General features: G+C 38.6%; 3 protein-coding genes across 10 annotated transcripts; 2 read left to right on the forward strand and 1 right to left on the reverse strand.

Annotated features, from left to right (window-relative positions):
• Positions 1 to 17088: 17088 nt before the first annotated feature.
• Positions 17089 to 21413, forward strand: LOC111889084 (type IV inositol polyphosphate 5-phosphatase 7). Its single transcript, XM_023885219.3, has 11 exons — positions 17089 to 17626; positions 17746 to 17833; positions 18028 to 18075; positions 18196 to 18280; positions 18377 to 18481; positions 18561 to 19332; positions 19426 to 19619; positions 19719 to 19827; positions 19896 to 20044; positions 20121 to 20359; positions 20891 to 21413. The coding sequence occupies exons 1-10, from the start codon at positions 17597 to 17599 to the stop codon at positions 20341 to 20343; spliced, it is 1803 nt and encodes a 600-aa protein (XP_023740987.1). The 5' UTR covers positions 17089 to 17596; the 3' UTR covers positions 20344 to 20359; positions 20891 to 21413.
• A 17575-nt stretch (positions 21414 to 38988) lies between these two features.
• On the forward strand, positions 38989 to 41471 carry LOC111889089 (uncharacterized). Of its 8 annotated transcripts, none has more exons than XM_023885226.3 (8): positions 38989 to 39125; positions 39427 to 39510; positions 39655 to 39850; positions 40096 to 40250; positions 40437 to 40580; positions 40657 to 40760; positions 40984 to 41131; positions 41263 to 41471. In XM_023885226.3, the coding sequence occupies exons 2-8, from the start codon at positions 39448 to 39450 to the stop codon at positions 41338 to 41340; spliced, it is 888 nt and encodes a 295-aa protein (XP_023740994.1). In that variant the 5' UTR covers positions 38989 to 39125; positions 39427 to 39447; the 3' UTR covers positions 41341 to 41471. The 8 variants fall into 8 exon arrangements, with proteins under 8 accessions (XP_023740994.1, XP_023740998.1, XP_023740997.1 ...); XM_023885230.2 differs by having other exon boundaries at positions 39052 to 39125; positions 39427 to 39563; XM_023885229.3 differs by having other exon boundaries at positions 39053 to 39125; positions 39433 to 39510.
• Positions 41472 to 44286: 2815 nt separating this feature from the next.
• LOC111889091 (transmembrane emp24 domain-containing protein p24beta3) lies at positions 44287 to 45954 on the reverse strand. The gene is made up of 4 exons (XM_023885236.3): positions 45683 to 45954; positions 44877 to 45063; positions 44688 to 44795; positions 44287 to 44578 (listed from the first exon to the last, which is right to left on the reverse strand). Exons 1-4 carry the CDS (start codon positions 45899 to 45901, stop codon positions 44445 to 44447), a joined length of 648 nt encoding a protein of 215 aa, XP_023741004.1. The 5' UTR covers positions 45902 to 45954; the 3' UTR covers positions 44287 to 44444.
• Positions 45955 to 72089: the final 26135 nt, after the last annotated feature.

Genomic DNA, 72089 nt, shown 5'->3' on the forward strand with positions numbered 1-72089 from the left:
TAGACTCGGAGGGTGGACCAGGTGGACTGATGGCCGGTGTGGCGCACCAGTCACACAGTAGACCCGAAGTGCATGGTTGTTCTGTGTTCTGTTATGATATCGCATGTTGTGCGTGTATGTTATATGTGGTTGGTATTTTGGGGGTATCTCACTAAGCTTTCGGGCTTACAGTTGTGGTTTAATGTTTTTCAAGTTCTTCAGGAGACCGTGGCAAGGCAAAGGCGTGATCGTACCGCTCGTCATGATTATGTTTTATGATGTGGTTCTGGGAAGACTCTGATAATAGTTGTATTGGAAACCTTTTTGTAATAACTTAATGAAATGGGGTTGTTTTTGAAAAGTTAAAATTGGTTGAAATTTTTAGAGCGTTACATATATATATATATATATATATATATATATATATATATATATATATATATATATAAAGAGAGAGAGCCATGTCTTTTTTCGAACCAAAAGATTTGTGAGAACTTGCGAATTTATAATCAGCTTATCATTTTTCAACACCAAAAACATCAATATTTTTCAAATGGTGCATGTAAACCATATCTAAGCTCGAAAACAATATTTTTGGTTTTTTTGTATGATTGTTGATGAGCACAATCAGCAGTCATATGGACTGTTGATTGCTCATCAACAGCTATATAGTTGCTGATTGTGCACATCTGCAGTCTATATGACTGTTAATTGTGTTTTTTGTTTTGAAAAATGATGAGTCGATTATGAGTTCGCAAGTTCACGTACTTTTTTTAGTTCTCATAATAACTTTTATATATATATATATATATATATATATATATATATATATATATATATATATATATATATATATATATATATATATATATATATATATAGGGTGAGGTTCAATTGAGAACCATTATTAACAAGAACCAATGAATCAATCGTTAGTGTTGAAATTTAAAGCGATCAACGGCCAAGAGAACGGATGCACATATGTACATTGGACACACATACACTAGATTATACTATAAAACTTATCTCTTTACCAAAAAACTCATATCTTTTTTCTTTTAAATTTTTTTTAAAGCCACAATTTTATAGGAAAAAAAATGGAATATCCGTTGTTCACGATTATTCATCCTCTTCGCATAGAGATCCATATTAATATATAAAAAAAACTTACTTCGTTTTGTTGTTTTTTTTCAATTTTTAAGTTATTTTTCAATATAGATCTCTATGGAAATAGGACGAAAGATCATGAACAATGGTATATTCGACTTTTTTTCGATGAAAAACATGGTCGAAAAAAATTTAAACGAAAAAAAAAAACTGAAGTGGCTTTTGTTATAATTCGGTGTATGTATGTCGATTGTAAAAGTCTACAACTCTTGTTTTTGCCATTGAACGCTTTAAATTCCGACGGTTTAGATTTATTATTTGGTTCTTTGATTAATAATAGTTTCTATTAAACTTTTTCATATGTTTGTGTGTGTGTGTGTGTGTGTCTATATATATATATATATATATATATATATATATATATATATATATATATATATATATACATATATATATATATATATATATATATATATATATATATGATGTGTGTAAAACCAACTAGTTTTAATCCTACTAACTTAAACACAAAGACAAACACACGAAAGGCAGTGTAATAGAAAGATGGTTTTCTCTAGTTTTGTAAGACTAGAAACTTAAACAATTAGCTAAAACTTAAACTAAGAAACTAAGAGCTAAGCAAAATAAAAATCAACTATATTCAATAATTAAGGAAACTTCTGTTTAGGTTCGAATCATTTATTCTTATGGTTGATTTTATGAAAAGTGCAATGGATTAATTAGCATTGGCTACCGTGTGACAACCCGAAATTTTCATGTGTATAATTTCCACGTTCAAACACTCCAAATATTAGTCGAAAATATTTCAATACATTTTTGGCCGGGTTTAAGTCTGTTTGGTGTTTTATTTTATTTTTCGTCAAACGATTAAATAAAAGGAAGTGTCGTAACTAGTATGGAGTAACGAACAAAACAATCCCTCACCTTAGCAAGGTGTTCACGACCAAACAAGGGGTGTTTGGGCCGTAAACACCCTCCTCCCAAGACTCATGCATATAGCATGAGTTTACCCTCCTTGTCTTCATTTTTACACTTCCCACTCAAGAACACCAAACTTTTCTCTCAAGAATCATAAGTCCATCCTTCCAAATCCACCAAAAATGTAAGTTTTCTTCCCTAAATTCGTTCATACAACACTAAATCTAGTGTTTATACAACATTTCATCCATGGGTTTTTTATTTTTACAAAGATCTTCAAGCATCTTCAAAACACCAAGAACACACTAGTGTTTTGGGTCCTAAAACACTCTTACAAGCTTCCTATAGGTAAGTATACTCTTCCTAACTAGTTATCTACTTAGTGTGCATGAAAATCCATGGAATGAACACCAAAAACCCCTCCAAGAACATGGGTTTACGGATTGGGAATCTCCCAAAACCGTAAACCCCACTCAAAGGGTGTTTTGATGCCCTAAACACCTTCTAAGGCTTGGACAAGAGGCTAGGAACTTGCATGCATGATCTAAGAACCACAAAACACGAAATGGAGGGAGTAACCATGAGTTTACGGCCGTAAACTCATGGGTTTACGGTAGTAAACTCCCAAACATGGTCCAAGGACCATAAACTCCAAAAAGTGTGCCATTCCGAGCCCTAACCACTTCCTCAGCCATTGATTCAACCCTAGGACCCTTCTTTGTGAATCATAAGACCTTGAAGCACTCAAACACACCATTCCCATGAGTTTACGGCCGTAAACTCATGGGGGAAATGGTTCAAAAACCGTAAACACCCCTAAGGGCTACCATTTGAAGAGTAAACTCCAAAGTGAGGCCCTACTCTCCTTAGATGCAACCCCTAACACTCCTAGCACTTGAGACAAAGTGTTTTCATGCATTAAAGTGTCTTTACTTACTAAAATAGTGATTACATAACTAGTTAGATACATTTATGTATGAATACATGTTACATAGGATCCATGTGTGTGTTCAAGTCCTCACTTGACACCTAGCATCCTACCCGGCACTTCCATCCACTCCACTCACTGCAGGTGAGTTCATACCTCTTAATTGACCTTAAAATGTTTTTAAATGCTTTTATGGGGGGAATACAAGTTGAATCCAACAAGTTATAGATTCAATCACATGTGATTTATAACTTGCAACCACAAAGGATTTTCTATACTTTTAACTGCTTTGCCAACAAAACTGCTTTAAATGTTTATCAAACTCATTTTTCGTGTTAAATTGTTATAAAACTATTTCCAAGCTCTTTTTAAACTCTTTTGTTCCCAAACTATATCTACATCCATATATTTATATAAGTTAGACTTGAAGGACTTAGGACTGATAGCTCACCTTACTTCCTGTTCTTGTTTGATTGTGGACTTAGGGTATCTGGTTATCTGTTCGACTGTCGTTGAATTCTTAGTTACATATCATATATATTTGTGTTGGATATAAAAGTCTTCACTTCAGTTCAATACCTTTGTGTATCAAAGGCATGCATCTAACACTTCTATTTAACTATAATAGGTATAGTTAAGGTTTACCGCTCATTACTACTATTACCATGACACTTACTATAGTTAGTATTGTTATGAGTCTATACATGTTAAATACTATACAAAGAGAATACCATATACTATACAAGAGAACACTCAATATACTATTCCAAAAAGTACATTATACTATAATACAAGAGAATATACTAAAACAGAATGTGACACACTATTCCTCGATACGACACTTCACTGTGCCATCACCGTGTAACCAGAGTCTCCTGGAGGGAGAGCGGGCATTATGTGTATAGATCTATATGGGACAGACACCCCCACATCCCGACTGCTAGCTACGGTCTGAGCCGACTAGGCCCAGGGGTGACAAAATGTCACCACACTACGTGTGACCTGGAGGATCATCAGTTATTCGATCGTCAATCATCATGGTTATATACGAGTTCACATTCGGACCTTTAATTAACGCATTAAGAATTAAAGGCGAAACAGACTCCTCGAGGTGTATTGTACATTTAAGACTACCTGGAATCTGCATTTTTATTTCATTCAGTCGGCAGTGACACTGTTTAGGTAAAACATTATTTTCCCATTTACTTTACATGAATGAAGTCTAAAACTATATTTTTATAATTGGTATTCTCATTGGGAAAACTTTTACACACTCAAAGGATCAAACTTACAAATAAGCGAGCCTTGGTAGAAGACTACTTTTACTGGAAAATATAGGATTTTCTAGGGATCACACTATTTCAAACTTTGATAAGAACTTTTATATTACATAATTGTAAACACTTTTATACAAGCAATGACACTAAATACTTATGAACTCACCAGCTTTATGCTGATACTCGTTTTCAAAATAACTTGTATTCTCAGGTCATCAGTAGACAGGTACAGATGCAGTTTTTGAGAAGATGGAGCACATACAAGACTTCTCTTTATTTTGATTATACTTTTGGTGTCTAACAAACTGTATAGAACACGTTTGTATTACAATTATTATATTAATGCAATGGATGTTGTTGCTTGCTTTTACTATTATGCATTGTTATGATACTGTACATGACGTCCTCCACCCCAGAACGTATTCTGCCATTCTCAGTTTTGGGGTGTGACAGATTGGTATCGGAGCATTGTTTATAGTGAATCAAGTATATCAACCCATAAAAGATATACGAACTATAAACACATCGGGATTAAAACACTCTAACCAAGAATATATACTTTTAAATAATAAAATATTTAACTAAGTATATATATACATCCATTAATACAAAGGGTTCGTATCATACTAGAACAGAACAAAAGTATTAAGATTGTTGACCAGCACAATTAGGCTTAGAGACATATAGTCGAATTTGGGCGGATGTAGCCTGATCAACTACATTTTTCTAGGAGTGACTAGCATGTGCCTAAGAGTGGTTGTGGTGTTGCAACAAGTCTAAAAACTTACCAACACTACCACAAGAACATTAGAACAAGAATACTATAGGAGTATTCTGCATTCTATAATCTGCATATGTGAGAACTAAAAAGGTTGTTACTAGTAGAGAAATAGTTGCTAAGTGGATACTTTACGGTTACATGTGATTAAGGCGTTATAGACTTAGAATCTATGATCTTTGCTTTATTTCCTGTTCCTTGTTTGGTTGTGGATTTAGAGTTAGGGTCACTTATTCGAAGGTCTATCCTGTCTCGGTTACATGTAATTAGTATGCATTATGCAAGTATTGGGTCGACTAATAATGATCATCTTATAAGTATCTTAAATTAGTACGTATATTAACTCTTCCTTCCCCATTATCGCGTAGATAGCACGGCTGGTTTTCACCTCCATGGCGATCCGTACTATCCAAACCAAGGCATTGGAGGATGGCTCGATGAGGAGCTAGAAGATGATCACCCGATCCCTTTGGATGATCACCGTGCAGAGGGATTTTCAGATAGCTTCGACTCCAAACCAGAAGTCAACAACTTGCCCCCAGTAGCTCCAAACCCCAACCCCCGTCCAACATTTCAAGGTCCCACTCCCATGTGGGAAACAACCTTGAATCGATGGAGCGATGAACAGGGCCATCCTTTACCTTTCAACGGAGACCGAAGCTTTTACAACATAAGCAAGGGTGGCTCGGTTGATCGAGCCCTACCCATCATGGTCCGGAGGATTGCTAGGAACGTCGAGCAAAGTCATGCAGCCATCGGCAGAGTTGTGGAAATTGATGCCAACTCTAACCTTAACACTTTCCATATCCGCCAACTTGAAGAAGCTATGGATAGGACTAGGAGGACCAATGAGGCTCTGCAGCAACAGCTAGCTGCATCCCGAACTGAAGTCAGGGAACTCTGAGCACGTCAGAAGGCTCATGAACGACATCTTCAGGAAGTTGTATGCCAACTGGCTGATCTTAGGGTTCGCCCAAGGGATACCCGTCGCCAGTAGAAGATGTCAACTCATCCTTCTCTTTTTTTTAAGGAATAGCCTTTTCTTTTCTATGCTAGGTAGAGCACTAGTCTGTAAACATTCCTAAACTTGAAAATACTCTAACTAAACTTCTAAGTTGTCAACATTTTCCTTATGGTTTGATGTAAAACCTACTGTTAGGTCATTTTTCCCGAAGTAATTTACATCAGTAATACCAGTAATATTGGCAGTTATCTAATCTGTTGGAAAAGTCTGTACCCTTATGTTTCCCTACTCTGTGTTATGACTCTATCTGATAGTTGGACTATGACGAATTAGTCCATGAAACACTCTCATCATATTTATGGTTGAATCTTATTGTTATCATCACTTTTCATAACTTTTCAGTAAAAGATGCCGCCTCGTCCTCGTCCGAACAGGGGCAGACCTGCAACTCAAACTCCACCTCCACCACCTCCCCCTCCGCAGTTCGATGTGGTGATGTTTCAGGCAGTTGTAACCGTAGCTATGGCCCAAATAAATTCTGGTGATGCAAGTGGAGCCAGAATGGGCACCAACTCTAGACATGGTGAGATCCACTCACGTACACAGGGGTGCACCTATAAGGATTTCATGAGCTGCAAACCAACATTCTTCAATGGGACCGGAGGGATCATTGCACTGTCCCAATGGATCGAAAGAACTGAAGTCGTCTTCGAGATGTGCTCGTGCCCCGAGGAAAGCAAGATTAAGTTCGCTGCTTGCACCTTCACTGAAAGGGCCCTAACATGGTGGAATGTCCATGTCAAATCCCTCTCCTTGGTAACGGCCAACGCCATGGGCTGGGACACACTAAAAGACCTGTTGATGAGAGAGTACTGCCCTAGGGGCGAAGTTCAGAAACTCGAGGAGGAACTCCGGAACCTCAAGATGAAGGGGACCAACATAATGGCTTACACAGCCAGGTTCTGCGACCTGGTAACTCTGTGTCCTAACATGGTCCCTACTGAGAGCAAGAAAATTGAACGATACATCTGGGGTTTAGTGCCCCCGTATCGAGGTAACGTTCTAGCCTCACACCCTACGACCTTTGACAGTGCCAAGGAATTGGCCCAGAGGCTGATTGATCATGAAGTTCCTTCCACTCCATCAACAACCACAACGGTGGCCACTGCACCGACCAAGACATCCGACAATAAGAGGAAGCGGTGGGACCGAAAGAAGGGCAAGTCAACTCAATCCTCTTCCAAGAACCAGCAAATTGTGGCTGTCCATGCTGCCACTACTCCTGCTACCCCTGTACCAGCCAAAACATATGTTGGAAACCTACCCAAGTGCACCAAGTGCTCTTTCCATCATAACGGCCCCTGCCGTGAATTGCACTACACTAACTGCGACTGGAAGGCCAATACCGCCTGATTTTGCAGGTCTCAACCCAAACCTATTTCTCAGGTCCCCAGCTCGGGAGTGAGTCAAGCCTGCTATGGCTGTGGCGAGACAGGGCACTTCAAAAGAAACTGTCTGAAAGCTGGGAATACGGGAGGAATAGGAAGACTACTTGCTATTGGCCACAATGAAGCAGTAGCAGACCCCACAGTAGTCACGAGTACGTTCCTTCTCAATAACTCTTATGCTTGTATCCTATTCGATAGTGGAGCAGAAAGAAGCTTTGTAAACCAAAACTTTAAAAACTTACTTAAACAATCCCTGCAACCATTAGAAGAAACCTTCGTCGTAGAAATGGCTAACGGAAAGATAGAGAGTTCTAACGAGATCTACATATTTTGGACCCTCACGCTAGATAATCACTTATTCCCAATCAACCTCATACCAGTATCGATCAAGAGTTTTGATGTCATTATGGGCATGGACTGGTTGAGTCTCCATCGTGCCGATATCTTGTGCTTCGATAAAGCCATCCGTCTAAATCTACCGAATAACGAAACTCTGTTAATCTACGGAGACAAGCCCAGTACGAGTCTTCGTATCATCTCAAGTATTCAAGCCCAGACGTACTTGCGTAAGGAATATTGTGCATTCCTTGCACACATCGTCGACACAAGCCAAAAAATGAAAGATCTAAAAGACTTCCTCGTAGTATGCGACTTCCCCGACGTCTTTCCAGAAGAGCTACCAGGTTTACCTCCCCAACGCCAGGTCGAGTTCAGGAGCGACTTAATTCCAGGAGCTACCCCCGTAGCCAAATCACCCTATCTCCTAGCACCGGCTGAGATGCAAGAACTGTCCGGTCAACTTAACGAGCTGCTCAGTAAGGGCTTTATAAAACCAAGCTTCTCACCCTGGGGAGCACCGGTCTTGTTCGTAAAGAAGAAAGACGGATCGTTCCGTATGTGCATCGATTACAGAGAACTCAACAAGCTGACAGTAAAAAATCGTTACCCTCTTCCTCGTATAGACGATCTATTTGACCAACTGCAAGGGGCGAGTTACTTTTCCAAGATTGATCTGAGGTTCGGGTATCACTAGTTACGAGTGCTTGAGGAAGATGTCCCGAAAACAGCCTTCCGAACTCATTACGGACACTACGAGTTCATAGTGATGCCGTTCGAACAGACCAACGCGCCCGCGGTGTTCATGGACTTAATGAATAGGGTGTGTCGTCCTTACTTAGATCACTTCGTCATCGTCTTCATTGATGACATACTTATCTACTCTAGAAGTAAGGAAGAGCATAGCGATCATCTACGACAAGTCCTGGAAACCCTACGACCGGAGAAGCTATACGCGAAGTTCTCTAAGTGTGAATTTTGGATCCGAAGAGTCGAATTCTTAGGACACGTGGTTAGCAAAGAAGGAATCCACGTGGACCCATCCAAGATTAAAGCTATTGAGAATTGGTCAGCACCAAAGACGCCTACAAAAATTCGCCAATTTCTAAGCCTCGCTGGCTACTACCGCAGGTTCATACAGAACTTCTCTCGAATCACGAAACCCCTTACAACATTGACCCAAAAAGGCGTGGCCTTTGACTGGGGAGAGAAACAAGAAAAGGCATTCCGAACCCTAAAACGAGCCTTATGCACCGCATCGATACTATCCCTCCCCGAAGGGACAGAAGATTTCGTGGTATACTGCGATGCATCCAATCAGGGGCTCGGTTGTGTTCTAATGCAACGAGGTAAGGTCATCGCCTATGCCTCAAGACGGCTGAAGACACACGAAGTTAACTACACCACACACGACCTCGAACTAGGAGCGTTTGTGTTCGCCCTAAAGATCTGGAGACACTACCTGTATGGTACGAAGAGCACAATATACACCAACCACAAAAGCCTACAACACATATTCAACCAGAAGGAGCTCAATATGAGGCAACGACGGTGGGTCGAGCTACTCAATGACTACGAATGCGAAATTCGTTATCATCCGGGTAAATCCAATGTAGTAGCAAACGCCCTAAGTCAGAAAAAATATTTTGGTCGAAGAGTCAAGTCATTAACAATGACTATCCATTCGCATCTATCCGCACAGATTAAGGAGGCTCAGCTCAAAGCCTTGAAACTGGAAAATGTGGCGGGAGAATCCCTGCGAGGAATGGATAAGAATTTGGAAGTCAAGGGAGACGGAGCCTTATATCTCATGGACCGAATCTGGACACTGCGACACGGTGGATTCAGAGACTTGGTCATGAAGGAAGCCCACAACACCCAATACTCCGTTCACCCAGGTTCAGATAAGATGTATCTGGATCTAAAAAAGTCATATTGGTGGCCTAACATGAAAGCAGAGATTGCTACCTTCGTGAGTAAATGCCTTACTTGCGCCAAGGTCAAGGTCGAATACCAGAAACCATCAAGTCTACTACAGCAACTGGAGATACCTGAATGGAAGTGGGAGCGGATCACTATGGACTTCATAACCAAGCTACCCAAGACAACGGGTGGGCGTGATACCATATGGGTCATCGTCGACAGATTGACCAAGTCCGCGCACTTCCTACCCATCAAGGAAACAGACAAAATGGAGAAACTCACAAGAACATACATTAGAGAGATCGTACGACTGCATGGTGCTCCCATATCTATTATCTCCGATAGGGATAGCAGATTCACTTTGAGATTCTGGCAGTCACTGCAAAGCTCCTTAGGAACGAGGCTGGACATGAGTACAGCCTACCATCCGCAGACCGACGGACAAAGTGAGAGAACTATCCAAACTCTAGAAGATGTGTTGCGAGCCTGTGTGATCGAATTTGGTAAGGCATGGGATACCCACTTACCCCTTGTCGAGTTTTCCTACAACAACAGTTATCACACGAGCATCAAGGCTGCTCCATTCAAAGCCCTCTATGGCCGAAAGTACAGGTCCCCTCTATGCTAGGCTGAAGTGGGTGACACTCAGTGAGCTAAAGGACGAGTTCCTGATAGCACTCTCACGGGTCCAGAGATCATGCGAGAAACGACCGAGAAGATCGTTCAGATTCGTCAACGATTGAAAGCCGCTAGAGACCGACAGAAAAGCTACGCAAACAAGCAAAGAAAACCCTTAGAGTTCCATGTGGGGGACCGAGTCCTTTTGAAAGTCTCACCCTAGAAAGGCATAATACGGTTTGGAAAGCATGGAAAGTTGAATCCAAGATACGTAGGGCCTTTCAAGATTCTCGCTGGGATCGGCCCCGTAGCTTACAAACTCAATCTACCCCGCGAGCTCAGTAACATACATCCTACCTTCCACGTCTCGAACCTGAAAAAGTGCATATCCGACGAGACCCTTGTAATCCCACTCGACGAGATCGAGATCAACGAGATGGAAGAACCTATGGAGATTATGGATCGAGAATTCAAACGAACAAAACAAAGTCGCATCCCAATTATGAAGGTTCGCTGGAATGCCAAGCGAGGACCGGAGTTCACTTGGGAGCGTGAGGATCAAATGAAACTTAAATATCCTCATCTTTTTGCTTAGTTATTGTGTAATAACTTAGTTGTTTGAACTCTAATTTCGGGAAGAAATTTCCTCTAAAAGGGGGATGATGTGACAAGCCGAACTTTTCATGTGTATAATTTCCACATTCAAACACTCCAAATATTAGTCGAAAATATTTCAATACATTTTTGGCCAGGTTTAAGTCCGTTTGGTGTTTTATTTTATTTTTCTTCAAACGTTTAAATAAAAGGAAGTGTCGTAACTAGTAAGGTGTAACGAACAAAACAATCCATCACCTTAGCTAGGTGTTCACGGCCAAACAAGGAATGTTTGGGCCGTAAACACCCTCCTCCCATAACTCATGCATATAGCATGAGTTTACCCTCCCTGTCTTCATTTTTACACTTCCCACTCAAGAACACCAAACTTTTCTCTCAAGTATCATAAGTCCATCCTTCCAAATCCACCAAAAATGTAAGTTTTCTTCCCTAAATTCGTTCATACAACACTAAATCTAGTGTTTATACAACATTTCATCCATGGGTTTTTTATTTTTACATAGATCTTCAAGCATCTTCAAAACACCAAGAACACACTAGTGTTTTTGGGTCCTAAAACACTCTTACAAGCTTCCTATAGGTAAGTATACTCTTCCTAACTAGTTATCTACTTAGTGTGCATGCAAATCCATGGAATGAACACCAAAAACCCCCCCAAGAACATGGGTTTACGGTTTAGGAATCTCCCAAAACCATAAACCCCCTCAAAGGGTGTTTTGATGCCCTAAACACCTTCTAAGGCTTGGACAAGATGCTAGGAACTTGCATGCATGATCTAAGAACCACAAAACATGAAATGGAGGGAGTAACCATGAGTTTACAGCCGTAAACTCATGGGTTTACGGTAGTAAACTCCCAAACATGGTCCAAGGACCGTAAACTCCAAAAAGTGTGCCATTCCGAGCCCTAACCACTTCCTAAGCCTTTGATTCAACCCTAGGACCCTTCTTTGTGAAGCAAAAGACCTTGAAGCACTCAAACACACCATTCCCATGAGTTTACAGCCATAAACTCATGGGGGAAAGGTTCAAAAACCGTAAACACCACTAAGGGCTACCATTTGAAGAGTAAACTCCAAAGTGAGGCCCTACTCTCCATAGATGCAACCCCTAACACTCCTAGCACTTGAGCCAAAGTGTTTTCATGCATTAAAGTGTATTTACTTACTAAAATAGTGATTACATAACTATTTAGATACATTTATGTATGAATACATGCTACATAGGATCCGTGTGTGTGTCCAAGTCCTCACTTGACACCTAGCATCCTACCCGGCACTTCCATCCACTCCACTCACTGCAGGTGAGTTCATACCCCTTAATTGACCTTTCAAATGTTTTTAAATGCTTTTATGGGGGGATACAAGTTATAGATTCAATCACATGTGATTTATAACTTGCAACCACAAAGGATTTTCTATACTTTTAAATGCTTTGCCAACAAAACTGCTTTAAATGTTTATCAAACTCATTTTTCGTGTTAAATTGTTATAAAACTATTTCCAAACTCTTTTTAAACTCTTTTGTTCCCAAACTATGTCTACATCCATATATTTATATAAGTAAGAATTGAAGGACTTAGGACTGATAGCTCACCTTACTTCCTGTTCTTGTTTGATTGTGGACTTAGGGTATCTTGTTATTTGTCCGACTGTCGTTGAATTCTTAGTTATATATCATATATATTTGTGTTAGATATAAAAGTCTTCACTTTAGTTCAATACCTTTGTGTATCAAAGGCATGCATCTAACACTTCTATTTAACTATAATAGGTATAGTTAAGGTTTACCGCTCATTAATACTATTACCATGACACTTACTATAGTTAGTACTGTTATGAGTCTATACATTTTAAATACTATACAAAGAGAATACCATATACTATACAAGAGAACACTCAATATACTATACCAAAAAGTACATTATACTATAATACAAGAGAATATACTAAAACAGAATGTGACACACTATTCCTCGATACGACACTTCATTGTGCCATCACCGTGTAACCAGAGTCTCCTGGAGGGAGAGCGGGCATTATGTGTATAGATCTATACGGGACAGACACTCCCACATCCCGACTGCTAGCCACAGTCCGAGCCGACTAGGCCCAAGGGTGACAAAATGTCACCACACTACGTGTGACCTGGAGGGTCATCAGTTATTCGATCGTCAATCATCATGGTTATATACGAGTTCACATTCGGACCTTTAATTAACACATTAAGAGTTAAAGGCAAAACAGACTCCCGGAGGTGTATTGTACATTTAATACTACCTGGAATCTGCATTTTTATTTCATATAGTCGGCAGTGACACTGCTGGGGTAAAACATTATTTTCTCATTTACTTTACATGAATGAAGTCTAAAACTATATTTTTATAACTGGTATTCTCATTAGGAAAACTTTTACACACTCAAAGGATCAAACTTACAAATAACCGAGTCTTGGTAGAAGACTACTTTTACTAGAAAATATAGGATTTTCTAGGGATCACACTATTTCAAACTTTGATAACAGCTTTTATATTACACAAGCAATGACACTAAATACTTATGAACTCACCAGCTTTATGTTGATACTCATTTTCAAAATAACTTGTATTCTCAGGTCATCAGTAGACAGGTACAGATGCAGTTTTTGAGAAGATGGAGCACATACAAGACTCCTCTTTATTTTGATTATACTTTTGGTGTCTAACAAACTGTACAGAACACGCTTGTACTATATTTATTATATTAATGCAATGGATGTTGTTGCTTGCTTTTACTATTATGCATTGTTATTATACTGTACATGACGTCCTCCACCCCAGAACGTATTTTGTCGTTCTCGGTTTTGGGGTGTGACATACCGATTAGTGTGATTAGGTTCACGTTCGCTATTACTAATCCTTAGAAAACAAATTAATTCAAGCGGTGATCAGTTGATCAAACCAATGAGTTTCCTAGTTTATTGATTCGGGTTAAGTAAGACTTGTAATTAGCTAATCAAATTGGTGAATCAATTAACCTCTTGTTGATGGTGTATCACACAAGCTCACACATTAATTTACCTATCTTCTAGTTAATTCTAGTTTCACATCCGTTATTCCTAGACATATAACTATGTGGTCACATAAATCATATGAAATTTATAACTAAGAGATGTTCATACAACTTAATTATTGATTTATTAACAGAGAATAGTTGTTATTAACATATGAGGTTCTTTAACAAGCTTAACAAAACAATATCACCAATTAAAATTAATCCTAGCCATAAAATCAAACCATAATCACAAAATCATCTATCCTAAACAGAAGGTATGAGTTTTAGCTCATGATTACAACAGAAACAAGCTCAAAAACGAAATCAATTGGTAAAAACATAGTTCAAACAAGAGATTAGGTAAAGAGTAAACTTGATTTTGCCTTGATTCTCCTTAAAATTGAATGTAGGGTTGATTCCGTCGCTTCCCACGCTCCAGCAGCACCTTTAGTCGACAATTGGCCTCCAAGGGTTCATCTATCTGCTAGGGTATCGGGAAGGAATGCCCTTTATATAGATTTTCATAAAACATAGGTGACTCGTCGAGTCCAGTGACCTACTCGGCGAGTCCGTCACTTAAAACCCATGTACGGCAAGTCAACGACTCCAGAATCACAAAAGTTCAACGTGACTCATCGAGTCTGTTTGGAATCAGCATTTTCTCAAAACACGAAAGTTTTCCGAAATTGTGTCTAGTTTTCAGAACATTTTGAATCTCGTCAATCAGAGTTACAGTTCATGAGATATAACCAAAACACTGATGAGGGGTCAAGTTGTCCAGCAACATCTTTCTATCTTCAAAATCCAAGATCCAAGCCTCCAATCACTAGTTCTACTTCCTTTTCCATCCGAACATGTCATTATTGCTAAAATGAAATATTTAAGTTAATTAAGCACCTTTAATTCATTAAATGAGATAAAATCAACATAAAGTATTAAGATAATGCATGAATTTTATAACTAAATATGTCCATATCAATATATAAATACACACACACACACACACACACACACACATATATATATATATATATATATATATATATATATATATATATATATATATATTCATCTGAGACCATGCTTATTTTGTGAGACATGAGGACGCGATCCTAGCCACTCATATTGGATATCAAAAAAATTAAAAAATTAAAAATTAAATGCAAAATAATAGAAAATTCCAAAAATTCTTTTTTTAAATATTATATTCATTATTTAATTTATCCAAAATAAATAAATAAATAAATAAATAAAATTAAAAAAGCATCGTTGTTTTTTAATATGAGTGAAATATTCAAATAGAATATTACACTGTAAATAATCAAATCGAATTTTTAGAATGTTAGAATATTCTAATATTCTACTAAAATTGGTGTATATGTTAAAATATTCTAATATTCTACTTGAATTTTTAGATTTGTTAGAATATTCTAATATTCTATTAGAACTTTTTTTAATATTTATAGTTTAATACTCTCGCATAATATTATAACATTCTAAAAATTCAATTTGAATATTTAAAGTATCATATTCAGTTAAAATATTTCATATATTTTTTGAAAAAAAAACAGTAATTTATATATTTATTTATTTAGAATAAAAAATGACGGAAATAATATTTTTTAAAAAAATGAAAATTTTCATTTATTTTGTATTTTAATTTTTTATCTCCAAAATGAATGGCTAGGATTGCACTCTTATGTCTCACAAAATATGATGGTCTAATATGATCCTAACTATATATATATATATATATATATATATATATATATATATATATATATATATATATATATATATATATATATATATATATATATATACGGGACGGTTCACTTGAGATTAAAAAAAATAGAGATTATTTGTCGTTCTAATGCTCCAGCGTACCGGCAACAACGGGGTATGCCTAATCATAAATGATTATTTGTCAGAGAGGTATAATCATATAGGGTTATACATGTTTATCCGTATATGCCTAATCATAAATGATTATACATATATGTCTGTTTACAGATTGAGTAATCATAAATGATTATGACAGTTAGTGAAGAGGTGGTGGCGACAGATGTGACAGTAGTATAAGTAACGGGAGTGATAGTGGTGGGGTCGGTTGGTGTTAAAGGTGTGATAGTGATGGTGGTGGTGGCGGTTATGATGGCGGAGGAGAAAGGAACAGGCGCCACTGTATAATCATTTATGATTATACTAGACATGTCGCGCCGGTATGCCAGAGGGTTAGAGCGACAGATGTAAAATATGTAGCCGAGATTGAATCGTAAGATCTCTATTTTATTTTAATTTCAACGGCATATATATATATATATATATATATATGTATATATATATATATATATATATATATATATATATATATATGTATAAGGCTATGTTATTTTGTTTATTACATTTATTGTGTGCTAGAATGCACCAATAGAATTTGAGTAAATTAGATAATTATTTAACTAAATAAATATAGATATTAAATGATTTCCATAATTATATGTATATTAAATGATATCCATAATTATAATTCTCTTTTATGGAAACTAATTAAATCCGTCATTAATGTCAGCAATACCATTCTTTCAGAATGAATTCGCATCTAGGTTTTTATATATGAGTTCGTATTTTGTTTCAGGACTCACTCACTTAAAATACAATAAATTTGTATGGAATATGAAAAACGATAGTGTATTCTACTAGAATACACTCTAATTCTGCTGAAATACACTCTCATTCTTTTAGATATGAATTCATTCTCAAAGAATATTATTGTTAACATTAATGATGAATTTAATTAGTTTCCATAAAAATGATTTATAAGTATGGATAGCATTTAATATACATATAATTAATACTAAATTCCTATTGATGCATTCTAGCACAATAGATTTGAGAAACATTTAAATCTCTCTCTCTCTCTCTCTCTCTCTCTATATATATATATATATATATATATATATATATATATATATATATATATATATATATATATATATATATATATATATAAGCAAAATTCAGTTTTAAAAAAATATCTTTTATTAAAAAAAACTAGATTTTTATATATAAATTTGTCATAAATATAGGGGAGGTTGCATTAAATTACATATATTCTGTTTTCATCCTTTCTCCATTATCTGTAATTTGCTTTTAACTTTGGTTGGAAAACCAAATGGCCACCGTATTTTGTTGGTGATCCCATTGATTCACAGGGCAGCTGTTTCCGGTCAGTTGACCCACTTTGCCCCCACCACCTTGGGCCGGCCCTGAGAAACATTGCCATTCCTCTGTCCTTCCCTGCACTTTATTCCATTCAAAATCCTCGATTCCTTCTTTTGTTGCTGCGAAGAACGAGGGCATGTCTGGAGAAAGAAACTCTCTCACTTTAATGTTTGCCTCGGAATCTAACTAATCTCACTTCCACGCATTAAAGAAGATTGTCCCTCTTTGATCCTCGTGCCCTTAATTTCTCTGGGTTCCCTGTCTTTATTACATATAAAGATTTCATATCTACACACGCCGCAGCAGTTATAAGGATCAACATTGTGTTAATTAACTCAGGGGTTTGCCGACAATACGTGTTTCTGAACCGAGGAGGGTGAATTGGTTTCGAGTAGATTTCAGTCTGCATGAATTGGTAGGGAGAAGAAATGAGGGATGCGAATTCCAAAAGCAACAAGGTTTTAATTTTACTTGATTGTTGATTCTAATTCATTCATAAGATGAACTTTTTCGAGTTTAATTCTTGTTTTACTGTATGGGTTTTTGTGGCTGATCGTTGTTTTTCTCGTCTTTGAAGTTCTCTTGGTCGAAGAAACTGGTCCGAAAATGGTTCAATATCAAGAGCAAAACCGATGAATCTCAAACCGATAATGTTGTTTGTGGAGGTACGTATCTAATAGGCGAAATATTTTCAAACAAAGTCACTAATTTTGTTGTTTCTTATTTGCACACCAACTGTTTGTTTCAATTCTTCTTCCAAAATTTCGGTAATCATTTCATGTTTAAGAAAAGAGAAGCAGGTAACTGTTTCAATTTCACTAATTTGGTAACTGAAAAGCTTCATACTATATGATCACAGGTAGCTTCTGTGAGAGGGAACCCCCTGCAATCAAGAAAACCAAAACAGGTAAAAAAAATTCTCAACATACTTTTTTCTCGATACAATCAAAGTCATGAAGTTAAACAATCCATCATTCATTGATTGGTGAAATGATTAACATATGGTATATATCACTTCAATGAACAGAAAAATCCAGCAGGAGTACAGAAGCTCGTAGGTGGTCAACAGTTGATCTTGACCACCCTCAGATCATAAACATACAGAACTATAGGTATCCTTAACTCATATTTATTCCCCCTTTTTGACTTTCCACTTATGATTTCTAATAATCATTTACTTATTTTCGACCTTTGAATTCTTGAAACAGCATTTTTTCAGCTACATGGAACGTAGGAGGAAAATCCCCTTCCAACAAAATGAATCTTGATGATTGGTTACATGCTGCTCCTCCTTCTGACATTTACGTTCTTGGGTATGATTCAAGTTTCTATTTTGACTTATGAGATTTGAATTCTAGATAACTAACTTCAATTCTTGATTTATACCTTCAGATTTCAAGAAATAGTTCCTCTAAATGCAGCCAATATTTTAGGAGCTGAAGACAACGGCCCTGCAAAAAGATGGTTATCTCTAATACACAGAACCCTAAACAACCGTCCAGGTGGCGGAAACGGGTGCTACACACCTTCACCTGTTCCCGATCCGGTGGCTGAATATGATGCTGATTTTGAAGGATCAACAAGACACAAAAACTCCTCATTTTATCATCGTCGTTCTTTTCAAGCACCTCAAAATGAAAATTACCAGTCAACACCGCCGACTCATCTTGAGCGGCGATACAGTGTTTGTGACCGAGCAATCTTTGGTCCGAGACCATCTGACTGCTCGAGTCACAGACCGAGTGACTATTCGTCATCCGGTCACAGGCCGAGTGATTACTCGGCCAGTCACAGTCACAGACCAAGTGACTACTCGGTCTGTAACAGTAGTTACAGACCGAGTGACTACTCGTCTAGTCAGCGGCCGAGTAATTACTCGTGGAGCCAAAGACCAAGTGATTATGATGATTATGGCCCCATGGAAGATATACCTAATCCTAATGGTAATGGGAATTCTTTCTCACCAATGTCAAATTGGGGAGCCAATAGTGTTGAAGATGGGTATAGAGTGGGGCCCACCCATTCAAGTTATTGTTTGGTTGCAAGTAAACAAATGGTTGGTGTTTTTCTTGCGGTGTGGGTGAAGAGTGAATTAAGAGAACATGTTGGAAACATCAAAGTGTCTTGTGTTGGTAGAGGATTGATGGGTTATCTTGGAAATAAGGTATTAATCTCTATGGACATATTTTTTTTTTTTATAAAAAAAAATTGAAATGAAACAACGGGTATTGATTTTGTATTTTGTATTTATTTGCAGGGATCCGTATCCGTGAGTATGTTGTTGCATCAAACAAGTTTTTGCTTTGTGTGTAGTCATTTGACTTCTGGACAAAAAGAGGGTGATGAACTAAGAAGAAATTCTGATTTCATGGAAATTGTTAAAAAAACAAGATTTCCACGTGTCCAGGGCATAACAGAGGATAAATCCCCAGAGACAATACTCGAACACGAGTAAGCACACAAATTATCCTCCAATTTTTTTTTCTTATTGTTCCAACTTTTATACTCTTAATAAGATTCTGATAAAGCTAATTTCTACATTCACTTCAGTCGGATTATATGGCTTGGGGATCTGAATTACCGAATCGCCCTCTCTTACCGCTCAGCAAAAGCACTTGTTGAGATGCAAAATTGGAGGGCATTGTTGGAAAAAGACCAGGTATGCAACATCATGTTCTACTTTCAAACATTTTTGTCAGCTGATTGATTTTTAATTTCTTATTGCAGCTGCGAATTGAACAAAGAAGAGGGCGTGTGTTTCAAGGATGGAATGAAGGGAAGATATATTTCCCTCCAACATACAAATACTTAACTAATTCAGATCGATATACAGGGGATAACTTGCACCATAAGGAGAAAAGAAGAACACCTGCATGGTAGGGATTAAGGATTATTTGTATGAATGAATGAATGAATGATTTATATATAATGGAGAATTATTTGAATGTGAAGGTGTGATAGAATCTTGTGGTATGGAAGAGGTCTACATCAGTTATCATATGTTCGTGGTGAATCGAGGTTTTCAGATCATAGGCCAGTATACAGCTTATTTTGGGCTGAAGTTGAATTAGTTCATAGCCGTTATAGAAGAAGCATGAGTTGTTCTGGCTCTAGGATTGAGGTGGAGGAGCTTTTGCCTTATGCAAATGGCTACACTGAACTCTGCTTTTTCTAACCAATCACACCAAATGGTATGTATGTATATGCTCTTGCTTCCCTTCATCTTCATTTAATCATTTTCATCATAAATATTTAAATTTAAACCCCCCTTTGTTACGCAATATTGGACATAATAGTTTATATTGTGCATTGGACTGTAACCGAGACAGACTGATGTCAATGGAACAAAAATGTGTTACAAGGTGGGACAATGTCACGATCTCGATCTCTCGTGTGTGCAAAAGACTTAAATGCCCCCCTCATCCTTATCATCGAGAATTTCTCTTAAAAGCTTGTTTAGTCCGGTCCAATTTCATCCCATCTAACAAATTGCATTTGTTAGACTGGACGAGACTGAACAGGTTTTCTAAGGCTATTTTCGATGAAAGGATGAGGAGGGTATTTACGTCTTTTAACCATACATTGTCCGACCCTGTACCACATTTTTTGTCTCGGTGATATCGGTCTCAGGATATCAAATGCAGTACAAAACCATTCATATGTTAATAAACACAAATCTTGAAAATTCTAATTGTTTTTTTTTTTTGTTCATGTTTATGTAGGGGTAGATGGGGAAAATGGGATGATGAGAGATGAAAAGGGGTGTAGATAAGATAACTAACTACAAGATACAAGATGTTAAATTTTGTTGGTAGAATTAATTAATTTGATTTTGATGTAAGTTTAGAAATGATGACACACATGTCTAAGAAACTTGAGTATAGTCTGCCCAAATAAGGGTATGCAGACTCTGAAGATTCTTTAATTGTTGTTAGGATAGGAAGTAGAAATGAGTAGTAATAATGATAGCGATTAAAGCATAGAATATTAGAATTGGTTTGTTTATGGGGTATCTCTCTATAGCCTGCTTTTTCCTGTCTAGGATGAAAAGGACATTAAAGTAATTTTGGTGGGAGGTAGGTAAGCCTTTTGCAGAAACTCATATCGCTTTTGTTACTCCCTATATGGCAGATTTTTAATTTTGATTTTGATTTATTCTTTTGTCCTTGTGTTCAATTTTGGTAAGCAAAAGTTGTACAATGTTGGTTAAAGACTAGATATAATATATTATTCTCTAATTATATATATTGTATAATATTTTATTTTAGTTTGGATTTTATAAGTTAAAAAGTTTGTATTTGTTTGGGGAAATGGGAATTTAAATTTGTCCTTTTACGATTGGTTAGCTACCAAAGGGCAAGAGTGTGAGGAAGGTAATCATTTGGTGCTTTCACATGTTTCTCGATTTCTTCATTTTTTATTCATTGCTCAAGTGAAGCTTTAAACAACAAAACAAAGTTAGATCTGACTTATGATAAAGTAACACTCTATAATTAACAATTACAAAATATGAACTACTTTTTTTCATAATATATTGCTAATGTCAAATTAATTGTATTTTACTAGTCTTTTATCCCACTGGTGTAGTGAGGACCTAAAAAACGATAAATAACCTAAAAGAACAAAACCATGTAATATTGGTTGTTAGAACTCGTTATTATAGGGAACTTTGATTGTCAATTTTATTCAATTGAAATTTACTCCACTTTGTAATAAGAATCTAAATTTTTTTTAATAACCTACTAAATACAACTTAATATAAATTTTAATAACCTACTAAATACAACTTAATCTAAAAAACCATGTAATATAAATTTTAATAACCTACTAGATACATAACCTAAACAACAAATCATGTATTATTGATTGCCATTTTATGATCTTAACTTAATAGTATATAAATAAAAGTGAGAACTCTTTATTAACTAAAGAACAAATCATGTATTATTGGTTGTCATTTTATGATATTAACCCAATAATATATAATTAAAAGTGAGAAAAAAAAATTCTTTGGTTGGTTATATAATTGTTTTTATAATCCATATTTAATATGAGTTCATACAACTGTTTTCGTTTTTTTTTCATTGTTTAACATTTTTTTAGATATTTGATAATTTTTTGAGCTAAGTTAAAGTCGGATATTATTATTAAGTTAAAGTTTTTTTTAATAACGTTAAAAGTGCCCCTTAAAATTCTTAAATCTTTGTTTATCCATGTAAAGATTTTATTGGATTGTGGGGATATTTTAAAAATTGATCATAATACCCCTATGAACTATAAAGTTAGGATGATTTCATAAATGCTCAAAACTTATTTAACACTTTAAAGTTGCAATGTGTCACTTGTACAACACAAAAATCGTCAATAAATATCGGGGTTGGCTAAAAAGACACCTTATATTGCAATATGGACACTCTAATTAATTTTTTAAATATTTTTATTGGATGAAATTGCATTGTTTTCTAAAAAAACTGATTATAAACAGTTAATTATTGGTTGACTTTTTAAAAAATTGTCAATAAGGTGTTTAAGAGATGTCTTATTATCAACACCCTAAAAATCTTATATGAACACCACAAGATCAATGAATGTAAGAAAAAACATTGATCATGATTAATCTTAAAAATTAAAACAAAAACAAATCACTTATGGTTGTTATTTGTTAACCTCAAAACAAAAGAAAAACCATCAAATCAGGCTCGATTCTCTAGATATGCTTCATTTCCTTCATGTTTGTTGGATATGTGGTCCTTGTTCACAAATCAATCAACTGTTGTTTTGTTTCTTTAGGCCAAATGCAACCGGCAGACAAACTTGTGGGATGTCATTGCCGTTGTGGTGTGACTTGCTCCAACCAATCGGCAAGATAGTGTGTTATTTGGTAAAAAAACAATATTGACCCAACAAATTTGTTAAATATTAATATAACATTTATTATATATTAAAAGATTTTGTTTTAAACACACACATACATGTTTACAAATTTGCGGAATAACCTACAAACGAACTAGTTTAGACCCATCATGTAGTAAGACCAACCTAGTTAGACCTATAATGTTATATAGTTACACCCATCTTGTGACTTGTATATTCTTAATATAGTCACATGAATATATGCCCTAACTAATGAGAAGCTCTCGAACTTTATGCGAAAGTTATCCTTCTCATACTATCAAAGCTAATGATATCTTAGATTATCCGAGTTTTTTTTTATCAAAATTGGATGATTGAAAAAAGCATTTACCATTCTAGTGTGTATTTTTAAAAATATTTACCAAATTAGTACTATCTCTATCTAATATCTAATATTTGTTGTTTATTCTTCAAATTTAATCTTAAATATTTTTATTAGTGTTATATATTACATAATAAAACTTATAATAATGAAAAGACATTTAAAACACGATCCATTCATATATTTTATTTCAAATATTATATAACAAAAACAAAAATATTTAAAGTCAAAATTGAAAAATAAAGATTTTAAAAATCAAAAACAAACAATAAGTATGAGATGGAGAGAGTATTTCTTTTCATTTTTCTTTACTTTTCAGTTTTTCTTAATGTTTTTTTTTTTAAATATCCGATTTTTCTTCCTTTTTTATTTCACATGTTTACTGTTTTTTTAATAACAGTTTTTAATCATTTTTTATTGTTTTTTAAATAACAGTTCTTTTACTTATTTTATTTCTGTTTTTTTTTACATATCCATTTTTCTTATACAAACATTTTACCATTAAATATTAGTCATCATAAATTAAACATAAAATATAAACATACAATATATTTTAAGGTGTAAAAACTCCAATATTACACATACAATATTTTTAATGTAAAAAAACTCAACATTGTTTGTTAAAAAAAGAAAAACACCACAATACGTTCGAATTTGAACTAGTAATAAACCTGTAAAAAAGAAATAAAAGAATAGCCACAACAATACCATAAAATATATTGTCTTTTTAATTACCTTGGCTTAAACAGACATCATTTTTTATTATTGCTCAATTGCCAATAAATTCCACAAAGATTGACATTTATTCCTTCTTTAATATCCATACCATTTTTTAGGCTTGTTGAACGAGGACGATCTTTTTTAGTCCATAATAGTTCTAAATTTAGAAGTAATTCATTAAATAGTGATTGTTGTCAATACGCTTCACGTTTGCAATCAATTCAATCTACAAAAATATAATTAAAAAAATTATGATAAAATTCGTCTACAAAACAATTAAACAAATGCAAAAGTTGATCAACAATTCATCCTAACTAGTTGTGGTAACAACATAATCCAATTGTAGAAAACTGAAAAAAGAAACGAGCAGGAAGAGTCGAGAAAAGCTTTACATACATTGAAACTGTGTTGGGTATGAATCGATTGCTGACGACAAGTTGGGGAGTCGGCAGGTGGCTGGTGACAGGTGGAGGAACCCGCATGTGGCCGACGATGGGTGGAGGAGGCTGCAGGCGAAGGAGTGACAATGAAGTGACGGGAGTAGAGCCCTAGTTTGACTGTTTGCTTTTTTTATTCGGCGTCCTCATTCTGGCGTAATCAACAGAAATGTGTTTTTTATAATAATAATAATAATAATAATAATAATAATAATAATAATAATAATAATAATAGTTTTCAATTTAAAGTAATACTATTTTGGTAAATATTTTGAAAGGTATGTTAGTTTAGTAAGCAGTTTTCAAATAATCTTTTTATAGTTAAAAACTTCAGATTATCTCTACCTAATCTTTGTCTTTTCCTGTTACAACATCAGTGGTGATGCCCTTCTGCACTAAACATAACCCCTCCTTCCAATGTTCAACATTAACTCTAACCACCACCACCACTAGGGGGCAGAGCTTAAACAATTAATTTGGGGGAGCCAAAAGTATTATAAATTAAAATTACCGTTCTTACACACAAACAAAAAATATTTTTTTTTCAATAAATAAACACCAAAAATGCCTAGAAAAAAGAATTGCAAATCAGTATGATGACTTTTAAGGTCTTTAAAATCATCAATTACTGACTTCGAATCAATGTTTTTAACAATTTCTTTTTCTGTGTAAATCACCAAGTTGATTGTGAGAAAGTTATCTGACATCTTATTGCGAAGACGGTTCTTAAATATTTTCATTGCTAAAACTCCCCTCTTTGCTGTTGCGGTAGAAACTGGAAGTGTCAAGTTTAACCAAACCACTCTATTAAGCAAATAATATGTATCACATGTCTGAGTTTCCACAAGAACCTTGCATAAGTCAGCAATAGTTGATACACCACTTAGCCCGAAATTCTTTATCATATCAATATTAAAACCTGCAATTGACATCGTAATTGAATTCTCTCTTGCTCCGTAAAATCTTCAGGATAATATTTCTCAACAAGAAGACAAATTTGATCAACGTTTATCACTTTATGGTGTTCTTTTGAGGCTAAAGTAGAACTAAGACTTACCAACTCCATCGTCTGATCATTGAATCTATTATTCAACTCATGTAAATGTTTCTCCAATGTGGATGTAAACAAATCTACTCGATAAAAATGTTCAAAAGTAACATCATTATCTTTCTTTCGAGGCCAGTATCGAATAGAAGTATATGGAGCATTCATATCCAACAAATATATTTGATGCTTCTCACAAAAAAAAATTACGTGTTCAAATAAAGAATCTCATCCCTTGTTTCTGAAATCATTTAGACCCTCCTTTGTTGCTGAAACTAACTCCATGGCATTAAGAATATATTGGGGTTTCTTTTGTAGAGCTTGAGAAAGTATATCGGTTTTTCCCATTACTTCTTTTATCAAGTGAAAGAATAAACACAAACTCAAATGATTTCATATAACAGGAAATTGCATCCACATATCCACGTTGAGAATAAGTAGCAGATATGTCATCAATTATTTCATGGAGAACAACACGAGTACAATCAAACATGTTAAGCAAACTGCAAACGGAACGAAAATGAGAATCCCAATGTGTCTAACCAACTCTTCTTAATGTCCCAACTTGATCCAAATTCGATTTCACCAAGTTCCAATAATTGTTTAATCTCATCTGCCTTTGCCTTTTATAACTCATCATGACACTTACTTGAAGCACAAACCACATGAATTGTAAAAATTAAGTTTTTAAAAAATTGGTGTACGTGAATAATTTCCCTTAAAGCAACCACCAAGATTCTACATATGAGCAAGTTTAGCCACTTACGGAAAATGTTGAACCTTTACCATGATACTCTTTAAGACACATTTAGAGAGGTCCTAAATTCATATAAGCTCGTCTTACTTGTTCCTTTAAATTAATTGGATAATCCCACATTTATTTTCGTTTAGCGGGATCTTTTTCTAGATGCTTATGATCCACTTCATTAGGATTTGATTGTGTAGCTTCAGAAGTATCATTCTATTGTTGTTTTTCATGTTCTTGATGTTATGGATCATTTGTTAAAGCTTTGTGACGTTTACTCTGTTGATTTTCATTATGAGTTTCTTCATCATCAACATTTCTTTTGAAAAAAGCATCAATGGTTTTCATTATTCTCATGATTGTATCTATAAAAGTCAAAATGGGGGAACAATTCATTCAATAAAAATCAAAAATTAGACAAACAAAAACAAGGCTCATTACTCGTCAGCTTATTCTAGACAACATTAGCAAAAATCCGCAACAATTCATTTAACAATGTGTGAAATCCTAATTAGCTGATTCCCAAATCACAACAAAAAATGGAAGTGCAATGCTAATAATTATGAGATCTAGAAGGGTAAAGTTTCCAACTTTACCCCTAGGAACCACCGAAATGGGTCCAAGTCCAAACCCTAGACTTAAATGAATGAGGGCTTAACAATTAACCGCTTAATACTCAAAGACAAAGCCTCAAACTGCAGATCTGATACTCTAGAGCTGGAAGACCACATAAAGTTTCCAACTTTACGCTCACACATGAGTAGAAGAGGCTCAAATGCTCAAAAAGGGCTTAATAAGGGACTTAAAGAATGCATGATGTAACGACCTAATTTTCACATCCAAAAATTTCATTTTTGATTAAGTGATTTGCAAAACATTTGTAACAAAATATCATCCGATCATATCATTTAATAAAAACATGTCTCCTATCTGAAAACCGAATCGTAAAAACATAATAATGTCAGAGTACAAATCCCAGAATAACTCTTAGTGCGGAAAACAAAGAGTGTGTGTATGATGTGCCGCTACCACGTCAGCTCCTTCCTTTTCGCTGAAGAGGTACCTGAAACCAAAACTGTAAACTGTAAGCACGAAGCTTAGTGAGTTCCCCCATCGTACCACATACCATACAATCACATAGCATACATACTGTCGGGCAATTTTGGGGTGCCCGACCTACCCGGTACGACCATTCTAAGGTGCCGACCTACCCGCACGACCATTCTGGGGTGCCGACCTACCCATGTCAAGCCATTCTGGGGTGCTGACCTACCCGTCGGTCCTAACAACCGACCCTCAGGTACTAATCCACCCCTACTGTAGCTATCACATATATCATAACATAAACATACTATCAGACATATTTGGGGTGTCTGAACTACCCTTCGGTCCTAACAACCGAAATAGGGGACTATTCCCCTCCTACTACCACTATCACATATAACATATCATGTCAGCATATAAACATATCATCACATACTGTCAGACATATCTGGGGTGTCTGACCTACCCTTCGGTCCTAACAACCGAACTCTACTACTATCACATATAACATATCATGCCAGCATATAACATATCAGGTAGTAGCAAACCTAGATGATATCACAAAGACAATCATATAACATACAACTCCTACTGGTGGGCCGGCATTGTGGCCGTAGACCAACCACTATTGGAAGGTAACTCACCTCGTAGTAGCTATAGATCTGTGCGGGAATCCTCTGACTGCTACCGCTGCTTCTCCAAAAATCCTCCGGCTATAATTCCTACAAAACACTTAGTCATACACTGCTAACTGTTCTTAGGGTAAAATGACCATTTTACCCCTGACCAAATCAAAGTCAAAGTCAACTTCTAGTTGACCTGACTCGCCGAGTTGGCTCGTCAACTCGCCAAGTCCCTATCCTTCCATTTGTCCTTATACCCGTCTCTACTCGTCGAGTTAGGCGATGACTCGACGAGTTTTCCTTCTTAATGAACATCGACTGAATCCTCATCCGACTCGCCGAGTTGTATGAACAACTCATCGAGTTCATCTTCAACTGATACACAAGTCCTGTCCTTGACTCGTTGAGTTGTATGAATAACTTGTCGAGTTCATCTTCATCCTTAAGAAGATTGCCTTGGACTCGCCGAGTCTGCTCATGCACTCGCCGAGTCCCATGAACTTCCAGAACAACGGCTTGGTCCAGAATGTTAGGTCACTCCCCGGGACCCCCCCCCCCTAAAACCTTTCCACACTCAAGCTGGGTCCTTATGACTCTCAACTGATATGGGACAGAAACCTTGGACTCGCCAAGTCCAAGAGTGGACTCGTCGAGTCAGTCACATCCTCTCACTAAATCTTCGATTTCTGATGTACAACCCTTGATCAAAAGATAGATCTATGCTTCTACAATCGATCTAGCACGTAAAGTTACAACCTTTACGTGCTTGCATGGGACTTTGAGCTCAAAAGGTCCTAAAACAACCTCTTACAATGCATGGGGCCTTCTTTGAGTGCAAGAGCCACTCCTTTCTGCCTTGTAACCCCTCTAAGGGCCTAGATCTGAAACATCAACCCCTAACCATGCTTGCAATCATGGTTGGTGACAAAAATGGCTTAGAAAAGCCCTAAAACTCCACAAAATGAGATCTATCAAAACAACAAACAAGGTATAGACTTTATACCTTCTGTAGACTGCAAATGATGCTCAAAATCGGATCCTTCTAGCCTCCTCTTGACCCTTCAAGCTTTTCCTTCCTTCCTTGGGTCACAAAAGCACCAAAATCACTCCAAATGTCTTAGATTGCTTCAATAACGGCTAGGGTTTGCTATGGTGGTCTTCTGGGAGCAAATGGGACGAAGGAGGCCGAGTTAAGGTGTTTAAATAGGGTGCAAACCTTCGGGTTAGGGTTTTTGTCCAGACAGGGCCTACTCGCCGAGTCCGGGACCCGACTCGTCGAGTCCACTGCTTAAACCCCGTGTCTCATCCCGCTTCTACTCGGCGAGTTGGTCCTTCAACTTGCCGAGTCCAAGGCCAAAATGCAAAACATTTTAAAGAATTTATAAAAGAATACGTACCAAGAACCAGGTGTTACAAATCACCCCCACTTATTTTAGACTTCGTCCTCGAAGTCTGCTGCTCGATCCTAAAACAGCTCGGGGTAATGCTCCATCATCTCGTCCGCCGGCTCCCAAGTCCACTCCGACCCCTTCCGGTGCTGCCATTGCACCTTCACGAGTTCCACTCTTTTGTTCCTCAAATCCTTCGACTTCCGGTCGAGGATTGCCACCGGTCGCTCAATGTAGTTCATCCTGTCATCAACCTGAATGTCCTCCAAAGGTACCACTGCTGAGGCGTCCACCAGGCACTTTCGACGCTGAGAAACATGGAAAGTGTTGTGTATCTGACTGAGTTTGGCTGGCAAATCTAGCCTATACGCCACCTTGCCCACCCGGGATATAACCCTGAACGGTCCAGTGTACCTGGGGCCCAACTTGCCCCGCTTCCTGAATCGGATAACGCCTTTCCATGGCGAAACCTTCAGGAGAACCATATCCCTGACCTGGAACTCCAGGTCTGATCGGCGCTTATCGGCATAGCTTTTCTGCTGACTCTGAGCAGTCTGAAGCCTGCTCTGGACCTGCTGAATCTTCTCTGTCGTCTTGAGCACTACCTCAGTGCTCCTCATTACCCTCTGGCCAACCTTGCCCCAACATATCGGGTTCATGCACTTCCTCCCATATAGCATCTCGAAGGGAGGACGATCAATGCTCGCATGATAACTATTGTTATAGGAGAACTCTGCCAATGGAAGGTAGGTATCCCAACTACCTCCGAAGTCTAATACGCATGCTCGCAGCATATCCTCTAGGGTATGGATGGTCCGCTCGCTCTGACCATCTGTCTGCGGGTGAAAGGCGGTGCTAAAATGTAGGCGAGTACCCAGCTCGTCATGAAACTTCCTCCAAAACCTGGAAGTGAACCGCACATCCCTATCTGAAATCACAGAAACTGGCACACCGTGTCGCGCCACCACCTCCCGGATATAGACGTCGGCCAACTTCTCGGCCGAGATGCTCTCCTAAATGGGGATAAAATGGGCGCTCTTGTTCAATCGATCGACGATGACCCAGATCGAATCCACTCCCCACGCAGTCCTGGGAAGCTTGGTGATAAAATCCATCGTGATATCTTCCCATTTCCACAACGGAATATCCAACGGCTGTATCTTTCCGTGAGGTCTCTGATGCTCAGCCTTGACCTTCCTGCAGGTCAAGCACTACTGCACGAACCATGACGCATCCCGCTTCATGCAGGGACAGTAATAGTCCAGACAAAGATCCCTATACATCTTCTTCACCCCGGGATGAATGGAGAACCGAGATTTGTGTGCCTCCTCCATCAGAACCTGGCGCACACCCTCGTGGTATGGCACCCACACCCTACGGTGTAGTGTCAGTAATCCTCGACTGTCATAGTCGAAGGAGGAAACCTGCTCCACGATCCGCTCGCTCTTCTGATGTTCCTCCTTCATGGCCTCCTGTTGGGCCTCCTGAATCCGCTCCAACAGTAGAGTCACCACTCTCATCCTCGGGCAGATATCCCTGATCGGCGCTACCTTGCGGCTAAGCGCGTTGGCCACCACATTGGCCTTACCCGGGTGATAAAGGATCTTGCAATCGTAATCCTTTACCACATCCATCCACCGACATCGCCTCATGTTTAGATTCGGCTGATCCATGAGGTACCTCAAAATCTTATGGTCTGTGTAGATGGTACAGCGAACCCCATAGAAGTAATGACACCAAATCTGGAGGGCAAATACAACAGCCCCCAACTCCAAATCATGCGTCGGGTAGTTCGCCTCGTGAGGCTTCAGCTGCCTTGACGCGTAGGCGATGACATGCCCTCTCTACATCAATACTGCGCCCAAACCTGATATGGACGCATTGCAGTACACAACAAAATCCTCCATGCCCTCTGGCAGGGCTAAGATTGGCGCCTCGCACAATCTTTGTCTCAGTGTCTCGAACGTGGCCTGCTGCTCAGGCCCCCAACGAAAGACCACGACCTTCCTTGTTATCCTGGTCAGAGGTACGACTATCTTGGAGAAATCCCGGATGAATCTCCGATAGTAGCCGACTAATCCTAAGAAACTCCGAATCTCGGATGGAGACTTCAGAACCTCCCATCTCATCACGGCCTCCACTTTGGCCGGGTCTACTGAGATCCCGTTCTGGTTTACGAGATGCCCAAGGAACTGCACCTCGCGCAACCAAAAATCACACTTGGAGAACTTAGCATACAAGTTCTCCCTCCTCAAAGTCTCCAGAACCTCTCACAGATGCTCCTCGTGCTCCTCCTGCGTCTTGGAGTAAACCAAGATATCATCAATAAACACTATCACAGACCGGTCTAACATCGGTCTACACACGCGGTTCATGAGGTCCATGAACACGGCAGGAGTATTGGTGATCCCGAAGGTCATCACCACAAACTCGTAGTGTCCATAGCGCGTCCGAAACGCAATCTTCTGTACATCCTCCTCTCTGACCCTCATCTGATGATATCCTGAACGCAGATCAATCTTGGAGAACCAAGATTCCCCCTGTAGCTGGTCAAAGAGGTCATCAATCCTCGAGAATGGGTAACAGTTCTTCATCGTTACCTTATTCAGCTCCCAGTAATCTATACACATCCGATGTGACCCGTCCTTCTTCCTCACAAACAGAATCGGGGCTCCCTAGGGAGAGCTACTCAGTCTAATGAATCCCTTGTCTAACAGCTCCTGCAGCTGTGTAGACAACTCCTACATCTCAGGAGGAGCCAACCGATACAGTGCCTTGGCTACCGGAGCTGCACCAGAGACTAGGTCGATCCTGAACTCCACCCGCCTCTCTGGAGGTATCCTTGGCAACTCCTTGGGGAATACATCCGTAAACTCTTGCACTACAGGCACATCGCTCACTGTCCCCTTACCTGCCTCCCGGGTTTCCATGAAATAAGCGACATATCATGTGAAACCTTGCTAAAGGTAATACCTAGCTCTCGCCGCTGAACATACCGCTGGTCCTTGCTATGGCCTTTCGCCCTGAACTACCAACTCTCCCCCACTTGGGGTCCTGATTCGAACCAGCTGTTGCGCGCAATCTATCACTGCCTCATTGGGGCTCAACCAATCCATGCCTATAATCACATTGTTCCTTCTCAACGGAATAGGAACCAGGTCCACCAGATAACGCTCCTTGAATAATCTCAGCACACAGTCTCGGAATACCATCGATGCTCGCACCGATAGGTCATCTGCAATCTCTATCTCTAAAGGGAAATCCAACATGCCCGAAGACTCAGGAAACTTCTTGCTAAGCGCAAGAGAGACAAATGATCGGGTAGCCCCTGAATCAAATAGTACCTGAACTGGGATATCGTTCACATGGAACGATCCTAAACAGAGCACATACATAACATATCAAAATCACACCAGCGCATCATAAAGCATAAAGATAAGAAATCATACCCGTCACCACACCGGGTGTAGTGCGTGCTTCCTCGGTAGTCAACTGGAATGTCTGGCTCCTCACCATTGGAGCCTCTATCTTGCCCTGCCGTGCATCAGTGATCCACATGGTTGCTGGAGCTGGCGCCTTCACTGGCGCTGATGCTGCTGTCAGCTGGGGGCAGTTGGCCTTCTTGTGGCTCCTCTGGTTGCAGTGGAAACATAGCAACTCAGACGTCTGAATAACCGATGCAGGGGCAGTACAATCCCTGTTGAAATGCCCCGTCTTGCCACACTTGTAGCAGCCCGATGATCCCAATCTACACGCCCCCTCATGTGGCCGATCGCATTTCCTGCAGCGGCCCGGTCTTGACTGGCCTTTTGGACTACCGTCTGATCCCTTGGGCTTCTTCCCCGAAGCCCCAGTCATCTGACCCTCCTCTATCTTTCTTTTCCTGACATGCTCTAGATCAATCTCCCTCTCCCTTGCCCTGGAAATCATGGAATCCAGGGTAGGGCACACTGAAAAACTAACATGCTCCCGAATGTCGGCCCGTAGCATGTCGTTGTAGCGGGTCCTCCTCATATCCTTATTTCCCGCATACTGGGGCACCATCAATGCCCTCTCCTGAACGCCCTGAGGCGATCCTCCATCAGCTCGACTATCCCTTCCTTGATCGACCCGAAGATAATGGGGGTCGACTCAAGGATGCCTCTGGTGATCTCTGACGCGATGAAATCGCGTAGCCTCTCATCTACTGGCTCGGAACCTGATCCCGAACCCGATCCCTCTCCTGAACTGCCAACTACTGGCCTCTGTCGTAGTACCACCATTCTTCAAAACATAATACCAACCGTTAGTGATACCGATACATCTCGAGGGATCACATCCACTACAAGTTCCCTGGTTTTGTCTCAGCCTTCCTCAATTTAGGTACGGATCCTCTGCTTCTATCCATACCTTCCTCAAGGACTGCCCACACTACCTTCCACATCTATCCGTACCTTCCTCAAGGACTTCCTTGACTCCACCAAGTCCCCCTTACCACTGCTGATTCTCTGTTATTCTCATTCTAGGCTTTACCCTAGGGAAAATCTCTAACTCCACCCCAAACCGGTCCTCAGCTGCTGAAGGCCTCCTTATAATGCCAATTAGCCATTACCTGAATACCATCACATGTGATGAGGCTCAGATAATCCTTCGAGTAACAGACTCGTCCCTACAATGGTTAGACTCAGACAAGAGCTGCGTAATAGGGCCAAATCCATAACTCTGAGATTATTCAACCCTGATCACATGTGACGTGACGTATTCACCTAATGGCTAACTCTCATCACTCAGAGTCCCACAAAGCACAAAGCAAGCGGCATTCGGATGTAGGAAAACTACTCAAGCAAATCTGTCCGCATAATGAGAAGCTGAACTAGCATATAATGCTGAGCTCATAATACCAGGCATAACCTAAATAGGCTATCCTACTACTGTTTACTCAATACTAGCATGCAATTCTCATAAGCTGAAGCACATAAAGCAGGCACATAAGGCATCATTCCTAGATCCTTAGTCCTATTCTAGCATGCTGTTCTACTAAAATTGATAAACATAAGATAACTGGTATGGGTACTATGGGGAATACTTACTTGAGCTCGGTCGGTTGCGCACATCACACACTTGTTCCTTCTCAAAACTCTTTTATCTTAGCTTTTAAAAAGTCATTTTCCTTGTAAAAATCTTTTAATCCCTTGGTTTGAGTCCAGACACCCCCGAAGGTGTGTCCGAATCCCTCAAACCAGGGCTCTGATACCAACTTGTAACGACCCAATTTTCACGTCCAAAAATTTCATTTTTGATTAAGTGATTTGCAAAACATTTGTAACAAATATCATCCGATCATATCATTTAATAAAAACATGTCTCCTATCTGAAAACCGAATCGTAAAAACATAATAATGTCAGAGTACAAATCCCAGAATAACTCTTAGTGCGGAAAACAAAGAGTGTGTGTATGATGTGCCGCTACCACGCCAGCTCCTTCCCCTTCGCTGAAGAGGTACCTGAAACCAAAACTGAAAACTGTAAGCACGAAGCTTAGTGAGTTCCCCCATCGTACCACATACCATACAATCACATAGCATACATACTGCCGGGCAATTCTGGGGTGCCCGACCTACCCGGTACGACCATTCTGGGGTGCCGACCTACCCATACGGCCATTCTAGGGTGCCGACCTACCCATGTCAAGCCATTTTGGGGTGCTGACCTACCCATGTCGAGCCATTCTGGGGTGCTGACCTACCCGTCGGTTCTAACATCCGACCCGCGGGGACTAATCCACCCCTACTGTAGCTATCATATATATCATAACATGAACATACTATCAGACATATTTGGGGTGTCCGAACTACCCTTCGGTCCTAACAACTGAACTTGGGGACTATTCCCCTCCTACTACCACTGTCACATATAACATATCATGCCAGCATATAAACATATCATCACATACTATCAGACATATCTGGGGTGTCTAACCTACCCTTCGGTCCTAACAACCGAACTCTAATACTATCACATATAACATATCATGCCAACATATAACATATCAGGTAGTAGCAAACCTAAATGATATCATAAAGACAATCATCTAACATACAACTCCTACTGGTGGGCCGGCATTGTGGCCGTAGACCCACCGCTACTGGAAGGTAACTCACCTCGTAGTAGCTGTTGAATTGTGCGGGAGTCCTCTGACCGCTGCCGCTGCTGCTTCGGAAATCCTCCGGCTATAATTCCCACAAAACACTTAGTCATACACTGCTAACTGTTCTTAGGGTAAAATGACCATTTTACCCCTGACCAAATCAAAGTTAAAGTCAACTTCTAGTTGACCTGACTCGTCGAGTGGGCTCACCAACTCGCCGAGTCCCTATCCTTCCATTTGTCCTTATACCCATCTCTACTCGTCGAGTTAGGCGATGACTCGACGAGTTTTCCTTCTTAATGAACATCGACTGAATCCTCATCCGACTTGCCGAGTTGTATGAACAACTCATCGAGTTCATCTTCAACTGATACATAGGTCCTGTCCTTGACTTGTCGAGTTGTATGAACAACTCGTCGAGTTCATCTTCATCCTTAAGAAGATTTCCTTGGACTCGTCGAGTCTGCTCATGCACTCGCCGAGTCCCATGAACTTCCAGAACAATGACTTAGTCCAGAACATTGGGTCACTCCCGGGACCCCCCTAAAACCTTTCCACACTCAACTGGGTCCTTATGACTCTCAACTGATATGGGACAGAAACCTTGGACTCGTCGAGTCGGTCACATCCTCTCACTAAATCTTCGATTTCTGATGTACAACCCTTGATCAAAAGATAGATCTATGCTTGTACAATCGATCTAGCACGTAAAGTTACAACCTTTACGTGCTTGCATGGGACTTTGAGCTCAAAAGGTCCTAAAACAACCTCTTACAATGCATGGGGCCTTCTTTAAGTGCAAGAGCCACTCCTTTCTGCCTTGTAACCCCTCTAAGGGCCTAGATCTGAAACATCAACCCCTAACCATGCTTGCAATCATGGTTGGTGACAAAAATGGCTTAGAAAAGCCCTAAAACTCCACAAAATGGGATCTATCAAAAGAACAAACAAGGTATAGACTTTATACCTTCTGTAGACTGCAAATGATGCTCAAAATCGGATCCTTCTAGCCTCCTCTTGATCCTTCAAGATTTTCCTTCCTTCCTTGGGTCACAAAAGCACCAAAATCACTCCAAATGCCTTAGATTGCTTCAATAACGGCTAGGGTTTGCTATGGGGGTCTTCTAGGAGCAAATAGGACGAAGGAGGCCGAGTTAAGGTGTTTAAATAGGGTGCAAACCCTCGGGTTAGGGTTTTTGTCCAGACAGGGCCTACTCGCCGAGTCCGGGACCCGACTCATCGAGTCCACTGCTTAAACCCCGTGTCTCATCCCGCTTCTACTCGGCGAGTTGGTCCTTCAACTCGCCGAGTCCAAGGCCAAAATGCAAAACATTTTAAAGAATTAATAAAAAAATACGTACCAAGAACCTGGTGCTACACATGAAGCCTTTAATTCAATAAATTTGGCACATTTATGCCAAAAGAGTCCATGAAAACCCCAGATCTGAAAGAATAGGGCATTGGGACGTCCTAATGCCAACATCCATCCAACCCATGACCCAAACATAACAATTAACCCAAAAAAGAAGGATCTAAACATCTAGTCATCAAGATAAGAACTCGATACCTCAACCTCCTTGTAAAATGGATAATGATTTTGGATCCAAGACCTCTCCTCCAAGCTTAGAAACTTCAAGATCTTCTAGCTCCTTCACAATGCACAAAATGGACAGCAAACTTCCTTCCAAGGCTTAAATGGTTGACAATGGAGGCTACAACTCGTTTTAGGGTTTTGATAACAATGTAGGCTGATAAGGAGGCCGGTCAAATGAACTTAAGGCCTTTAAATAGGGTGCAACACCCTAGAAATTAGGGTTTCCTTCCCAACCACCAACTTGCCGAGTTGAGGCACCTTCACTCTTCGTGTTGGCTCATTTAGTCCTCGCGATTCTTCCATCTTCAACACGTCGAGTTGGTTCCTCCAACTCGCCGAGTTCACATTGAATTGAGTTTATTCTCAACAATTTCTCTTCTAAATTTTAGGTGTTACAGCTCCGTGCGGTGGACTAATAAACCCGAATGGTAGGGTTGAGACTCTATGTCAACAAACCCATGATGGTTGGGTTGAGGCAATGGGCCAACAAACCCTATATGCATGCACTGCAATTGTATTTCCGATATGTTAGGTATTTTGGGAACTCACTAAGCTTGGGCTTACATTTTTAGATTTCTTGTTTCAGGTGCTTCAAATGATCGAGGAAGGACAAAGGCTTGATCATACACATCCTCTACATTTTTGATTTTCGTCTGTTTTGGATACTCTGGTTTTGGGACGTTTGTATTTGATAATTATGTTTCGTGACTTGGGTTTTATGAAAACAATGGTTTTATCTAAATGAAAAATGAATTTTTTTTACCATGATTTTTGGGATTTTACATATAGATTTTGGTTTGGATCATATTCCATTTTTTGACAATTCTTAAAACTCCTTTTAGGGTATAGGTTTCTATTTATGGTTTTAATCATGATCCAGGGTTAATCATAGTGTTATTGTTTTATATGTTTCCGTTTCTTATTTATTTGTTTTATGAAATTCGAAAATACCATTATGATCCAACAAGAAGTTGATATTTAATGATGTATTCATGTTGTGCAGACCCTGATTTATTGGTGTTTAGAAACACATATGAATTGTGTTTGTTCTTAGTTTATTTGCAGATTACAAAAATATTATATATCATATTTTATATGGCTATCATGTATGTATTAGACAAAGAGGTTTGGTTTCACTACACCTTTTAAATTATATCTTTTCCTGCCAACTCAGTGCGACATTATTTTCCCATCTCTCTCCCTTCTCACCTAGACCTAATAAATACTCACTCGTCCCTCCCTTTTACTTTTTAGATATTTCCAATTAATACACAAGAAATATAATTAATTATCTCAAAATATGATAATATAATATAAAATGTTTAAACTAAAAATAATGTAGTAAAAATGAAAATATGATGATATAATACAAAAAAATAAATAAAATGACTGATTTATCTATCTATAACTTCACACCATCTTCATTCTTACAACATCGTTATTCTCGCAATATCTTCGTCTACATTCTCACAGAACCTGTCATTCACTCCATCATACTACTCTTCGTCTTCTACTCTCTTTCCTCTTCTCCGTAGGATGAAGTTGATGAACCTAACCATTGGTAAAAATGTCATTTGAGGGCATAATTTATTTCCTTCCTATTAAACTCGAGAATACATCCATCCTTTCTTCTCTTTTCTCGTTCCATATCTTTCTCCCTTCCTCCTTAATTTTTACATTTAAGAACAAAGGTTAGAAGGTGTCGTTGACACATAAGAATATTATTTGTTTTTTCTTTCTACTATTCCTTAAAAAACTATAATATAAACGGTCTTGGGCTGAATTAAACAACTAAGATATAAACGATCTTGGGCCATAAAAACTTAAACATGAACCATTTTGGGCTGAATGGGCCAGATTCTGAACTCTGAACCAATAAGCTGCATCACGATACTAGATCCGTAAATTGGTTTAATGGATTAGAAACTAGAAAGTAGAGTGCTGCGTCGATTAGATCAAGCGAATTGTAAGCTAAAGTCTCCGTGGTTTCTCCAATCAGGTAAAGACTATATGATTTTTCATCCTATTCTAATTGGAAAGAAAACCCTAAATTTATCGTTGTAGTTGTTTGCTAATTTTTAAGCTAAGTGATCTAAGATTTAGGGTATTATATCACCGATTGCTCCCGGAAGTCATTTAAACGGATAATTTCTGGTGATTTCATCGAAATTATCATTTCCTTACTTTCCAATTCTTTTATATGGTGTTATCAAAATCTTCAAATTCCTGTTTCTGTTTAGTAAAATTCCGGCTGGTTTGGTTGCTTCAGACCTTTTCTGATACTTTTGTTTCTTACTTAGTTGCAGTTTGAAGTCATTGAAATGGAGAACAGAAGGTACAACGGCAGACAAGACATACGTAGAAGACAACAGAAAGCAGATGAGGTCATATGCTTGTGCAAGTTTTTGTTGTGTTATTTGACTGAAGTTTAATCATGGTTAAGTTGATTTATGCTATCTATTTGTATACAAGTGACGCTGTAGAATCATTAGTGTGTTGATTTGGTTCATGTTTTGTAAACTCTACAGGAAGATGAGGCATCTGTTCTTGAGGAATTTGCAGAGGAATTTCGCCTACCAATTCATCACAGACCAACAGAAAACGTAGATCTTGATAATGTTGAACAAGCTTCATTAGACACACAATTAACATCCTCTAATGTTGGTTTCCGGCTTCTTCAAAAGATGGGGTGGAAAGGGAAAGGTCTTGGGAAGGATGAACAAGGTATGCAGATAACATTATTGAATAATTGAATTCATAATACAGACAAAGTTAATTGACATATTTCATTTAAACGTAAGAAAATATAATCAGAACAGTGCATTTGTTCCATCTTTACTTCATGTTATGCCTAGTGTGTTGATTTTTAATCTATTTTTTTTAATGCCTCAGTCTCACCAACTTAAATTTACCTTTTCTGCATCTTAACAAACAAACAAGCCCTAATTCTTTCCATGATGATTCCGTAGGAATCACCGAACCCATCAAATCCGGAATCAGAGATTCAAAACTCGGAGTCGGAAAACAAGAACAAGACGATTTCTTCACCTCAGAAGAAAACATCCAACGAAAGAAACTCGACATTGAAGTTGAAGAAACCGAGGAAACTGCAAAGAAACGAGAGGTATCCCTTTTCACTCTTAAAAAAGAAAAACATATATAAATACATTAAGAAAAAATCTTATCTTATATATAATATAGAATATATAATATAATATATATAGCAGAAGACAGCGTATGTCTGTTTTTTATTAGTATCTCTATCTGGTGGCTTCTTCTGCCCCCTCTCCTGCACATTATGAAAATCCAGGTTATGGCAGATCGAGAGCACAAAATTCAAACCGAAGTCAATGAAATCCGCAAGACTTTCTATTGTGAGCTTTGCAATAAGCAGTACAAGTTAGCAGTTGAATTTGAAGGTCATCTTAGCTCATATGATCACAATCATCGAAAGGTATATAAGTAAATTACAATTGGGATTTTTTTTTTTTTTTGAGGTGGAGGGTATTTACGTCTTTTGCGGTTTACAGCGGTTTAAAGAAATGAGAGAAATGCACGGAAGCAGCAGCCGTGATGACAGGCAAAAGCGTGAACAGTTGCGCCAGGAAAAAGAGATGGCTAAGTTTGCTCAAATGTAAGCTTTTTATGATAAGGACAAGAAGGGTATTTATGTCTTTTGCACAGAGGCTAAACCAAGTTTCTTCTTCCCTACTTTTTTGTGGGTAGGACAAAAAATTGGACTGTTATCCCATTGATAACTCTCTCAGTCTCAGTCCAATGCATGTCAAACACAGTCTGTTATGTTATGTTATGTCAGATCACAGATGATTAAATATATTTTACTTTTTTTGATTTAGGGCTGATGCGCATAAGCAACAACAACAACAGCAAGAGGAGTCTGGAAAAAGTAATTTAGCAGTGAAGAATGCTGCTACAGTTCTTGCTGATCAGGATCAGAGGAAGGTTTTGAAGTTTGGATTTTCATCAAAACTTGGTGCATCAAAGGTATTAACAATTTTTTTTTGAAAAGAATTTTCATGTCTAAGTTTCTCATAGTAGTTTGTTTTTTATTTATGAAAAACATACTTATTGGCTATATTGTGAAAAGGAGTAAAGTATGTTGGTGTTTAATGTAGAGTTCAGGCATGAGTGCAGCAAAGAAGCCGAAAACACCTATTGCATCAGTTTTTGGAAATGATAGCGATGAAGAGTAGTAATATTCATATTTACCCTCTTGTATACTATTTACTTGACTTCATGTGGTTGTATTGTATACTTAAAAATATATTTTTATTTCTCTTGTATACTCCTTGGCTTGGTGTGGTTAACCATTTAACTTGGACAACTATCTATACATTACATGGTTGTTTCTTTTTTACTTAATATGGACAGCATGACCTAATAATGGCTTTAATGTATCAAGACACAAACCCTTTACCTATTTGGACAACTGATGAATGTTGTGAAATTTGTTTTTAAAATGCAAAAGCAAAATGGTCTTAGGTAGTCTCATTATGATTCAGAGGGTGGTTTATTCTGGTAAAGAAACAACTAACTCTCATTTACTCTTGGTTATATGTCTATGCGTTGACAAGTGACAACCAGCTTATACATAACTAACTTTTGATTGATCGATTAATTAATGTTATGAAATATTGAAGTCGACTTGAGTTTGTTACTTAATTAGGTTGCTAACTGAGGTTCAAGGTCCTATAAGGCATAAGGTATTGTTTTGGTCGATCAATCTAAGCCATGTTCTAACAAACGATTTAAGATGAATTGATATTTTTAAAACATGCTTAACGTCCCTAGTGTTGAAGCTAATTACTCTATCTTCATTGGTTTAATACAAAATTTCTTTCATTTTTCTTAGGATTAATTTTGTAATCACTCGTCAACATCAATGTTTGTTTTGCATAATTATTTTATAACCATTAGTTTAAAAAAATAACCAAAAAAACAAGTTTTTTCAAAAATAACCATGTAATAATCCGTAGAGGGCTTTCTGCAAATCACATATTAGGGTATTTTGGTAAAATTCAATGAATCTGCATTACTATCGTATCAACGAGTCTGCAGCACTCTCTTTGTGGACTTGATTACATTCTGCAAACTCCATTAGTAAGTTTCTACGGAGAAAACATACTTTTTTTTTTTTTTTTTATCTTTAATTTGTTATGATTCAAAAAAATTTATATGATCTAAAATATTAAGATTAAAAGTTATATGATTCAAAATGTTATTATCAAAATATTATGGGAAAAATGTCAGTGTAGCACAATCAATTATTGTCATTTATCCGATTTGGTCACTAAAGTATTTTTTTTGCACAATAGGTCATTAAACTTACAATTTACCTATCTATCAAGTCACTTTCGTTAGTTTTTAACAAATCATCCGTTAACCGGTTATTCTAAATTACACGAATGGTCTTATGACTTATTATTACTATTTTTTTTGCACAATAAGTTAGTTCGTCTCTACTCTCCACCGTTTGCCACTAATGTCGCCACCTCATCTTTTACGCCAGTGGCACAATAACTCTCTACTGGATTTGTCATTGAATCACTTGACCAGTTCAATTCCTAACTTATTTGGGTGATATTAAGTCTCTTTTTGACTTGTATTTATCAAACAATTCTTTTTCTGGATAGATTCCTGAATCTCTTACACACTTACAAAGTTTTATTTCACAAGGTATCTCATAAGAAGAATCCTAACCAGATTTCCCATTCTTCAAAAGAAGAAACATGCGTGTTAGACGATCAACGGTGCAATACAATCCGATCATGAGCTTTCCACCAACATCAATCTCTTCTCTAGTGAAATCCTGCCAAAATTTGGCAACTTGGAAAAACTACACATTTTGGATTTGAATCTCAACAATTTATCACGACGTAGGATTCCTAGTTCTTTATCAGGAATGAAAAGGTGGAGACGCTTGATTTGCCATACAATAATCTCACCGGAATAATCCCTCCATCTTTGGTGAATCTAAGTTTTTTTTATCCAAATTCAGTGTTGCTCACAATAATCATCTGAGGGGTTTACTCCCTAATGGATGTCAATTTTTAACATTTACAAGCTTAAGCTTCGAGGGAAATCTTGGTTTATGTGGTGATGGACGTACATTTTACCCTTGTGAAACCAGAACAATTCCTGTAACATCGATTAAAAATCAAAGAAAAATATAGGAAAAATTGTTGGTATGGCTATGGAATGGAAAAAAAGGAGAGTGAAGTGATTGATTGGTTTATTTTAATAAAGATCAAGATAAGATGTTATGGGCTCTTGAGGTTACATGTGTTTGTTTAAATGAATCACCAAAGTTAAGGTCTTCAATTCAAAATATCATACATTTTATTTTCATTGTTGTTACTTTGTTAGTTTGTTATCGGTGTCGATTTCTATTTTTGGGTTGTGGGATTTGATCTCTAGTGCGGCGGGTCAATTGGAAGGGGCAATTTTTCTGTCAAATGTGATTCCAAAGGTGACGGAGAGGAGAGACGGACGGAGCTGACTTATTGCACAAAAAAAAGTCATAGGGACCATTCGTGTAATTTAGAATAACAGGCTAATGGAGGATTTGTTAAAAACTAACGAATATGACTTAATCCACAGATAAATTATGAGTTTAATGACCTATTGTGCAAAAAAATTACTTTAATGACCAAATCAGATAAATGACAATATTTGATTGTGCTATAATCACATTTTCCCTGTCCTTAACAATATTTTCGAACCACCAAATCTTCTCTTCACATTATAAGAACTTATTAGTGATGCCAAAAAGCACTAAGCAGAGAAACATCTTAAATAAGCAATCTCAAACACACCCTCAATGTATTAAACCACCGACCCTTCTCTTCACATTAAAACTGATTTATATTGTTAATTATCGACAAAAACTGTTAAAATTGTTTGTTGAAACGTAGAGAGCATTTAATCTCATTCAAGCCTATTTTTTGGAACTAAAAAAATCAACTTTATGTTTACAACTCTTTATCCAAACACACGTCATTACCCATTAACCACTTTAACCATATACACAATAATACAAGTTACTGAGAAAAAAGGAAACCCGAACTCCAAATCTCCACCAAAATCCCCCACAGCCTTGAAGAATAAACCAACCATATGAAAGCAAAGAAAACATCAAGTTGAAAATTGCAAGATTGCATTAATTTAATTGAAGGTAAGTAAAAAGGTAAAACATCGAAAAGCTCTAAACACGATAGATAACATAAATGTTCCCGAGTTCTAATCTATAACAATAAATATAAGAAGAAAGATAAGATACAATTGATTGATTCAAAGCTCAAACCCGGTTGTATGCAACCGACTTGCTAAACAGGCGACGTATGTAAACCACTTGGAGTCCACTTGCAAGTGCCAACAAAATGTATTCTCCAATTGTGTAAAAGATCACCCTTTTATGCGTGCTCTCATTTGCTACACAACAACCAGTTATACATCATACATCACATGACATGACATGACAGAACAAATTATACTGTGTTTGGCATATAATAAATATGATTAAATAGAATGAGAGCTTTACTATGGCGATGTCGAGCATCACGAGCTTTCAAGTATTTTTGTTCAGCTGTAACAGATTCCAATGCCTCCCTCAATTCAGCAATTTTCACATTCACAGGGTCCAAATGCTCTACAAAACATACAAAAACAATATAAAAACTTGAGCTTTAAAAGATAATGGTTGCAAGAAATAAGAGGGAGTTCAACAAACCATCTTTTGCTAGGTCATGCTCATTGGGAATATGACCAACATGTATGTAGAAAGAGACAGTTTCTGGAGTTGAGTAAGGATTATGGAAACAGAATTGATACATTCCACTTCTTGGAGCTTTGAACTCAAATTTTTCTCCAGATGTTCCTTTCATGGTTTGTACTACATTTCCTCCGGGAGATGACACCTGAAACAAACCCAAATGAATTAATTTCAGCTCTTCTTCTTCCCTACAATTTTATATTTATATTGCTGTTGAAACACGCTTGATGATGACCTAAATAGTTTTCATGGAAGCCAATCGACAAGGGAGAGTGTCATGGAAGGGATGTTAAAGATCAATATAATCCAAAAAGTCTGTTAGCCAATTGTTTTTAGTGTAACTTCAAAAATCAAAAGGCCTAACATGTATTGAAATTGAGAACAAATTATATGAGATCCATACAACAAAAAGAAAAGAAAAGAAAGAAACTTGTCAACTGGATTGCGTAATCACAAATCACATAAACAAAGGAGATAAAATGAATAAGTGTTCGATGAAATTCGATTGAATTCAGAAGTTCTAGCCGAAATAACCCATGGAATTTCATTCCAATTAAAATTCACGTACCGGAGCAGATCAATGAAACATCAAAGGTCGATAAAACAAAACCCCTAAAATTTAACTCCAATCTATAATTTTCGAATAGAACAGCAAAATCCTTTATCGAAATTTCTGATTTAGGTCAACTAGGATCCAATTTTGAGAAATCCAATAGAAGGGGAAAAAACATGGTGATCTGAAGTATAAAGATCCAGATACTCACGATAAAGTCGATGCCGGGGTGATCGGAGCTCCAGAATATATCATGATCGACAACAACAAAGTTGCCTGAAACGGTATCGCCTTCGTAAAGTACATACTCGTATACACATTCGACGTCGTTCACGGTGACTGAAAGAGCCGATACATCGCCGACGAAAGCAGAAAAGAGAAGAAGCCCCAAAATCGCATATACTTTCATTGTTCTCTCTCCTCTCTCCATCTACCGATTTCCTTCCGATTGACAAAACGATTTGCACCCAGACGCTTTTTCAGGGCTTCTTCCGGGTTGGAACAACCCATCCAATTTACTAATTTACCCCTCTATAAGCAACGGGTTGGATTAAACTTGATTGGTCATCTCTACGTAATCAATTTCACTTGTGTTTTTATTGGATGATTTATTCCGAAAATAGGTGTGAGACTCATGTATTATATGAGTTTATTAAAAAAAGTTTTGGTAACGACAAAGACCATGTTCATAAAAAAAAATAAGTACGTTATAAAAGTTATTTTTAGGGTTTAGGTCATTTTTGGTTACTTAACTTTTGGGTTTTTCCTCATTTGGTCACTTAACTATTTTTAAGTTTTAAAAGGTCATCAAACTTTTGATTTTATACTCATTTAGTCACTTAACTTTTGATTTGGTCACATTTAATCACCCAACTTTTAGATTTATGTTCATTTAGTCACCTAACTTTTAAAATTGTGCTCATTTAGTCATTAAACTTTTAAAAAAATTTAAAAGTTGAGTGACTAAATGAACACAGTTTTAAAAGTTTGGTGACTAAATGTGACCAAAAGAAAAGTTAAGTGACTAAATGAGCACAAAGCCAAAAGTTTGATGACCTTTTAAAACTTAAAAAGAGTTAAGTGACCAAATGAGCATAAAACCAAAAGTTAAGTGACCAAAAATGACCTAAACCCTTATTTTTATTTCACAAATAATTACATAAACCACCTTTAGCTTTGAAAAAAATTACAAAAACCAAATGAATGCAACAACACCCTCAATAGGGTATTAGTAGATAGACTACTAGTGTACATTAAATCATCTAGAATGATTATTGGTTGTCATCACACTTCATTCATATTCAACATATACCCCACATGATATGAAATGACTCTAAATATATAAGTACCATGACAACAATACACACAATATAGTATGAAAACTAAAATAAATGCACCACATACTAAATGAATTATTTATGCTTTTGATCTACAAAAAAATGTAAAATCTTTGGTTTTGAGGCGATCACGACAGGAGGAAGTAGACCTCATGACGTGATCATCAAGGCAGAAAAGTGCATCATTTCTTGTGGGCCACGACGTGACGAGTAGGTTGTCACGACGTGGCGGTCGTTTGATGGTTAACCCTAATTTTTCCGCGATTTACACCCTATTTAACGGAAGTGAGGGATTAGGGTTTGCACACTCTTAGCCTCCATCACCTCCATTCTTGCCCTAATCAAATATACCCTCCATTGTTTTATTTTGAGAGCTCTTTTAGTGGTTTTTAGCTCCTTTTTGAAGAAGAAGGCTCCTTTGGTGCATTGTTTCAGCAAGAAAGTCTCCTCCTCATCACCTTGTGTTGTTTTCTGGACCTTTGTACTTCCTCAAGTTCTTTTCTTTCTCATTTAAGCATGCTAGATCTATGTTTTACCCAATTTTCTCCATGCTTGGGTTGAGTTAAATGCATGGAATCCATAAAGTTAGCAACTTTATGGATCATTAAGGTCCTTTGACGAACATAAGTCTCAGATATAAAGTTTGATGGTGGATTGGACTCCATGCATGAGATTTTGGTGCTTTTCTTCCCATTTTTACATAAGTTGAGCTTTAGACTTGCATTGAACATACATGACTGAACAACATTGATATTTGTGATGTATTAGGATTTAAGAAGGCTTCTGGAAAGTTAGAATGAGTGGCTTAACAAATTAAGAGTTGAATCTGTTAAGTTGTGGGAACCTAGTTCCCATGACGTGACACTTAGGTCCCCACAATATGGCGACTGAGGTATGACCCGATTGTTTTGTCATGGAGTGCCCACGATGTGACCTATAAGTGGTCACGACGCGGAGACATGTTGAGGTGGACTTTGACTGTTGACTTTTGACCATAGTTGACTTTTGGTCAGCTTAAGGGTTTTAGGGTATAGACTGAGGGAATACTTCCTTATTGTTGAGTAGGTGTTTCGTAGTACCGGTCTGCATTGTGTTAGAGCTGTTGTACTTAGTCGATATCTGTGAGGTGAGTCTGCTCACTATACTATAGGACATTGGGTGTCGTTTTGTGCTTGTTGTCTTTGTGAATTTTGTTGTATGCTTGTATGTTATGTGTATGTAGGTTGATATGGACCCGATGGAGTTGATACAAACTCGGAGTCAATATGGACTTGGGGTTGATATAGACCTGGGGTTGATATGGACTCGATAGAGTTAATACGGACTCAAGGTTGATATGGACACAAGGTTGTTACAGACCCGTTACAGTTATGTTTTGTGGTATACATGTTGTATGTGTTATTTTAGGAAAACTCACTAAGTTTCATGTTTACAGTTGTGGTTTAAATGTGTTTCAGGTTCTTAAGATGATCGCAAGAAGGCGAAGCCTTTAGTGTACACTCACCTCAATAGTTTCATGATTTCCGCATAATTTGATACTCTGATTTTGGGATGATTATATGTTGATACTTCTGATTTTATGATTTGGCTCTTAGAAACCTATGTTTTTGTTGGTTGATTGATTCGGAAACTAGGTTATCACGGATTAGAAATTATTATTTTTTAATTAAATTGTAACTTATTTATTTAAAATAAATAATTGATAATAACATTTTTACTAATTAAAGTGTATATGTTTTGCAGTAATATGATAATGACATAACTATTGGTTGAAATTATGAACCGGTAGTGGTTTGAATATACAATTGACATTTTGTATTTGTAGATATGCAAAAAAAATTATGATTTTATGAAATGAAATAAAAATTTAACGAAAAAAATACCGAATTTATATAAATAATAAAATTGTACAAAGTTTTTTACAAATTTCTAAAAACTTCTTAATACACAACATTAGATGTTTTATTTGTTAGTCTACCATTCTTATCTAAAATCAACACTTTTAATCATTGTCTACTTTGAACTCTGAATAAAACAGCATACAATTGACCATGTGTAATAACACGATCCTTGATAAACAAGCCAACCTTCGATAAAGACTGTCGTTAGCTCTTATTAATTGTCATTACAAAACACACAACCAATGGAAATTGTTTTCCTTGGAATTTGAACGGGATGTTGTCTTCAGAGGGAGTTAAAGACGTTCTTGGAATAAAATTCTGGTTTCCAATATTATTTCCAGATAAGATAACTGCCCCAATAACACGTTTGCCCAAAGATTTAACCTATAGTCTAGTCCCATTACATAAGCCAATGTGATCAATGTTTCTCAATAACATAACCAGAAAACCGAATGAGCTTATGGTTTGGCAGACTTGAGACTTTAAGACCATTTAAAACATCAGGTGAGTATAAATTTACATTAAAATCACCATGAACAAACTCGGATCGGCATAGGCTATCTGAACTTAAGGATTTTTTTTGTTCTCCTAGAAACAATGACATCAAACGATCATTTATTTCTTGGACAACTTCATTATTGGGAGCAAGTATTGCTCTTTCTTGAAAATAATCAACAATGTTGAAGTTTTCCAGTATAGAAGGATATACAAAATTGATTAATGAACCTATAGGATCATGTGGATTAGTAATAGCAATATCTTATGGAATATCAACAATCGCTTCACCGTCATTCGGACCACCAAGATCACCTTCTCCTATGTCCAAAAGCCAAGTTGCAAAATCCCTTATTTTTTTTCAATAGCAGATGGATCACTTCTAACAGTTAACCTCATGGTTTTTGTTAATTTATGAATTTTGCATTGTTTCCACAAATAAGAAGAACTTAAAGAAGCATTAATAATATTTTGTCTACTATCAGCTGGAACAACAGGTAGAATTTGTCTAAAATCACCTCCAAAAACAATCACTTTCCTTCCAAATGGAATATTTGAATTTGTAGGATTGACACACTTCAATATATCCTTTAGAGTTCGATCTAAAGCTTCGAATACATGTCTGTGTACCATGGGTGCTTCATCCTAAATGATCAATGATGTTTTTCTTACTAAACTGGCAAGATCACTTTTTGGATTTATTCTACAAAAAGAATCCCTAGTAAGATTTATGGGAATTATAAACCAAGAGTGTGTTGTCCTGCCTCCAGTCAATAATAATGAAGCTATCCTATTTGAAGCAACATTTAAAACAATCTGACATTGAGCTCTAATTGTTGCGGAAATTGTCTTCCAAAGAAATGTCTTACCTGTTCCACCATAAGCATAAACAAAGCACACACTTCCCTTATTATGTTTAACTGCATTCATGATATCAAGAAAAATGTCCCGTTGCTCGTTTGTTAATGCAACAAACAACCGATCAAACTCGTTCTTTAAATTTGGTATGTCATAATCTAGCTCCTCAGCAATAAGATGATTGTTTGAAGATGAAACAGAATCAACATCTGGGTAAGACATCTTTCCATAATTTTTAAGACTGGAATTGTTACAGAGTAAAATTTGTTCTATCTCAAACAAAGTTAAGTTTTTAAGTTGATCTTCGTTTAGTGATAAACCTATACGTAAAATAGCATAGTAATTAGAACGTATAAAAAAACAAATTGATTGGGACGTAAAATATAATTGAATTTATACTGAATTTTTATATGATACTCTTTTAATAATAATGAGATAAATTTAGATTACCTGGAGACTTTAATCTTTGTTGTTGATTGTAAAGAACTACATCTTACAGGTATTCCCAGGTGTTTTGCCAAACAATCTCTGGTTTACACAAACTGTTGGACAATAACATCGTAGCAAATAAGAACCGTAGATAAAAACTAAATCCAAAAAGACTTGCTTCTTAATTGCATCGATAAATTCTTTATCATCATCTAAAAGGACAAGATTATAACACATTAACACACATCTTTAAATGAACATAGTTCACCATTGACTGTGTGAATTTCTTCGAATGATTTAGGACCTTTCACTTTATTTGAAAGAATTCTTAAGAAATATGCTTCTCCAAGTTTAGATGAAACTGAGTGAATTCTATCAATCACATATCCAACTTCCATTGGTTTCCAAATCAGACCTTTACGTTTCCAAACAAACTTTGTAGAAAATTCAACATATGTAAGTTTTTATGCTTCTTTATTGATTTCATTACACTGTAACACCGTAAATTTCCAAACAAAAATTTCATTTTAAAATCATATAAATTTCATAACGTATTTCACAAATTTTCATTTGTTTAGTTTACAAAACACATCTCCATAATTGATTGATTAATAATCTAGGATCCTCAAAACATAACTCCTTCTCTGGTGTGTACAATCGAGCCGATGCCTTCCCACGATCATGAGAAAAACCTGAAACACAAAACACATAACACGGTAAGCACGAAGCTTAGTGAGTTCCCCAAAATTCCACACACACAGCTCGTTAGCCACTCGAGGCTATATCACTGTAAGACCCTTCAGTCAATGCGTCTCAGTGGGACCCTGCAGTCCCACGGTTCGTTGGACCCTCTGGTCCGGTCTGTAAGCTCCGCATAACATAAATCACAAAGACATAATGCACAACAAACAACATAAGGCATGATAACATAATACTCAATGTAAGCACATAAGACCTTCCAGTCACACACAAGTACCACTCTAGGTAAAGTATACTGAGAAGACTCACTTCGGATGAAGAACATCCCCTAAAAACACTGCTGCTGTGCATCGGCCTCTAACTTTGAGCCAAAACCCATAATTAACCCAATTAGGAACTAAGTCCAGACTCTCACTCATTAGGTCTAAATGAAGACCACTAACCAGCCCATTAATAGCCTAAAACCCATTGGGCCGACCAAGGCTCAATAATAAATGAGCTCACTTGAGGCCCACTCTCGAAACTAAATGGCAAGCCGAACTCAAGGGCCCAAGCATGAATATATACATTCCTCTGGTTCAATACCCTATTACAACAAGCCCAAACTCCAGGCCCAACAGTTAAGGCCTAAATGAGACTTAGCCCAAAAGTCCACAGTGAGGTTACGCGGGGCGTACCTCCCTTGGTACGCTCAGCGTACTCACAATCCATATTGGCCATCGGGGACACTGGTCAGTATGCGGGGCGTACTGGAATTACGCTCAACGTACGTCCAGGATTGTTATCTCCACTCCCTTAGTCTTAATCCATTAAGACCATAGCTATACTCTTAGATCTAGTCTCCATAAAGGCTCATACACAATAAAGCTCATGACTTTAAGCCTTTGCATGGCAGATCAAGTCCAAACACAAAAACTCTTACTCTATACTCCGAAAAATGCTCATATCTTATGCATGAGGTGGTTCCAATGTCCAAGGCCTCATTTTTTATGAATCATATCCACTAGAACACTTAAAGAGACATATATTAGGCTTTGGAGTTCAAAAACTCATAAAGCTTCAAGATTTGGGACCAAAAAACCTAAAATGGACCCAAAACAAAAACTAGCACAACAATAAGCAAGTTTCAAACTTTATACCTCTGGAAGATGTACCAACAAGAGAAGAACATAGATCCAAAAGCTAGATGCTCAAGCTATTCTCTTTCAAAGCTCCTTCTTCTTCAAAAGCCAAACATAACAAGTCATCACCCTACTAGATCCACACGAGAAAGCCACCAAGATTTAAACTTTATGCTTTATGGAGCTAGATCAACCTGATTAGGGCTTGGATCCACAAGCTCCAAGCCATGCAACGATTCCTCAAGGAACTCCTTCTTCCACAATATGCACCAAAAACTCACTAAATCACCAAAATGCTCAAGAATCACTCAAATGGAGGCTTGGGGTCGATTTCTAGGGTTTAGAGGGATGGAGGCTGAAGATATTAGGGTTAGGTTATGAGATAAGGAGCTTAAATAGGGCCCAAGACCCTAAAATAGCGTTTAGGTCTGATTAGTGTACGCCCGACGTACATATGGTACGCCCAACATACTCCGAAGAACATTCGCGATCGCCCCTGGTCAGTACACCCAACATTCTCCAAAGTACCCCCCAACATACTTCCTTTCTCACTAGTACGCCTAGCATACTCGGCTAAGTCTGAAACCACAAAACTTTTGAAGGTCGTAACTTCTTCGTTATAAATCCGTTTCCGACGATCCTTATATCCAAGAAAAGGTAACGAGAGGCCCTACACTTCTATTAACTTTATTTCTCCTAAAGCTCACTTGAACTCAGATTCAAAATTCATGAAAATTCCAAACCAACGCTTTTAACAATACATTTGGGCTCTAAAGCACAAACCGAACTCTTTTATCACACAACCTACCTTACCCGCATCCCAAAAGGGACCAAACCTTTCTCTTTTGAATCCTTAAAACCTTCTCATACTTAGATTAAGACCCATGGGCCTTAAATCATAAAACTATCCAGAACTGGATGTTACAATTCTCCCCCACTTGAATTTGCCCTCGAAATCGCTCCTTATCAACACAAAGGTCGAGCCCAATAATCCGAGAAGCACCACCGAAAGGACCTAGTATCATACATCAATCTCTTTCAAAAACACCTAAACCCAACAGGAACTCCCGACGCTGAAGAAGGACAGACCCAACTGTCGCTGCGATACTCGATCTGACTCTCCTTGAAACTCTAGTTGTTTATCTCCCTGTCAGACCACCCTGGCAAAAAATCATCCTGCTAATCGCCCATCAGTTAACAGACCCTAAGAACACTCTTCCAACTCTGATTCTCTAATCGATCCCGATCGCAACTCAAAAGGAACGGAAAGTTCATAATCCCCTTCGGACCCACCGCCTGAACAGCAATCAGGACTCATCGGAAGGAAAGAACCCCAAAACTCAAACACAAGAAAAGATCATGCTTGCTTGGAAGCATCCTCTAATATCTATAGACATAAGCCTCAACTTCCTCTCAATTATCCCCTTCGACACTGAGCATCAGGTCAGCTCCCGACCCAAAATATGAACCTACAAAGGTTACTCATTACAAACCAAAAACGTCTCACCGAGTTCCTTCTCACGATAACTATCTCAGCTCATTGCGACACACAAGTCATGAAGTTTGCTTTACCCCAAGCGAATGCTACAACTCATCTGAAATCGTCTCACTTCCGACCTCTGTCTTCTACCACCCACTGGTTCTGTCCACCTCGTGGTTCTTCCCATACCAACAAAACTGATCCACTCTGGCCTAAGATATTAGATGAAGGTCAATACCCCCCCCCTCAAAATAAAACCCATCTATAAATCCGGAACCTCATCTTGCCTATTCAATACACGAATGGACCCAGAATCGAGCTCGAGAGTCTGATTCAACAGAAGAAATGGAACCACTCATTTCTAATCTGGTACTCAACTCATGACCCAAAATTCATGGATTTATGCACACACCATCTCTCCAATTCCTTCCGATTACGATAATCCCTACTTAACCTGGGATATAACAATTCCCGACTGACACGGAGACCCCCGTCTCGCCCCTGGTTCGGTAACCAGCCCCCCGAAGACTCAAGCGGTAAGGCTACCCAAGCCTAAGAACTCCTCTGCTCCATACACTGACTAGTGAATACTACAGCTCCCGGCAGAACAATATTCACCCTTATCGACTACCGAGTGCTACGGCCTCCCCCGTAGTCTTGCGATACTCTCTAACTAAATTGTGAATGCTATGGCTCTCCGTAGTATCACAACACTCTCATTCTAACCAGTGAATACTACGGCTCCCCACAGTATCATGACACCCTCTCGCTGACTAGTGAACACCATAGCTCCCCGTAGTATCACGACACTCTCTCCAACTATCCAATGAATACTACGGCTCCCTGTAGTATCACAAGACTCTCTCGCTCACTGACTTACCATGGGCTCACTCCACGGTTTCTCCTGATAATCCCAAGTGAATACTCCCACCCGGATCCACTTGCTTTCTTATCACCCCATAACCTCATCATCACGCATCACCATACTGAGTTCACCAATTCATGCTCCGCAGCTTAACATAGATAGGTGCTTACACCCACCTAGCTTATGTACCACCACTCCTGATGTAAGTTCTCGCAAGCAAGCACTAGTCTTAGTAGGGATATGTTGGATAAGGTGTCTAAGTCCATAACTATTTCTGGTATGTACTTGAACTGACCCGACATGGTCCATTTGGGTGCATGGCACCATGCAATTGGATAGACTAAATGAGAGAAATAACACTTGTGGATTATTAATATATTATACGTTCTAATATATTAATAATATTATTTAATTAGTTTGATCAAGAATTAATTTAGAATTAATTAAGTGATCAAAAGATAACTAATTAAATAATATGGGTTGATTATGTAAATCATCCATAACTTGTATAGTGGGCTAAGAGGCTCCATGGATTATTAAGTTGGGTTCCACCCATAGGATGCTCCATGGGAGTTTCAAACCCATGGGTCATGGAAATGAAGAGTCATGACACATTAGGGTTTACATGGTGTAACCCTAGATGTGTCAACACTATATAAGGAACCCATTCTCCACCAAAATCGGTGACACATGAACAAGTGAGGGCTAGGCCGATTTTTGCAAGTGTAAGATTCTTTCAAAGTTTACTCCTTTGCATTTGGTGTTGTGTGAAGCATTTGAGGCATTACACTTGGGGTGCTAGGCTCACAAGGTTTCTAGGATCATAAGCAACAACAAGGTAAGTTATTCTATCTTCCATTCAAGTTAAATATTGTCCCCCATGTATGCTAGATAGGAATATAACCTTGGAATTCAAATTTGCATGATAATTAGACAAAAATAGATCCAAGGTTATTAGGGTTGCATGTACACTTAGGAAGTGTTAGAATGCTCAAAACTCATCAGTGGTATCAGAGACCAGGTTAGTTTGTTTGTTATTTGTGCAAAATTGTTGAAAAAAAGTTGATTTTGTGTTGTCTGCTTGCTGAACTCGCTGAGTCCATGGGAGGACTCGCCAAGTTCATGTGTAAATTCATCCTACTCGCCGAGTAGGTTCGTGCACTTGACGAGTAGGAGCCTCATAATGCAGATTTTCGACTTTTGTTGCTGGAAATGGACTAGAAACATTACCCTAAACTGTTTTGGTACTTGAAAACTTGTTTTAGATGGTGTAATGTTTATGCTAATCCATTTTCAATGGCAATTATGAAAATTACAAGTTTTTAAGTGTAATTTTTGATTCTTGAAAGTGTTCATGTTCATGTTCTTGAACTTATGAAGATTAGATGATCATAGGAATTGCTTGTAACCTTCATGGTAGTTTAATTCATGATCATAATGTGTTTTAATGGAATCCATAACTTGTCCTCAAGTTATGGAAAATCAAAAGTCACACTTTTATTAAAGACATTAAAAGAACACTATAGTTATAAAAATGAAGAGTCTTCATTTTTATTACTCAATTAACTCATAAGTTATAAGAAATGAAAAGTTTTGAAAGTTTACAAAACTTGCCTTCAAGTTTTGGAACAAGTAAAGTCTTGATTAAAGCTTTAGTTCCAACCCTTAGAATTTTAAAAGTTAAAATTCAACCCTTATACTTTATATATTATAAGTTAATAATATATATATATATATATATATATATATATATATATATATATATATATATATATATATATATATATAAGATCAAGTCGTCTTACCGCTAGTACGCATCATTCACGAAGCCGGTCTATAAGGGGGGTATAAGGTTGTTGCCTATAAAATGGCAACTTAATGGGTGTCCACTCTCACCCACCGCTTCCTTGATCGGTGGAGGGTCGTTACCCAAACGGGTAAGACAAGGACTTATAAATTCTCATTAAAAGTATGATGAATATTATAAACTAACTAAATGCTTTTATTAAATTCCCAATCCTAGTTACTTTAGGAAAAATGTGAATAAGGTGCTAATCCATGAAATTACACTTTACACTTTGTTTAAGTCGTTGGTGGAGCGTGTGTGGTTAACCGGCACACTAACTTGGACTTAACAAGGTAGGTAAACGGTGACTTAAGGTTTATCATAGTATCGGTGGAGCGTGTGTGGTTTACCGGCACATCGATTGAGTGATAAACTTTAAGGGTACCAAGTGATTTGCATGGTTACTTCACACCTCGTTTTGTGATCCTCGGTATCCCAGTCACAAAACTTGGAGAGCACACTCGAGATTTAAACATGCCTTTGAAAAGTTCATTGAATCTCAAAAGAATCTAGGAATTTCTAAGAACCAATCAAAAACCTAATATTTAATATTTCGTTTTTCATGGTGGAAATTGGTGAATCGTCATTCACCTACCTTTCAAATATGTTATAGCTTGGATTACGACATACCTCTTCTAAGTTATAATATACTGTGATTGGATCCTAGCCTTAATATTACATTTGGGTGTTTTATTAAGGACTCTCTTAATATCTAAACTAATCTTGTCCTCTTCTTTCAGATGTATTCAAACAACGCTGCTTCTGGCTCTAATCCTAGTGGCTCCTTTACTCTTATGAACTTATATAGGAAAGTCACTTTTGATGTCCAACTTCAATGAATGGATCAGAAACATCAGGATGATTACCCGCTACGAGGACAAAGGATATGTCCTTGATAAGGAACTTAAGGAGATTGATGAGACCACTGCCACTCCCCAGGAGATCGCTGACTTCTAGGCACATGAAAGGGATGTTACAAAAGTGGCATGCATCATGTTGGCCACTATGACAACGGAACTCCAAAAGTCCTATAAGGAATTCTACCCTTTTGAAATGCACCAAGATCTGATGGAAAGATACCATCAAAGTGCATGAAAAGAGAGGTATGAAATCATCTGCTCCATGATAACAACCATGATGAAGGACGGAGAGTTTGTCACGAGCCACATGCAGAAAATGCAAAGGTATGTGGATCGGTTGCTGAAGCTTAATGTGAACTTCCCTGAGGAGCTTGCAATAGATATCATTTTGCACTCCTTACCATCGTGCTATGATCAATTCCGCATGACATATCACATGAATAAGGAAGAGGTCACACTCAGCAAACTTCAGGGACTTCTCAAGACCACAGAAATAGGTCTTAAGGGGAAGTCGGTTGTTAACACTCCTACTTCAAACTCCGCCCCGGTTTTGGCAATCGGGAAAAGTCGAGGGAAGAAGAGAAAGAGCTCCTCGAAGGGTACCAAGGCTAGGACCCTTGATGGCTCTTCTTCAAGTGGAACCAGGAAAGGTTTCGCCACTCCTTCTTCTGACCCAAAAGAGGCTGAATGCTTCTATTGCCATGAAAAGTCACATTGGAAGCGGAACTGCCCAAAGTACCAGCAAGATGTGAAGGATTGGAAAGTTAAACGCAACCATGCAGGTATTTACACTATCTTATCTAATAACTCACCCATTCTAACTCTTGGGTCCTTGATACCGGTTGTGGTATTCATATATGTTCTGATTTGCAGGGAGTAAGAAGAAGTGAGAATGTGGAGCATGGAAGAATAAACTTAATCATGGGGAATAGGAAAGCTTTACCTGTCACCAAGATTAGAGTTTATACTTTATCGCTAAGTAGTGGGTTTAGTTTAGATTTGAATAAATGTTGTTATTCGCCAGAAATGGAAAGAAATATTATTTCTTTTCATGCATTGTATAAACAAGGTTTTACCTTTTCATTTGATAATGAAGTTGGTTCGCTTAATGCTTTCTTTAATAATGTTCTTTATTTTAAAGCATTACGTTGTGATGGTGTGTATGAAACTGTATCTGTGGTTGATAACTTAGGAAATAATGTGTTGTGTATTGATTCTGTTAACTTGGATAAAGCATCATTATGGCATTGTCGTCTTGGACATATAAGCAAGAAACGCATAGGCCAACTCCAAAAGGATGGAGTCTTGGAGTCATTTGACCTAACGTCAGATGATAGTTGCGAATCATGCTTACTTGGAAAAATAACAAAGTCACCCTTCACAGGTTCTTGTGAGAGGGGTGAAGGTTTGTTGGAACTTGTACACACGGATGTGTGTGGGCCCTTCAAACATGCCACAAGGGATGCTAATCGTTATTATTTGACTTTACCTGATGATTACAGTAGATATGGATATGTCTACTTAATCAAGCATAAGTCAGAGACTTTTGAGAGGCTTAAAGAGTTTAAACAGGAAGTCGAGAATCAATTGGGCAGGAACATTAAGATGCTTCGATCCGATCGAGGTGGTGAGTATCTTAGTTCAGAGTTCCTCGACTATCTTAGGGAATGTGGGATTGTCTCATAATTGACACCTCCCAGGACACCGCCGTTGAATGGTGTGGCTGAGAGGCGTAATCGAACCTTGTTGGACATGGTTCGTTCCATGATGAGTCGAGCTTTGCTACCAATCTCATTTTGGGGGTATGCCTTACAGACTGCCGCCCATATCCTTAATCTGGTCCCTACAAAGAAAGTTGCCAAAACTCCTCATGAGATGTGGACTGGTAAAATACCTAAACTAGACCACATCAAGATTTGGGGTTGCGAGGCTTTCGTGAGACTCGAGACTCATGATAAGCTCGAACCTCGAAGCGAGAGGTGTATTTTTATCGGCTACCCACAACAATCCTTTGGTTACCTCTTCTACAGACCTAGTGAAAATGTGGTCTTTGTAGCTAGGAAGGCGTTCTTTCGAGAGAGAGAGAGTTCATAAGCCAAGGAAACAGTGGGAGGCAAGTTGACCTTGAAGAAATTCAAGAGTCAAGCGGTGAAGGAACTTCAAACCCTAGCACTCAACTTGAGGAGGAAACTCCTGGTGAGCCAATTGACAAGTTTATACCTCTGAGGCGTTGCACAAGGGTTAGGCATGCACCTGAGCATTACTATGGATTCCATATTACTGCGGAAGGTGATACACTTATCAGTGATGAAACACTGATAGGTCTGGATGAACCTAACAGTTACGCGGAAGCCATGGCAGGCCCTGAGTCAACCAAGTGGAAAGAGGCAATGGACAATGGGATACAGTCCATGTATGACAATCAAGTTTGGATCTTGGTTGAGAATGTACCAGGTCGTAAGACTGTAGGGTGCAAATGGATCGTCAAGAAGAAGACCGACATGGACGGTAATGTACATACTTATAAGGCACGACTTGTTGCAAAGGGTTTGTCACAAACTCTGGGAGTTGATTATGATGAGACCTTTTCTCCAGTGGCCAAGATTAAGTCTATTAGGGTTCTGTTAGCCATAGCCACATTTCATGACTATGAAATGTGGCAAATGGATGTCAAAACCGCTTTCCTTAATGGAAAGTTGGCTGAGGATGTTTACATGAGTCAGCCAAAGGGTTTTGTCAATACAGAGTACCCTAATAGAGTGTGTAAGCTTAAGAAATCCATTTATGGGTTAAAGCAAGCACCTCGCAGATGGAATCTTTGCTTTGATGAGAAAGTCAAGGAATTTGGCTTTTCTAGGAGTGAAGATGAATCTTGTGTATATGTCAAGACTAGTGGGAGTATAGTTAGCTTTTTGGTATTGTATGTGGATGACATACTACTTATAGGAAATGACATCCCAACTCTGCAGGAAGTTAAGTCCTGGCTTGGGAAGTGTTTCTCTATGAAGGACCTAGGAGAAGCTGCGTATATTATAGGGATAAGGATCTTGAGAGACCGGAGTAAAAGACTAATTGGACTTAGTCAGAGTACTTACTTGGATAAGGTGCTGAAGAGATTCAGCATGCAGGACTCCAAGAAAGGAGAGTTACCCATGTAGAGTAACGCCAGATTGAGTAAGACACAAAGCCCTAGTACTGAGGCTGAGATAGCAGAAATGAGTCGAATACTTTATGCTTCGGCTGTAGGATCAATCATGTATGCTATGGCGTGTACTCGACCTGATGTAGCGTTTGCCTTGTGCATGGTTAGCAGGTATCAGGGGAACCCTGGCAAGGCACACTGGACTGCGGTAAAGAATATCCTCAAGTACCTATGGAGGACTAAGGACAGGGTTCTTACCCTCGGTGGGAGTGATGGAGATAATTTCTGCTCTCATTTAGGCTGGGTCTTTACCCTAAACGGAGGAGCAATTTCTTGGAAAAGTTCCAAGCAAGAGATAGTGGCTGATTCAACTTGCGAATCAAAGTATATAGCAGCTAGTGAGGCAGCAAAGGAGGCGATATGTCTGGAGAACTTCATTGGAGACCTTGGAGTTGTACCAACTATTAAGGAGTCAATGGAAATTTTCTGTGATAGTGAAAGTGTTGTTGCCTTAGCCAAGGAACCAAGGGATCACGGGAGATCCAGACACATCGACAGAAAATACCATTTCATCAGACATCGAATAGAAGAAGGACTCCTCGTGGCAAAGAGGGTATTATCAGATGAGAATCTAGCAGATCCCCTCACGAAGGGACTGACTCGGGTTAAGCATATCCAACATGCTCGGAGCTTAGGGCTGAAGGATGATATTAGATTTAATAGTTAGATAACCTTGAAATTTGTAAAGTGTAATTGACACTAGATGATGAATAAAAGGTGTTTTATTTATGAGTATAGTGTTGCTATCTGTTGTCGATTGTTTACTATATTTCTTTTGCATGTTTTGACTTCCAGAATAATTATGTTTGGTATATCATATTATTCGAATCTCCACAGTCGGTCATATGTCGGAAGTAGGTATGAATCAAGACTGTCATGATTGGTTGCAGAGGTCTAAGGTGTTGGACATGGCTACAACAATCATGAGTGCTCATAAGTTCTGAGCATTGGACTCAACCCACGCTCATTGGAATCACTTCATGGAATTTATCTCGAGTGATCGTTAGACGGTAATATCATATAAGTCTTCAAACCTAGAGATATGATTTGTTACTTATGAGTTGGTTATGCATTGATTGTACGAAAACGCATTGGTAACTCGATGTTATAAAACTTGCTCTTGTGTATAATTCAATGACTGGTAGAACAAACATATGAGTCGAAGTTTATCTGTTCCTTCTTGGATTAGAAGCTGATATCTGGGCCCCTCGATGATTTGTTTTGACCTATGTACCGGGCCCCGTCAGAACTAAGTTGATGTGTTCAATTGTGTTCTTTGTCGAACAAATTGGAAATCGAGAAACAAACTGCTGGACAATAAGTAAGACATTGTTCCATGTATTTGTCTGGCTGATATCTAGAATAGAGGATTATATGATCACTTATCTTAAATGGCGTATCATCATCTTCTCAGTTCCGAGAAACCTTGAAAGAGGTACGATTGCTAATCGTTTCCTGAAGTCATACTTGCAATTATAGTTATCAGACCTATCCAAGTGGGAGACTGTTAGATAAGGTGTCTAAGTCCATAACTATTTCTGGTATGTACTTGACCCGACCCGGCATGGTCAATTTGGGTGCATGGCACCATGTAATTGGATAGACTAAACGAGAGAAATAACACTTGTGGATTATTAATATATTATAAGTTCTAATATATTAATAATATTATTTAATTAGTTTGATCAAGAGTTAATTTAGAATTAATTAAGTGATCAAAAGCTAACTAATTAAATAATATGGGTTGATTATGTAAATCATCCATAACTTGTATAGTGGGCTAAGAGGCTCCATGGATTATCAAGTTGGGTTCCACCCATAGGATGCTCCATGGGAGTTACAAACCCATGGGTCATGGAAATGAAGAGTCATGACACATTAGGGTTTACATGGTGTAACCCTAGATGTGTCAACACTATATAAGGAACCCATTCTCCACCAAAATCGGTGACACATGAACAAGTGAGGGCTAGGCCGATTTTTTCAAGTGTAAGATTCTTTCAAAGTTTACTCCTTTGCATTTGGTGTTGTGTGAAGCATTTAAGGCATCACACTTGGGGTGCTAGGCTCACAAGGTTTCAAGGATCATAAGCAACAACAAGGTAAGTTATTCTATCTTCCATTCAAGTTAAATATTGTCCCCCATGTATGCTAGATAGGAATATAACCTTGGAATTCAACTTTGCATGATAATTAGACAAACATAGATCCAAGGTTATTAGGGTTGCATGTACACTTAGGAAGTGTTAGAATGCTCAAAACCCATCAGGATACACCCTTAGATAGTCTCAATCCGACGACAATTAACTGATGGGTTCCCACGGGAACAAAATCCCTCGGTACTCTACTCACCATCTTACAACTTGAGTCTTAACATGACTAAAAATTAGGACATCATACTCGGGTACCTCGGTACACCATCACACCGTCTCACGTTGTGACAATAGTCAAATTCGGGTCAAGTCTAAGCCGGACAAGGTCAACGAGTCAAACCGGTCAACTCAATTAAAACCGTGTATAATAGGGTTTATATTATGTAATTACTGTATAACTCACTATCTTAATAAGAATACATCACTTGGAAAGTTCGTGTGTTTAAATTTCTTTAACCTTAGTGCTAAACAATGAACAAGAACAATAAAACAATGTTGCATACTCATAGGGAGTGTGTTAGATCCTAAAACATGGCATAACGGGGTCTAAGGACCTTGCATTGCGAAGCCGGACACTCACATTCATCACACACGAAAACGCTCTCAATCGTTTTCACTCTATCTCTTCTTATCAAAAATCTCTCCCAAATCTCTCCAAGTATGTCAAATCTCTCCCAAATCTCTCCAAGTATGTCAAATCTCTCCCAAATCTCTCTAAGTATGTGAAATCTCTCCCAAATATCTCTTTGTATGTGAAATCTCTCCAAGTATGTCAAATCTCTCCTAAATCTCTCCAAGTATGTCAAATCTCTCCCAAATCTCTCTAAGTATGTGAAATCTCTCCTAAATATCTCTTTGTATGTGAAATCTCTCCAAGTATGTCAAATCTCTCCAAAATCTCTCCAAGTAGGTCAAATCTCTCCCAAATCTCTCTAAGTATGTGAAATCTCTCCCAAATATCTCTTTGTATGTGAAATCTCTCCAAGTATGTCAAATCTCTCCCAAATCTCTCCAAGTATGTCAAATCTCTCCCAAATCTCTCTAAGTATGTGAAATCTCTCCCAAATATCTCTTTCTATGTGAAATCTCTCCCAAATATATCTTTGTATGTGAAATCTCTCCAAGTATGTCAAATCTCTCCCAAACCTCTCTGAGTATGTGGAATCTCTCTCAAATCTCTCTCGAAATCTCTCCCAACTTTCTATAATCACTCGGGGCATCCCGACCCTCGAATTTGGCGAAAACAGCCCAAAAACGGAAGTCTACGCGAAAAACGGACCTTAGGAACCGAAACCCCTCTTAGGAACCGAACCCTCCTGATGAAGAAGGCTGCTGAACCGAACCGAAGGTACTGTTCACTAACCGAACCGAAGGTACTGTTCACTACAGTCCGTTCGGTTCTGCCATTCTCGCCTCTTATCTCCGAACCGAAGCTTCCCTGCTGAGCCTTCGGACCGAGCCTTCTGACCGAACCCTCGCCTTCGCCCTTCGCCTCTCGCTTATGGCTCGCGCCTTTCGTTCCGACTCAGCATCAGCATGGACCGAGCCTCGGCCTAGGGACCGAACCTCGGCCTAGGACCGAGAGGTCTCGCTGGGAAGCACTTTTCTCCTGGTTTTCAACCAAATTTGCGTTTTAAGCCCGTTTTTAATTGTTTTAACATGGGATTTTCACCCAAAACTTTATTTTAAAATATAAGACCCCTAAATTAATGATTTAATCATATTTTAAGGATAAAACCTTATCCAAAAGAGAGTAGGTAAAGTACAAAGGTAGAGTGTTGACTTTACCTTATTTTATGACACAAGCAACCCCATACCCACTCCATGATTGACCCACACTCCTCCCCACCATACCTTGTCACTTCCTTGTACTTTTTACCCCTCTCACAAGCCATCCCCACGTTCTAGGGCAGGTCACTCCACCCCTTTCCTCATTTTCTTTCAATCACTCTCATTTCCACCAAAGATTCAACTCCAATTTTCTCTCCAACCTTTCTCTCTAATTCAAGATCTCAAGGCTGATCATCAAGTGTTCTTCCACTCTTGGTAAGTGTAATCCATCCTCCTTGTGATTTTTACACTTCATTCTACTCCAAATCATTGATAGCTTATACAAACTCCATAACTATGATGCTAGATTCTCAAAAATCTTCAAGGCATCTCCAAGTGTTCTTGAGTTAAACACCTCCATTCTTCAACAATCATCTACTGAAAACACTTAAGGTGAGTTCATACCCCTACATTTTTATGTTTTCTTAAGTTTTTAGGTGGGGAGACAAGCTGAATCACCAAGAACATAACTAAATTTTTCTAACAGCTTTCATCAGAAAAGTTGGACTCCATTCACGGACTGTTTTGGGCAACTTAAACATTTTTGTTTGAAAAACTGTTTTAGGTGTAAGTAGTTCCAGTTATTAGCTTTAAAATGACTACTTGCACATCTCCATACGATTTTTCTACAATTTATGGTGATTTTTACAAAACTGCCTATCATTTCAAACACAAATCCGGACCAGTCTGTGATTATGGACTTGGTTACACAAGTTAGAGGTCCCTAAAAATTATGGGAAAATTTATGAATCAACTAGGCTCATTTTCCAAACTCCCAGAAGTTACAGAACTTGATTTGGACATTTTATGATTTTTCTACAAATTTTCTAATAACAGTTACAGAAAATGTTATAATCAGAAAAGCACTAGTAATTTCATTTCACCTTGTAACATGTTGAGCAAGGTGTATATTATTATGTGTTTATGTATATTTGCAATATATGACATTCTTGTGTTAGTATCTAGACATAAACCTGTTAACAAATGGATTTTTACTAGATAAAGCATAGATTACACAAAGCGTTATTATTGAAGTATACCATTACACACAAACATTTAATAAACTATGTTAAGTAAAATTTACGTACTTTACTGTTACTACCTTTGTTTTGATAAACTATAATAGGTATAGTTTACAATGGATTTCAAAATGCATACATTACAAAAGGGAAACTTTCATTATGTTAAGTGTAAATTCGTTAATAACTTTGTGAGACATTCACTTCGCATAAATCATAAGTCCTGTATTGTAACCAGAGTCTCCTGGAGGGAGAGCGTGATAGTTGTATATAGATCTATATTGGGCTTGACAACCCACACCAGAGCTGCTTGCAACAGCTAGACCGGCAGGTCTGTGGTGACAAGTGTCATTTCAGTTCTACGACGCCCGAAGAACGTCGTTTTCAGGCCACCTAGGTCATAGTATGGTTATAATAGCTCACGGAAAGTATTAACAAACTTAAGAATTTACGAGAATTTCACTAATATCATACGCGTTTGTATTGAAATAAACTCACATTATTTTCTGTAAATAAGGAAGATTTCTCATACGTTTCAGTCTTTGGATACAAGACTACATTATTCATTTTAAGGAAAATATCGGATTTTTCTGGAACAACTATACAATTACATGACGAGCTTTTTCATAATTATATACAAAAACTTATGAACTCACCAACCATTGTGTTGACACTTTTTCAAACTGCTTGTATTCTCAGGAAATCGCTAAACAGGTAACAAAGTACTTTTGAGGATGGGACGTTGAGGCGTCAAACTTATCATATTTTGTCAATATATTGTAATTGATTTTGAAACATGTAATTCATACAATGATGTAACTCTTTCAATTATATATATGTTGGTTGTGTTTACTTTCATCACTATTACCATTGTTGTTATGATACTACACATGAAGTCCTCCACCCCCAGACGTTTCCGCCATCCTTGATTTGGGGGTGTGACAGATTGGTATCAGAGCACGGTTTATAGTGAATTAAGTATATCAAACAATATAGGATATACAAACTATAAACACATTTGGGACTAAGAGTCTCTGATTTTAAAACATTCTAACCGGTTATACTTTTAGAAAACGAATACTTCTTGTTTAGAAGTATACCTACATGCATTTCATACTCGCGTAGTGTCATAACTAGGAGAACATAAACTAAAAGAAGAGGAGTTGAACGCTACGAGTATGCCTTGGTATGAGTAATCAGTTTTGGGAAGCATATAGCCTGATCAACTATATTAGTCCGGGAAGTGACTTACTCATATCGGGGGATAGTCGCAGGAGGGCAACAAGTCTAATAACCTAACTTCACCCTACAAAGAGTGTTATAAGAACCAAATCTAAACATTTAAAATACTATAGGAGTATTTGTATGTTGCTATATCGCAATATTATTAATATCTACCGCTATCTGCTTCTTACCCCTCTATTCTCGCGCAGACGACATGGCAGGATTTCACCTACCAGGAGACCCATACTTTCCCAACCAGGGAAATGCCGGCTGGATTGAGGAAGAGCCCGAAGAGCTGATTGAAGAGGATCCCAAAGAGGACCCCGAAGAAGAACCCGAAGAAGAAGAAGAGGAGGTAGACGAAGAAGAAGAAGAAGAAGAGGAAGACGACGAGGTGGACATGGATGAGGATGAAGGTGAAGAAGAGCCAGAGGAGGAAGTCTTCAACCCTCCTTACATTGCGAGGGTACCTGCAAACTGCTGGGGGCACAACGGGCCCGAGCCCCGTTGGGCAACCATGATCGAGAGGTGGAGTCGGCAACAACGCCAGAGGTCACCCTATGGCGACCAACGAGGTTACTATGACCTCAGTCACGGGGGACCGGCTGACAGAGCTCTCCCCGTTATGACCCAGCACATCACAAACTTGGGGAACCAGAGTAGGGAAATGGCAGACCAGGTTCGAAATCTCAGCGCTATTACGGCAGCCACTGATGCACGCACCCGGGATTTGGAGAGGGACTTCTACCCATTGGACCAACTCATCGAGGACCTTACCGCTGCTCGAGCGGAGGTAAGGGAGTACCAGGAGAGGCACGCAGCTCTCTAGGAGAGAGTGATCGCGGCCGAACGCCGGATTGCGGAGCTTCAGGGAGCCTCGACCTCATCCCAGGGCCACCATGGACTAGATGCTACCCGCCACGAGTAGTGTTCGCGCTACTTATATTTTGTTATAAATCTAGGATTTTGAGTATGCGTTGGTGCTACTCTTTATTGCGAATAGGTTGACCTCGCGACTAAGTGATCACACTAGTCAAAGGGGCTTTTGTACTGCCAAAACTTTATCTTTTATTATGATGTAATGTAGACCCTTATGAGGTCAAATTCCTCAAAACAATATGTACTAACAAATTATCAATGAATGTGGCGTGTATTTTACTTCCTTTGATGCTGACACAAACCAAGCACCTGACTCTGCTCGAGGCAACACTATTTAATTAATAAGTTTAATTGCATAAACTTGGCGATTACTTGCCTTCTAAATTAATAAACTCGGACAAAATACAATTGAGATGAAACAAGTAACGCTCGACTCGTTATCACCATTGAAGTCTTACCGACAAGTCTTTCTTTTTATTTTCTTATGTCAGAACCATGCCACCAAGGAAAAGACCAAGACCTTCCGGAAACTCAGCACCACCCCCTCCGCCACCACCTCCGGAGTTTGATCCTGTGATGTTTCAGGCTGCAGTAACAGTAGCCGTGGCGGCAGCAATGTCGCAAATGGGTACAAATGGTTCCGGCGGTTCCGGATCCGGGAATACTAACTCGAATCAGGGGGACAGCACGGGGCGCACTAAGGAGTGTTCGTACAAAGACTTCACTAATGGCAAACCCGATCCTTTCGACGGAAGCGGGGGTGTCATAGCGCTGATGCAATGGTTCGAAAGGACCGAAGCAGTCTTCGAAATCTGTGCTTGTCCCGAAGCGAGCAAAGTCAAGTATGCGGCATTCACTTTCACAAGAAAAGCTCTTACTTGGTGGAATGGCCGAGTTAAGTCACTTACTCCTGCAGTGGCTAACTCCATAGGCTGGGAAAACTTAAAAGCGTTGATGTTAAAGGAGTATTGCCCGAGGGGAGAAATACAAAAACTCGAAGAGGAACTTTGGAATCTCAAGATGTCGGGGATGGATCTCGAAGCTTATACCGCCTGATTCAATGACCTAGCACTCCTCTGTCCTGCAATGGTTACTCCAGAGGAGAAAAAGGTAGAACGATACCTTTGGGGGCTATCGTCCCAGATTCATGATAGTGTTCTGGCCTCGAAACCAACTACCTTTGAAAGTGCCAAGGAATTGGCACAACAACTTATCGATCATAGGGCCAGCCGTGGCGCTATGGTCGCCACCACCAACCAAACAAAAGGAGGGAACAACAAGAGGAAGTTCTGGAACATTAAAAAGAAACAACCGGTGCAGGACCCCACAAAGAAGCAAAAGAATGTTGCTGTCCGTGCAGCCACTACTGCTCCTGCTCCAGCGCCGCCAAAGCCATATGCTGGAAATCTCCCCAAGTGCAACAAGTGCAACTACCACCACAAGGGTGCTTGTCGGGAAATGCACTGCAAAAACTGCGACAAGAAAGGGCATACTGCTCGTTTCTGTAAAGCGCCAGCACGACCAAACAACCAAGTTGCCAATGCGGGGGCAAGCCAAACCTGCTATGAATGTGGTGAAGCAGGACACTTCAGGAGAAACTGCCCCAAGGCACAAGCTCCTAATGTTGGTGGTGTAGGGAGAGTCCTGACGATGGGACACGGAGAAGCGGTCAAGGATCCCTCGGTGGTTTCTGGTACGTTTCTCCTCAATAACACATATGCATGCGTACTATTTGATAGTGGAGCAGAGAGGAGTTTTGTGAGCCATGAATTCAAACAATTACTAAAACAAACCCCTCATTCATTAAAAGATACATACGTAGTAGAAATGGCTAATGGGAAAGAAGAGCACACTAATGATATATACTCAGGGTGTACCCTCACTCTAGACAACCATTCGTTTAAAGTAGACCTGATGCCGATCACAATAAAATGCTTTGACATAATCATTGGTATGGATTGGTTAAGTTCACATCGTGCCGACATTCTATGTTACGAAAGGGCCGTTCGCCTTAATCTGCCGAATGGCGAAACCCTCTTCATCTATGGCGACAAACCCAGTTCGAATTTGCAAGTCATCTCTTGCGTCAAGGCCCAAAAGTATCTCCGAAAGGAGTACCACGCATTTCTAGCCCACGTAGTAGACACGAAAAAAGAAGTGAAGGATATCAACGACATTCCCGAGGTGTGCAACTATCCCGATGTATTCCCCGAAGATCTTCCAGGTGTACCCCTCGCACGACAAGTCGAATTCCGGATCGACTTAATCCCAGGAGCTACCCCCGTCGCCAAGGCTCCATACCGTTTAGCACCGGCAGAAATGCAAGAACTTTCCAGCCAGTTAAATGAACTATTGAGCAAAGGATTTATCAGGCCAAGCTTCTCACCCTAGGGAGCACCGGTCCTATTTGTAAAGAAGAAGGACGGATCTTTTCGCATGTGCATAGACTACCGGGAGCTAAACAAACTCACTATCAAGAACCGATATCCCCTACCCCGAATAGATGACCTCTTCGACCAGCTCCAGGGAGCAAGCTACTTCTCAAAAATCGACCTGAGGTCGGGTTATCATCAACTACGAGTCCAAGAAGAGGATATTCCCAAGACTGCGTTCAGAACTCGCTACGGGCACTATGAGTTTGTGGTAATGCCCTTCGGATTAACGAACGCACCGGCAGTATTTATGGACCTAATGAATCGAGTGTGTCGACCCTACTTAGACAAATTCGTGATTGTGTTCATCGACGATATTTTAATCTACTCCCGAAGCGAGGAAGAGCACCGTCAACATCTCCGGATAATCTTGGAAACACTGAGGGCTGAGAAGCTTTACGCCAAATTCTCTAAATGCGAATTTTGGATTAGAGAAGTGAATTTTCTTGGCCATGTGGTTAGCGAGAAGGGGATACACGTGGATCCCGCTAAAATCAAAGCTATCAAAAACTGGTCAGCACCTACAACGCCGACGGAAATTCGACAATTTTTAGGGCTCGCCGGCTAGTACCGGAGATTCATACAAAACTTCTTGAAGATCGCCAAACCACTCACCACCCTGACTCAAAAAGGTGTGGTATTTAAGTGGGGAGATAAACAAGAAGCCGCTTTCCAGACATTAAAACAAGCCCTATGCAGCGCACCAGTTTTGTCTCTTCCAGAAGGAACTGATGACTTCGTGGTATATTGCGATGCTTCAAATCAAGGCCTCGGATGCGTGCTCATGCAGAGAGGGAAAGTCATCGCCTATGCGTCAAGGCAACTTAAAACACATGAAGTTAATTACACTACCCATGACCTTGAATTGGGAGCGGTAGTGTTCGCTTTAAAAATCTGGAGGCACTACCTCTACGGCACAAAATGTACCATCTTCACCGATCACAAAAGTCTTCAGCATATCCTCAATCAGAAAGAGCTCAACATGCGGCAACGGAGATGGGTTGAACTGCTAAACGACTACGAGTGCGAAATTCGCTACCACCCGGGCAAGGCCAATGTAGTGGCTGATGCCCTAAGCAGGAAGGAATATTCGGGCCGTCGAGTAAGATCCTTAACCATGACCATCCATTCCCACCTGGCCACGCAAATCAGGGAAGCTCAACTAGAAGCCTTGAAACCAGAGAATGTGGCAGGTGAGGCATTAAGGGGAATGGATAAGAACTTAGAAGTCAAGGATGACGGAACCCGTTATCTCAGTAACCGAATCTGGACACCGAATTTCGGTGGGATCCGAGACGTGGTCATGAATGAAGCACACAAGACTCGATACTCCATCCATCCAGGGTCAGACAAGATGTATCTAGACCTCAAAAAGTTATACTGGTGGCCGAATATGAAAGCCGAGATTGCTACATATGTGGGCAAGTGTCTGACTTGCGCCAAGGTCAAGGCGGAATACCAGAAACCCTCAGGACTACTACAACAGCTTGATATACCGGAATGGAAGTGGGAACTATATGGGTAATCGTAGACAGATTGACCAAGTCTGCGCACTTCCTGCCAATAAAGGAAACCGACAAGATGGAGAAGTTAACCAGGATATACATCAAGGAGATTGTGCGACTGCATGGTGTACCAATATCTATTATCTCAGACCGAGATAGTAGGTTCACTTAGAGATTTTGGCAGTCCCTGCAGAAATCCTTGGGAACTAGGCTAGACATGAGTACGGCCTACTATCCACAAACCGACGGGCAGAGCGAGCGCACTATACAAACCTTAGAAGACATGTTGAGAGCCTGTTTGATAGACTTTGGTAAAGCGTGGGATACCCATTTGCCGCTGATTGAATTCTCCTACAATAACAACTATCACACCAGCATTAAAGTCGCTCCATTTGAAGCCCTTTACGGTCGCAAGTGTAGATCACCCCTATGTTGGGCTGAAGTGGGGGATACTCAGATAGCTAGGGGGCAAGTCCCTAATAG

Source organism: Lactuca sativa, chromosome 7 (assembly GCF_002870075.4).
Source record: "Lactuca sativa cultivar Salinas chromosome 7, Lsat_Salinas_v11, whole genome shotgun sequence".
In the NCBI taxonomy this organism is placed as follows: Eukaryota; Viridiplantae; Streptophyta; class Magnoliopsida; order Asterales; family Asteraceae; genus Lactuca; species Lactuca sativa.

What these genes read in the sequence shown, in the direction of transcription:
- LOC111889084 (XM_023885219.3), top strand. Translation starts at nt 17,597, where the DNA reads ATGAGGGATGCGAATTCCAAAAGCAACAAG. An exon ending in CGAATTCCAAAAGCAACAAG is followed by an intron (nt 17,627 to 17,745) that starts GTTTTAATTTTA and finishes TCGTCTTTGAAG; the next exon opens with TTCTCTTGGTCGAAGAAACT. An exon ending in GAGACAATACTCGAACACGA is followed by an intron (nt 19,620 to 19,718) that starts GTAAGCACACAA and finishes CATTCACTTCAG; the next exon opens with TCGGATTATATGGCTTGGGG.
- LOC111889089 (XM_023885226.3), top strand. Translation starts at nt 39,448, where the DNA reads ATGGAGAACAGAAGGTACAACGGCAGACAAGACATACGTAGAAGACAA. An exon ending in GACAACAGAAAGCAGATGAG is followed by an intron (nt 39,511 to 39,654) that starts GTCATATGCTTG and finishes TAAACTCTACAG; the next exon opens with GAAGATGAGGCATCTGTTCT. An exon ending in CAAAACTTGGTGCATCAAAG is followed by an intron (nt 41,132 to 41,262) that starts GTATTAACAATT and finishes TGTTTAATGTAG; the next exon opens with AGTTCAGGCATGAGTGCAGC.
- LOC111889091 (XM_023885236.3), bottom strand. Translation starts at nt 45,901, where the DNA reads ATGGAGAGAGGAGAGAGAACAATGAAAGTATATGCGATTTTGGGGCTT. An exon ending in ACCCCGGCATCGACTTTATC is followed by an intron (nt 45,064 to 45,682) that starts GTGAGTATCTGG and finishes GGTTTGTTTCAG; the next exon opens with GTGTCATCTCCCGGAGGAAA. An exon ending in GCATGACCTAGCAAAAGATG is followed by an intron (nt 44,796 to 44,876) that starts GTTTGTTGAACT and finishes TATGTTTTGTAG; the next exon opens with AGCATTTGGACCCTGTGAAT.